We start from the raw sequence: 70442 nt of genomic DNA on the forward strand, positions 1-70442 counted from the left end.
TGTTCTGCAGTGCTTCAGACATGATCGGTATTAACATGTTTTTTGGAAATGAATGTAATCTTAAAACGACTCAGGAAACCATTATTAGCAAACATTATTAGCAAACAGTACGTGTGACCTCGATTTCTCTCACTAGACTGAGTTTCTCCAGAGTCCGTAAAATCACCAAACCTTTCTAGAGTCCTGAATGTTGACTGTGGTATGTAATTGGGTATTAAAAGGTGTTAGCAGTATGCCTCCAGGGATCTAACTGAGGGCTAATGCAATCAGAGAAGACTTAATTAAGTGGGACCTGAGTTGGTAAAACCCTTTTTCCTTACTGGCAGGAAATTAATGATAATCAATATTCGTATAGCATTTTATCATATCTTCACAACATCACTGGATGTCACCTTTATTTTTATCTTTATTTTATCGGTGAAGAAATGGAAGCCCCGAGAGGGTCAAGTCATTCCATTTAGCAAGTGACAGAGCTGGAACTAGAAACCAGATCTTAGGAAATCAAATTCACCGTTAGAGAGATTTTTTTTTTTTTCCATTTCGGTAATATCAGTGAGTACATCTGTGGAGAGGGACGCAACATTCTTTGATTTCACTTTCAGGCAGTCCGTATAGAAAATCGGGAGAAATAAGGGCCAATCACTTTGCCAGGTCAAACTGGGACCATCAAGCTACACTGTTACTCTTACCGGCTTCATAAAAGACTACGATTCCCAGCATGCCACAGGGTACCTCCGGGAAAACTTCCACTCCCGGCATGCTGTACTTTGGAACTCTCAGTCCCAGGATGCAACGCTCCCCTTGCGCCCAGAGCGCCATCGAGACTACAGTTCCCAGCATGCAGCGCCGCCCTCAGTTTCTGGCGCCCCGCTGGACCCTGCTTCGGAGAGACCTTTTGGACTCCAGAGGGCGGGTCCTGAAGCCCCAGCCCCGTTTGGGAGACGTGTCCGCGGGGCAGTTTGGGCGCGTTGGGCCTCTCCAGACGAGGCCTCGAAGGGACGGGTCGGGGCCCGGCCCGGGCTCCCCTCAGGCAGCGTCTGAGGCAGCCCCAACAGGGTCCTCCGGGGGCCTTGCTCCCTTTGAACTGCGGTGGCGGGCGGGCGCACGGCCTCCCGCAGCCCCGAGAGCCGGGGTCGCCATCACCATGGCCACGGCTGCGAGTCGGCCCTGCGCCGGCAGGTCGCGGGACATCCTGTGGCGCGTGAGTGCTGCGCGCCGTGTAGCGCGCGCTCGGCCCGCTGCGGGGGTCGCGCTGGGCGGGCGCTGAGCGCGCGTGCGCGCTGGGCGGGGGAGGGGCCGGCTCCGGGGCGGCGTGGGCAGCGCGAGGGCAGCGCGTGGGGACGGGGCGCCCGCCGGGACTGCTGGCGGCCATGTGCGGGGGCGTCCCGAGTGGACTCTGGGGGCGGGGGGGGGCCCGGGGCCTCGGCAGTGGAGGCCGCTCGGGGGACGGGGATGCCGTCGCGGGGCCTCTGGGCGAGGGTTTCGTGCAGGGGGCGTGTGCCGGCGAGAAGCGGGAGAGGACGTCTGGAATCGGGACGAAGGCGGTGTGGCCCAGCGGAGGCCGTGCGCCACGCTGACGTCTCGGGGGTCTTTCTGCCTTGCCCTCGACCAGTCCCTGAGGTCCTGTAGCCGGACTTCGGGAAGCAGCACGGGCGTTCTTTCTTTTCCCCGTTCCCACCTCCCTGCCGCCCTTCAGACGCTGACTGTGAACGGTCTTGGGGCCGCCGCGGTCGGCTGCCGCCTGATGGCCGTGCGGGCTTGTCCCCACTGGTCCACCTTCGTCGTAAGCACCTCGCAAACCCAGGAGCGTTCCGCCTTCCAGAATCCGCCAGTCCCGTGTCCCGCCCACGCTTCAGAGCCCCCAAGTATCTCTTCTTGCATCCGCTTACTCCGCAGTGCATCTCGCGTCTCCTAAGGGCCCGACGCTGATGATTCACGCGCGAGTACAAGGCAGGGACTGCCCAGTTCCTGCCGCCGCTGATGACTGAACGCGAGGACGGTGCACAGACCTTCCCCGTAAAATGTGTACAGCTCCCACGTATTGACGCCTCGGTCAGGCCTAAAGAGGCCAGCGTGGAGATGCTGTCGAATACAGTGGTACAACTAAGTAAGACAAGTATTCTCCTCCCTCAAAGTGGGGTATATTTTTTAAAGGTTTTATTTATTTATTCATGAGAGAGAGAGAGGAGGCAGAGACACAGGCAGAGGGAGAAGCAGGCTGATGCAGGGAGCCCGACGCGGGACTCGATCCTGGGTCTCCAGGGTCACGCCCTGGGCTGAAGGGAGAAGCTAAACCGCTGAGCCACCCGGGCTGCCCCAAAGTGGGATATTTAATGGGGCATCTGACTCTGGACTAGATGGGAGCATCAGTTCATTGGTAGGATGAGATTCGGTAGTTGTTTGCCGTGTTATTGATAGGAGTAAACATTGCGGTTTATATATAGCTGCATGTGCTACGATCTGGCGATCTGGCGTAAATACTAGTGATTAACATCCCATATGAAAAGATAGGATTTGCATAACTGAAATAACTAAAGTAGTTTGACTTCATGGTTGAGGGATTTTGTTTGCTTAATTATAGGTTTTGGGCTGGAGGATAGTTGCAAGTATTGTCTGGTCAGTGCTGCTTCTACCCATCTGCACCACAGTATTTATAATCTTCAGCAGCATTGATTTATTTCATCCTATTCAGTGGCTGTCTGGTAAGTGATACTCAGTTTGGGGAAATCAAATTTACAGGAACTGCTTCTCTCTCTCTCTCTCTCTCTCTTTTTTTTTTAAAGATTTCTTTATTTATTCATGATAGACACAGACAGAGAGAGAGGCAGAGACACAGGCAGAGGGAGAAGCAGGCTCCATGCAGGGAGCCTGATGCAGGACTCGATCTCAGATCCCGGGATCACAACCTAAGCTGAAGGCAGGTGCCCAGCCACCCAGCCACCCAGGCGTCCCTACGGGACCTGCTTCTCAACATAAAAGTTGCATCATGTTTCGGTTTGTTTTTGTTTTATTCACTGCCTCTGTTGATTGACACGGCAAAACATGCACCTTGAGGTAATCTTAAGGCATTCCCTTCATAAATCACCTTTTCACTATATAATTATAAGAATAAACTGTCAGAGATCACTTGAACAAAAAAGATTAGAAAACCTCATAAATAAAAACTTAATTTTTGTGTTTGTCTTTTTGACTGCTTTTTTTTTTGACATTTTCTTTTTAAGGACCAGAACTGTTCCCTTTATCTTTTTATTTTATTTTATTTTATTTTAGACTTTATTTATTCATGACAGAGAGAGAGGCAGAGACACAGGCAGAGGGAAGCAGGCTTCATGCAGGGAGCCTGACGTGAGACTCCATCCCCAGGTCTCCAGGATCACACCCTGGGCCAAAGGCGGTGCCAAACCGCCGGACCACTGGGGCTGCCCCCTTTATCTATTTTAAAACTTGGAATTTATATCCTTAAAAAACCTGTCTAAAATTAAGCCTACTTCATTTCTATATTGTGGTTAATTAAAAAAAAAAATGAGAGAAAAGGAGAAAGGAGTTAAAGACTAAAAAACATAGAGGAAAAGACAAAGACTGATGTGAGGAAAAGATTGGTACAGACTAAATGTTTCTTAAAATCCGTGGAGACAAAATTACTAAATTAAGCTATGATCATGTTAATTAATAATAACCTCCAATTATTGCCATGTACTGTGTGCCACGTACTGTACTAAGCATCTTAAGCATATTGTTATCCTTCTTACAACCCTATATAATAAAAGGGTATTATCCCCGCCTTATAAATGAGGAGGCTGAGACTCAGGTTATAGAAGTCTGCAGAGACACAGTCCGGGGGGAGTAACTGAACCAGGATTTGAACATTGGTCTGTGACTTTAAAGCCAGTGTTTTTCCTCTGTGCCATACTAGCATTAGAAAGAAGTGTTGCCGGCGTAGGTTTTGAGCTTTTGAAGTTTTGCCTAAGGCTAAGAATCACAAATACTTGAAATTCTTTTAATTTTCCTTTCCACTACAATAAACAAATTTCTTTTGCTTTGGGAAGTGGAAAGTGTGTTGTTAATTTAAATTTCAGAAGAAAGTGCTAATTTTTAAGGAGTTAGCAGCTTTGCCTTGTGACCTTCGGAGATATTGTTGCTAAAGAATTAGAGTCCCGCTAAGTTTCTCATTGAAACATCTCAGTCACTTCTTAAGGTAGGTCCTACAAGGCAGATAAAATTAAGCCATAAGCCAGCAGGGGGATGGCAGGTGTTTCTGTAACCACCTTCCCTAAACCTGGATCACTCATTGATCTTGGTGGTCTGGTCACAACCTTGGAATATTCAGTACTGAAATCTAAAACCATTACCAATTGTTCAGAATTGGCATTTAAGAAAAAACTTTCTGCCATTTTGTGGGCCAGGGTTTTTTAATCCTAATAATACTTTCTCTCCAGATGGGATTTGATTTATGCCATTTTTCTCATCAAATGTTACTCATCTCCTTCAACTTTTGCTTCACAAAGTCTTTTGAGATAAATTGTATTCTCCTCTTATTTCCTGTCTCATGAATCATTTCTTTCATTCTTTTAGTTCAGTATAACGTTGGGGTTTAATTGTGAATCCTTAATAAATATTCTTTATTAATTTTGTTTTTTTTTTGTTTTTTTTTTCTTCTTTATTAATTTTGGCCAGTAAATGATACTCTTAAAAATTATTGGTTTCATTATTAAGTTTTAGTCTATTCAGTAAAATGTATTTCCTTGTTGTTTTTATTTCTCTTATTTATGTTTTTAGGCATAACATATATATATGTATTTTAAACTGGGCCAGATTTTTGAAATGGAATATTACTTGTTGAACTACTCTAAAATGTGAATATGTTAGTATTTTATAAGGATTATCATGATTTTTTATTTTTTTAATTCAGCATTTAAGTAATTTATGGCTTATGCTATTTTCAGAAATGTTACTCTTTTAGCTGTAGGAGCTAATTGCATTTGTTAAGAAGAGATCTGAAAAATACTATTTATATTGTAAAAAAGAGGCCTTGTTGATATTTTACTAAATGTGGTACTTCTCTGTTTCACATGAGGAAAGACATTTGCATATGGTAGTATTTTGTCTGATGTTAACATCTGGGTCATCTAAAAGAAGTTCTGGTGTAATTTTAAAGGACCCAGAGTTTGGTCCAAATAATCACACCGTAGTTCTTGAGTTGATGTCCTGTAGGACCTGTCACAGTGTATGAGTAAAGTCTTGAAGAAAAGATGGCTTTTAAAATGAAAGTTACAAAAAAATAAAATAAGTAAAATAAAAATAAAAAATAAAATGAAAGTTACAGTTGTGGTTCAAACCCTTTTTTTTTCTTAAACCCTTTTTCTATTACCATTTACTGATCATAACTACATGAGTGAATGAACTTACTAATTCATCTCTCTTGTTTTTTAGATTCTTTCAATGATCTGTATAGTTCCTATGTAATCTTTTACCTCCTGCTGCTGTCAGTGGTAGTAGTAATAATAAGTATTTTTAATGTGGAGTTCTATGCAGGTGAGTTTTCAAATGTTAATCATCTTAAACATATGTGAATTTATATTCTTAATGGCAGACTCAATGCATTTTGTATGTGGGTGTATATAACAGGCTTGTTTTGTGCAATTTAAAATGTGAATACAGAATCATCTGCTTTAAATGTTTGAACTAAAAATTTATTTGAATGTTAGTTTCTCTGTCTAAAAAGAATATTTAGAGCTCTTAGGACAAATATCGTATGATTCTACTTAGATAGGTTTTAGAGTCATCAAATGCATAAAGACAGAAAGTAGAATGGTGGTTGCCATGGGCTGGGGGAGGAGGGACTGGGGAGCTGTTGTTTGATGGGCACAGAGTTTCAGTTGGGGTGATGGGGAAGTCTTGAGGTGCATGGTGGTGATGGTTGCACACAGTGTGAATGTACTTATGCCACAAAACTATATGCCTAAAAATGGTTAAAATGGGAAAAAATGGTTAACATGGCAAACTTATGTGTGTTTTACCACAATAAAAAAATTTAGACCTTTTAATAGTTCACAGCTGCTGTTAAGGCTGTGACTCAGCAGATGTATTATAAAAATAACTCCTTTATAGGGTAGGAGATCAGGACCAGATGATTTCTAAGGTCGTTTTCAAATATAAAAGTCTATAATTCTATAGTTAAAAGAAGAAAAAAACTATGTTTTGCCTTGGGAGAATCACCTGCTAGATTGTAGAGCTTTTTATTTTCTCAGTTTCTCTTTTTACTTTTTGTGCCTTTTGTGATTCCTGCATCTGTCCTTTTGGTACAGTAAGCTTTTTCTGACACTTCCTTTTTGATTATAGCATCATTCCTCTTTTTAGCTCTTCAGTAGTTACTTCTTAGAGATGGTATAAAATTTCAGATCCTGCTCTGGATGTTACAACACATACCCTTTTCTTTTTTCTTTTTTTTTTTTTTTTTTTTGTATATTTTTTAATCGGAGCTCAGTTTGCCAACGTATAGTATAACATCCAGTGCTCATCCTGTCAAGTGCCCCCCTCAGTGCCTATCCCCCAGTCACCCCATCCCCCCACCCACCTCCCCTTCCACTACCCCTTGTTCGTTTCCCCAAGTTAGGAGTCTCTCATGTTTTGTCACCCTCTCTAATTTTTCTCACTAATTTTCTCTCCTTTCCCCTATAATCCCTTTCACTATTTTTTATATTCCCCGTATGAATGAAACTGTATAATGATTTTCCTTCTCTGATTGACTTACTTCATTCAGCATAATACCTTCCAGTTCCATCCACGTCAAAGCAAATGGTGGATATTCGTTGTTTCTAATGGCTGAGTAATATTCCATTGTGTATATATACCACATCTTCTTTATCCATTCACATTCCCTTTTCTTTTGCTTTTCTAATCCCTTACTCCTAGTGCTGGATTTCTTTTTCAGTTCGAACCATATACCGATCTCCATGGCTTAGAGCACATGTTCTTTTACACGTTCCCACATGGTGTAGATGCTGCACTAGGGCTTTCCATCTTGTCATTCTTAAAGCCTGATTACTTACTTTGGCTCATTGCTTCAACAAGCATTTTGTGTGCCATACATTGTGTGGGGATAAGAAATAAGTGTTATGGTCCCAGTTATCCCAAGAGGATCACAATTAATGGGGAGACAGATAGTAAACATCAGACATATTCAATAACAATACACTGGATAGTATGGGAATATATAGGAGCACAATTTACCCAGCATAGTAAACTTCCTGGATGAGGTGGTGCTTAAAGGATGAATTGTATTAATTAGAGAAGGAAGATGATCTAGGGAAAAGGTATAGCACATAAAAAGACTTAGACACATGAGAAGCTTTGGTATGTTTAGAACATTAGTAGTCAGTTACACGCTCAGTAGGTCTCTGGGGCATTTCTTACAAGGAGGGAGAGGTGATAGAAGCCTCCTTCTCAAAGTATAGAGCACCTAAGCTTTCTCCCTTCACACGAATTTTCTCTCTCACTATAATCTCTTTACTTGGAGTATATTAAAAGAATGTTATAGGTCGGGAAACCCTCTAGTAGCTGTTTTCAAAGGTCAGCGTCTCTCCTCCTCACACTTGCCTACCCCAGCACACTTCCAGAAAACTTATTTTTGATTATCAGAGAGGTATTAGATATTGCTATACAAACATTTATTTTAGTACTCAATATTGTCATTCTTTACCTAGTTTGTGGTTTATTTTTCACATTTGGGCTATATATTGGCAAGTTCAAACGCTGGAGTAAAGATAACTTGTCAGAGGACAAGCACTATTTAAAAAAATGATTATTTATTCTTTTCTGGCACTTAAGAGAATGGCAGGGTAGACACTATTGAGAATGGCAGGGTAGGCACAGCTATTGAGAAATTTTAATGAAAAAGAACTGAAAAATGTTAATCGTGCTGTCCTTAGGTTTCATCTCTCAGAGTCTTTGGTTTTTCTTTTTTGTGTGCATCTCTGTATTCAATCTTCCCAAAATCTTTTAACTTCAAATTTTCAACTTAGAATTTTTCTATACATTAACTCTGTTTCTTTCTTTCCTTTGGAATATTTGTGTGAGTATAAGAGGGTATAATAGTTCAGGTCCTTTGACTACATACACTACAGAGCATAAAACCTAAAGCCATGGTGATGTGCTTTGTTTACAGTTGTGCCTTCCATTCCCTGCTCCAGACTGGCACTAATAGGGAAGATCATTCACCCTCAGCAGCTCATGCACTCATTCGTCCATGCTGCAATGGGAATGCTGGTAGCTTGGTGTGCTGCGGTGATAACCAGGGGTCAATACAGTTTTCTTGTGGTCCCCTGCACTGGTACTGAGAGGTAATACTAAATATATTTTTTCTATGGAACCTTGTTTATTTACTAAGCCAAAGGTGACCTGCGTAGGTAAATAGTTTATGGACATTTCTTTGTTTTCTAGACTTCTGGAAGGTGCTTTTATACATATCATCAAATGTTTTTGATATTTGTTTGTTGAATTCAACATTTTTTTTTTTAAGATTTTATTTATTTGAGAAAGAGGATTAGCAGGGGGAAGAGGGAGAAACAGGCTCCTCATTGAGCAGGGAGCTTGAAATGGGGCTTGATGCCAGGACTCTGGGATCCCACGGCCTGAGCTGAAGGCAGATGCTTAACTGACTGAGCCACCCAGGGGCCCCTCAACAGTTTTTTTTTTTTTTTTTAAGATTTTAATTTATTTATTCATGAGAGATACAGAGAGAGGGGCAGAGACACAGGCAGAGGGAGAAGCAAGCTCCATGCAGGGAGCCCGATGTGGGACTTGATCCCGGGACCACGGGATCACACCCTGAGTGAAGGCAGGTGCTCAACTACTGAGCCACCCAGGCATCCCAGCAGTTTTTTTTTTTTTTTAAACCATTGTCTGTGCAAGATGGTGTGCTAGCTGCTTTTGGATTTATGAGAGTGATTCATGCATAGACTATAAGGTCCTTGAGAGTTAAGAATAGTAGGGGAATTAAAACATGGGCACAAAGGGATGGTGATAGGAGAGAAATCAGAACTTTAACATGAAATGAGATGTAATAAGAAAGTGAACTGTGCATGTAAAACCTGTGGGAGTTCAGAAAGGAAAGATCCCTTGCTTCTTGGAGGAGGTAGCATTTAGGTTGGAGTTTAAGGAAGTACTGTATGGGAAGAATGAAGAAAAAACTTTAAAATAATTACAACCAGGTTCTTTAGTAGAGTACTTTTATAATTTTAAAACTGATATAATTTTAAAACTGTCTTTAGGAGAGAGTGCACGTGGGGGCAGGGGACAGAGGGAGAAGGAGAGAGAGAATCTTAAGCAGGCTTCATGCCCAGCACAGAGCCAAATGGGTCTTGATCTCACGACCCTGAGATCATGACCTGAGCCGAGCCACCCAAACGTTCCTAAACTGATATAGTTCTTGAACACATGACATTGATAAGAATTTCAGTTTGATATTCTGACTTTAAAAATCAAAAAAGATTACGGTAGTAATCTTAAGTTCCCTGTTTAATTTTCTTTCTTTTTTTTAGATTTTATTTGAGAGCAAGAGCACAGGTTGTGGGGGAGGGGCAGAGAGAGAAGCAGGGTCCCCACTGAGCAGGGGGCCCACCACTGCCAAGGGCTCTATCCCAAGACCCTGGGATCATGATCTGATGCCAAAGGCAGATACTTAACCAACTGAGCCACCCAGGCACCGCTGTACTACTGAATATTTAATTTCCTTTTGTTGCCCAGTTACTATAATGTAAGGCAGTTTTTTTTTCCTAATGTGATAAATTTTCTTTAGTGAAAAGGGTCAGCATGAAGGATTGCCCAGTTAGACAACACAGACAAAAGCCCAAAGTTATGGCATAGAGGTCCATACATTCAGTTCTAGTTCTCTCAGTCCAGATGCAGTATATCCACTTGTGAGCAACGTTGTTTACTATCACAGGGGACATTCTTACTCTTGCCAGATTTCCAGAGGAAGACCTAAAGAGTTAACCATTAGGTCAAATTCTCATGCATCAGTGAAAGAGTTTTGTTAGTCTTGTGCCCACACTGAACCTGAAATGAATTATTTTGTTAGAACTTGGGGCATTCTTTTCTTTTAAGATTTTATTTATTTATTCGTGAGAGACACAGAGAGAAAGGCAGAGACATAGGCAGAGGGAGAAGCAGACTCCCCACTGAGCAGGGAGCCTGATGCGACACTTGATCTGAGGACCCCGGAATCATAACTGAGCCAAAGGCAGATGCTCAGCCACTGAGCCACTCAGGTGCCCCGCATTTGGAGCATTTCTTAAATGGATAAGTCAGTGTTTGAGTTTAAAACTGTGATATGTGTCCCTGACTATTGAATTAATAATCTAATCTTTTCTTTCCAGTTTAAATAGCCCTGCTACACAGACCTGCTTAAATGAGTATCACCTTTTTTCCCTGCTGGCTGGAGCATTTATGGGCTACAGCTATAGTCTCCTGTATTTTATTAACAACATGAACTATCTGCCATTTCCTATCATACAGGTAAGATAGCATTTGAGTGTTACCTTGTGTCAGAATTTGGCAGAGTTAAAATTGCCTTGATGTATGTACGTATAACTGGCCTCATCTGATTAATTCAAGATTTGATAGTAAAACTTAGGACTGAGATTATCAAAATGCCATTTGGAGAGGACAGATTTTTCTTCCATGAGATTTTATCATGTATGTGATAGCCGTCACTGCCCTTCCCACTGCCACTCTGAGAATACTGCTTTGCCCCACTCTTTCCCTCCCTGCTAGGTAGTGGCAGTTGCTGTGACCTAGCAGGGCTAGGGGAGGATGATGATGACATTCATGCAGTTGCCAGCTTCTTTTTGAACCTAAGAACTCATGGGCTTGAGGATGTGCAAGTAAGTATAGAATGTCAGTTACTGTCTCAAGTCTTTTCTAGAACAAGGCATGATGTGTATTAAGTAACAATTTTGACTGGTTTGAGCTATCTTTCAGTTAGGTTTTTAAGAATCTAATCTGGCAGGAGCCTTCTCTACAACTAGCATCACCTCCTAAGACAGGAGAGAGAAAGATCAGTTCAGATTTCTCCTATGGCATCAAGGTTCTTTCCAGGCTGTTCCCCACTCTTCCTGACTGTGTTCTTACTTCATTCCTGTGCTGTGGTAGGCTGAGGACTGGTCTTTGGAGCAAAACTATTAGAACCAGTCCCTTCCCATTAGGACCCAGTCTGGTGGGAAGGGAGCGATGTGTAAACACATGTGTTATGAGAGTGTGTATATTAGGCTTCTCCTGGTTTAAGTGAAGTTACTACATGCCTCTTGCCTCTATGAAAATACACATACTGCATGGAGATAGTGTTCACAGAAAAGGAGCTGGCCCTTACCTCCCTGTAGACTGAGTGTATGAAAAAAGAGTCCCAGTTAGAAATTCTTCACAGTTTGAGAAAATGAATTGAAAGCAGAGTGTCAGCTTTGCCACCTTAAAATTTCACAGAGGAAAAAACCCGAAATTCTATACAGAACTATCCATGTTAAATCATATTTGATCCAAATATAAGACTTCTCTATAGAGAAGAAAAGTGTTAGAAAAAAAGGAGATACTCCAAAATAATCTTGCTCCTCCCAGTTGAAAGTGACCATTTGTTCATCACAGATACACAGTAGAGTAAATGTAGGAATAGCCTAATAATTGATGGTACTGATAAATTATTTCTACCATGTAATGTCATATTTATAAAATTTGTCTACTAAATTTTTTATTTCTTTTGATTAAAATTGAGATTAATTCTCATATCCCAGGAGTTTCTTCTCTGATAGTAATATTTAGCTTTGGCTCCAGGTTCAGCTTTTGCAGAAGGTTAACTTTTAACATTTGGCCATTCAGTAGTTGGCCAAAATGTATTTCGGGGGCATCTCTTATAACCATGAATGTATAGTGGTCTTTGGTCTGCCCAGTGGTATTTGTTCTTTTCCCACCTGAGGATGGTTGGAATAGGGGTTTCATTGGGATTCAGGGAGTGAGGGAGGTAAGGATTGTGGCAAGAGCAGTTGAAATGATGAATTTTTGTGCTCAGGATCACAGTTTCTCATCTATCACGTTTGTAGCTGTGTTTGGCCAGTTGGGTAGATTTTTTTTTTTTTTAACTAATTTTTATTGGTGTTCAATTTACCAACATACAGAGAAACACCCAGTGCTCATCCCATCTAGTGTCCCCCTCAGTGCCCGTCACCCATTCCCCTCCACCTCCCGCCCTCCTCCCCTTCCACCACCCCTAGTTCGTTTCCCAGAGTTAGGAGTCTTTATGTTCTGTCTCCCTTCCTGATATTTCCCAACATTTCTTTTCCCTTCCTTTATATTCCCTTTCACTATTTTTTATATTCCCCAAATGAATGAGAACATACACTGTTTGTCCTTCTCCGATTGACTTATTTCACTCAGCATAATACCCTCCAGTTCCATCCACGTTGAAGCAGATGGTGGGTATTTGTCGTTTCTAATGGCTGAGTAATATTTCATTGTATACATAAACCACATCTTCTTTATCCATTCATCTTTTGATGGACACCGAGGCTCCTTCCACAGTTTGGCTATTGTGGACATTGCTGCTAGAAACATCGGGGTGCAGGTGTCCCGGCGTTTCATTGCATCTGAATCTTTGGGGTAAATCCCCAACAGTGCAATTGCTGGGTTGTAGGGCAGGTTTATTTTTAACTCTTTGAGGAACCTCCACACAGTTTTCCAGAGTGGCTGCACCAGTTCACATTCCCACCAACAGTGTAAGAGGGTTCCCTTTTCTCCGCATCCTCTCCAACATTTGTGGTTTCCTGCCTTGTTAATTTTGCCCATTCTCACTGGTGTGAGGTGGTATCTCATTGTGGTTTTGATTTGTATTTCCCTGATGGCAAGTGATGCAGAGCATTTTCTCATGTGCATGTTGGCCATGTCCATGTCTTCCTCTGTGAGATTTCTCTTCATGTCCTTTGCCCATTTCATGATTGGATTGTTTGTTTCTTTGGTGTTGAGTTTAATAAGTTCTTTATAGATCTTGGAAACTAGCCCTTTATCTGATATGTCATTTGCAAATATCTTCTCCCATTCTGTAGGTTGTCTTTTAGTTTTGTTGACAGTTGGGTAGATTTGCTTCCTTAGAAGATTGAGGGGGGACACCACACTTTAGCTTTCTTTGATTAGCCCTAAGAGCCTCGTGCATGTTGTATGACCTTCCCTTATGTGCTTTAAGTTGCTAAGGAAAGCAGGATTGTCAAGAAATTGCAGGCTTGATATAAGATCAGGCCCATTTCTTCATCTGAACCTCCATAAAATAATAAATCGCAGTAGCCATTTACTTTTTTTCTTTAGCTGGCCCAGCTGACTAGAGAATGTTAGACCTTAAAAAAAAACTACTACTTTTATTATTTTTCTCTGCTATTTTTATTGTTATACTATAATATATATTATACATAAATATTACCCTTATATATATGCTTATTATTATTATTAGCATTATTATTAGCATTGTCATCATCATTATTATTATTTTTTTGTCATCATTATTTTTGGTGCTGCCTGTCAGGTTACTTCCTAAGAGTATAGTAGTAACATTTCGATTCAAAAATATTTAAATAGTATAGGGGATCCCTGGGTGGCGCAGTGGTTCGGCGCTTGCCTTTGGCCCAGGGCGCGATCCTGGAGGCCCGGGATCGAATCCCACATCGGGCTCCCGGTGCATGGAGCCTGCTTCTCCCTCTGCCTATGTCTCTGCCTCTCTCTCTCTCTCTCTCTCTCTGTGACTATCATAAATAAATAAAAATTAAAAAAAATTCAAAAATATTTAAATAGTATAAATAAAATGAAAATTCCCTTTGGCCATTCTGTGGCCAATCCCAGTCTTTGCCTCAGAGATAATTGTGGCCAGTTTGGTGTATTTTCTGCTAAATCCTTTATATTTACATGTATAATACCTGTAACATTATATATTTTGTGGGGTGGAACTTCCATAGTTTTATATTGCCCATATTATTCAGTAACTATTATTTTCATGTAACTATGAAAAATTATATCTTTTTAAAAATCTAATTCTAACTAATTTACTATTAGCCTACTAGTTTTCTTTAAACTAGTCTACAGTACTGAAACCAGTTCTATTGTCCTGATCAAATTCTTAATGATAGACTGACAGGGAAAAGCAGAATATTAGTGTGGAGTAAAGGACAAAGAAAGAAGTAGGATGAACATCAAGACAAAGCTTGGCAAGCTATTTCACAAGAAGTGTAATTTTTTCACGTTTTTTCCTTGATTGGTATTTCTTTCATAGATTGTTAGAATTGAAGGTACTCATTAACGCACTGTTTAGCTGGGTCAGCCTTCTTATCACACAGATTAGAGACATGACTTGCTTAGTGCTGCCCAGAGAGAAGCACTAAAACTCAGGTCTCCTGACTCAATCTGGTGTCTTCTGCTGCCTATTTTCTTGCAGGTAGCATTTAAAACCATTTAGTTATAGAGGTAGTGTGTACATTATATTTAAGCTTGCAGTCTCTGAAACTGGCCTGCCTGGATTAAAATGTTGGATTTTCCTTTTGCTAGCTGGTAAGTTGGTTCAGTTGTGCCTTGGTTTTCTCATTAGTAAGATTAGGATAATAATGGAACCTTCTTTATCGGGTTGTGTGTAAAATAATGGTATCTGAGACATGCTAAACAGCCAAAGAACGTTAGCTGCTACTGTTCTGATTGTCATGTTTTTTGTACTTACTCCGTCTCCATAGTCCTTAGTATAAGTATAGATCAGTACTGTTAATTTTGTCATTTCTGATCTCATATCAATGAGATGCTATATAATGTAAATATTAAATATTTTTGTCATCAGAAGTTACTGATTTTTTACCTCTGGAATAAACTTTGTCTTTTTATGCAACAATTATGTTTTTTTATATGTGGACTGTTTTAGTTATGCGCTTGCTTTAGAATGAAATAGAACCTCTACTTGGATATGCCATTTGATTCTGTTTTTCTTTTTTTTCATAGCAATACAAGTTCTTACGTTTCAGGAGATCTCTGCTCTTGTTAGTTAAGCATAGTTGTGTGGAATCACTGTTCCTGATTAGAAATTTCTGCATTGTTTATTATTTTCTTGGTAAGCATTTCTTCTGCTTTTTAAAACAGTGTATGTATTAGCTCATAGCTCAGAAAATGTCAGTTGCAAAGTCATTCTTGATTGTATGTTTCTTAATTGTAGGTATGTGATTAGTCCAACTAATTCATTGTTTAGGTTGTCAAAGGGTATTAGGTAAGGGAAAATGTTTTTAAAAATGTGGTATATGCATACAATAGAGTATTATTCAATCTTTGATAAAAAGAAGGAAATCATGTCACATATTACAACATGGATAAGCCTGAGGACATCATACTAAGTGAAATAAGCCAGTTGCAAAAAGACAAATTCTGCGTGATTCTACTTATATGAGGCATTATTTGAGTGGTCCAACTCTTAGAAACAGAAAGTAGAATTATGATTGCCAGGACTCTGTGGGGAGGGAAGAGGAGTTGTTGCTTAGTGGATAGAGAGTTTCAGTTTGTAAGATGAAAAAGTTTGGGAAATCTGTTGCACAAGTACATATACCATATGTATGCTTAATGGTTAAGATGATAAATTTTGTTACGTAGTTTTTACCACAATAAGAAAATGTTCATTTTTTAAAAAGAAAATATTGTATGTTGTTTGGTCAGTATTCTATAATAACACTCTCCTTTTTATAACTTTTTGTAACTTGGTACTAATATACTAGAAATATCCTGTTACTGAGGGAACCTTACAGAATTTATTAACATGAATTTTAAGCACAAAAATACAGCTTATTTAATATAAGGAGCAGCTCAAGTTGAATGGAAAACATTAATCTCAATAGCAACACAATAATACAAACAAAATTCAACATTCTAAAATACTGTTTTCAGACTGCAGATTTCCCCCACTATCTGAAAGTAGAGCATTCCTATGAAACCTTTTGTAAGCCAAAATGGCACAAAATGAAGAAGCAATTAGTGTTACTATTTTAAATGAAAAGATTTTTGAACCTCCCCACACCTGCAAAATATACTCTCTTGGGTTTTTCTGATACCTTAGGACACATCTTGCTAACAGATGCACAAAACAAATTGAGATAAAGCATAGACGCTCATGGACACAGTTCAAAGCTATGGAGGCTTAATGCTGAGATGCTGAATGTCTTTCCCAGGTTAGAGGCTTAGCTGCACCACTCTCACTGTTCAGGGTGCCCTGCTTTTGTACACTAACAGCTCTGGCTTGGTGCAAAACAAATGCTGAATGCTGTTTTTGCTTTTGTGCCTTATTCATAAATTTGGATTTCTTCAGTTAGTGAAAACAGGTACTAGCATTTGCCTTTCACAAAAGTGAAGTGACAACATGAACTTTCGAAAAGCAGGGAATACCTCTTTAACTTTCTGATCCTTTTAAAAAGGATCTGAAACTTTAAAAAAAAAATCTATGGAATAATTTTACAGAATTGTTCTCACTAAGTATACGCCATTCTGTTGTTTACTCACTTGTAGTTTATATAACCTGTTTTTCTATTTAGCTCTTATTATTGTCATTTCTAATGTTAACACTTTATTGTTGTTTTTTTTAACCTACTACCATGAGCCTAGATGTTCCCCTACAGTTGTACATTTGGGCTGACATAGCAGCCCTGTCAACATTTCCGTGGTCAGCTATTTCTTCTATAACCGCGTTTATGTTCCATTCAGATTTCAAGTATTACCACTTTTCCTTTCTTTGTTGCACTTTGGTCTTTTTGGCCAGTTTCATCTTTTAGTTATTCATTTTTGTAAAATGTGTGGGCTCTTCATGGGAGACAAGGAGGCAACACAATTATATGTTTTGCTGTCTGTGCCTGAACTGAGTAACAGATGTCCATGACCAGTTACCAACAGACTTAGGAAGAAGGGATATGATTAGTTACAAAATGTGGTGTGTGTGTGTTATCTACATACTGATTTGTGTACAAAAGCTAGAAGTAGTATATTCAGTTGCTCACAGTAAATATACCATGGTAACTGAAATTTGAATTGTGTTGTTGGGAGACTGGTATGATTTAACTAAACCACCATTAAAATATGACTGAAAAAAGTACATAATCCGACCTGTGCAGAACAAAGACTTCTTGTATTTAGAAATTATTCTCTTTTCCTGCCTATTCCCCCCCCCCCCCCTTTTTTTTAAGATTTATTTATTTACTTTAGAGAGAGCTGTGGTGGTAGGGGGCAGTGAGGGGCAGAGGGAGACAGAGAAAGAATCTCAAGCAGACTCCCCACTGAGTTCAGGGCCCAATATGGGGCTTGATCTCACAACCCTGAGCTGAGATCATGACCTGAGCTAAGATGAAGTGTTGTTTGCTTAACTGACGGAGCTACCCAGGTGCCCCTTAAGCCTATTCCTAATCAGTCTAACATTCTGGCTGAGGTCTTGGTGTCTACTTGGTGATCACATCAACCTCATAATACAAAGAATGGTTAAGATTTGCTTTATTAACTTCTTATGTTTATAGCATGGTATTATTTTCTTCTCAGGCCATATTCCAAAAACTTGGATTAGCACTGCGATGGACCTTCAGATAGATGAGTAAGTGATAGATGAAAAGTCTGGGGTTTTAAACTCTGCTAGTTTCCATCTTTTTAGGGTTTTGCCACTTTCCAGATGTGTTGTTTAGATTTAGCCTTTAAATTTTTTAAAACTTGTATTCATTTTGGAATATATCTAGTTCATAATTTAAAATTCCAATGCCATATAAAAGCATATAGAGTTAAAAAGAATCCTTTTGCTCCAGTTTCTAGTCACCCAGTTCTTCTCCCTAGAAGTAAATGTTTTTTGTTAGATACAGCCTTTATGTTATGGAAAAGTAGACTTTTGAGTTGCATGGACATACCTCTCTTTTGCTTTTCTCCTTAATAATCATTTTCTGCTATGGTGTAGTAGGCAAGCATAGTGCTATGGTATTATTCTCATTTTGCCTCTAAGGAAGCCAAAATTGAACAAGATCATGTGACCAGTTGAAGATCATGAAGTGGCAGTTGAGTGGCATCACTAAAATGTATTGCTCTAGTTATTCCCCATGTACTTTGCACATGATAAAGCATTAATCTTTACTTGGCAAATCAATGTAAATTTCTCTATTAGTATTTGTTCTTTTAATTTTTGGCTATTAGATTTTTTTGTCATGTGGATTTAACTAATACTATTTTTAGGGAGTGGGGATATTGATATTTGTGAGTGCTTAAGATATTATGGTTTCTATGTTGTGGATTTCAGTTTCTAACTTTTAATAGTTTCTAGGTAAAATTTAGTTTTGTCCTCTGCTTAATTCCTAGATATGAAACTAAATGCATGGGTCATTTATTATGGTAGTCTGAATCTTAGGTTGGGTCAAATGGAAAAAGAAAAATAATTGTATTTTATTTTAACATAGTGCTTTTTTCTTTCACTTGAAATACATTTTGCTTGTGTGACAGTGCCTAATAAACTATCCTTAATATATATGGTAGGTCCTCAGTAAATATTTACTTAAAATTTGAAAATAAGGGATCCCTGGGTGGCGCAGCGGTTTGGCGCCTGCCTTTGGCCCAGGGCGCGATCCTGGAGACCCGCGATTGAATCCCACGTTGGGCTCCCGGTGCATGGAGCCTGCTTCTCCCTCTGCCTATGTCTCTGCCTCTCTCTCTCTCTCTCTCTCTCTCTCTCTCTCTCTCTGTGTGACTATCATAGATAAATAAAAATTTTTTAAAAAATCTGAAAATAACTTCATTCTCCCAGGAAATGTTAAGCACTATGCTGGGTACTCCCAATATAAGGTGTTTTAAATCTTCTAATAGCCATAAGAGGTAGAAAGAGATTAGGCCACTGTTACATGAATAAGAAAATTGAGGCAGGTTAGGTCAAGCAGTTAACATAATCACAACCCTCATAAATAGCAGAGCCAGAGGTTCTAATCCTGCTTTTAAAATTGCTAGTTGTATGTATGATTATGATGACTTTGCCAATTAATCTGTTCAAGGTTTTGATAAAGGAATGTTCACTTTATTTATTTATTTATTTATTTATTTATTTATTTTTTATTTATTTGAGGGATCCCTGGGTGGCTCAGCGATTTAGATGCGTGCCTTTGACCCAGGGTGTGATCCTGGAGTCCCGGGATCGAGTCCCACATCAGGCTCCCTGCATGGAGCCTGCTTCTCCCTTTGCCTGTGTCTCTGCCTCTCTCTCTCTCTCTCTCTCTCTCTCTCTGTCTCTCATGAATAAATAAATTAAAAAAAATTTTTTTATTTATTAGAGAGAGCACGCACGCATGGGGGAGGGACAGAGTAAGAATAAGAGTAACAAGGAAACTCCCTGCTGAACACAGACCCCCATGGAGCTGATCCTAGGACCCCAAGATCATGACCTGAGCTGGTCAGACACTCAACAGACTGAGCCACCCAGGCGCCCCTTCATTTAGTCTTCTAACAGTTTCTTTAATTATTTTAAAAGTAAAGATTGTGATTTTTAGATAATGCTACGTGCTCTTAACTATTGTGGAACTATTTTTAGGGTGTAAACACAAAGCTGAAATCTGGCCTAGGAGAGGTGATAATCTTGTTGAATGGTTAGGCATCAAAGTAAAAGTACTAAAATTTTACCCAGCAATTAAGGGTTGACTTGTAGGTTTGGCTCATTCTTCCTCCATAATAAATGACAGTAAAGATTAGGAACACAAGAAACTGAGCACAAGTTTAGGTCTGTTCTTCTTTTAAGGCTCCCTTAGTAGTATATAAGTAGTATATAAGAAGGTGTTAGAGGGATCCCTGGGTGGCGCAGCGGTTTGGCGCCTGCCTTTGGCCCAGGGCGCGATCCTGAAGACCTGGGATCGAGTCCTACGTCGGGCTCCCGGTGCATGGAGCCTGCTTCTCCCTCTGCCTGTGTCTCTGCTTCTCTCTCTCTCTCTGTGTGCTATCATAAATAAATAAAAATAAAAAAAAAAAGGTGTTAGAGAATTGTATGGAGTGCAAAAGGAAAGGCATCTATATCACCATTATTATGTAGAAATAAGGTTTATTTGTTTCTCATTGTGAGGCCCCAAGTCTGTTAAATGCTTAGATTGTATTTTCCCCATAGGATTAAATAGTAATTTCTGCTTTTATAGGCAGTTTCACAGGCCTCTTGACACTGTGCGTGGCCTCTTGAATCTCTCATTACTCTACCATGTCTGGCTTTGTGGTGTCTTTCTTCTGATGACTTGGTATATCTCATGGATACTCTTCAAAATCTTTGCCACAGAGGTTAGTATTGAGTTTTTTGTTAATGCTTTTGTATTTTGGAGTGCACAGATTTGTTTTTAGCAAGCAGAGCACTGAGTAATATGCTATTGTGCCCAAAGCCATTTTGAGTAAGTTGGGTTTTGGTCTCTTTTCTGAGACTTCCTTAGGGATGTATCATTTGTAACCATAATTTACTTCGTGTGTGTGTGTGTGTGTGTGTGTGTGTGTGTGTGAGTAAGGAACGGTGTTAGTGTTCTTGGTTTTTGGAAACTAAACTGAATGAACTGCTAGTGGAACTTACCCTGCTTTATCCATAGTGTAAGTCTCTTCTGAAGGTTTCCATTTCTCTGTTTAGCAAATACTAAATGCCTGGATTTTAAATTAGTTTTATGTGCTATCGGTGTAACTACTACTAAAATATTTAATATAAGACAATCAAATATTTGTTCTTTGAGAGAAAGTTTTAAATTTTGTATTGAAATTATTTTAAATGAATGGGAATTACATTATCTTTATCATATAGGTATTTGTCTTAGAAAATGAGTGTTTTATTTTACCATCTCTGTAGGTGTGTGTCCCTTCAGTGGCTTCAGAATATTTATTTCTAGTATTGGGGGCCAGAGATGTAATAAAATTGAGAGAATAACATTTAGAAAGTAGTGTGTTTGGGTATATTTAATTTTAGTGCAACCTATTATTAAAACACTGAAGATGTTAATTTGGTTGTATTGTCTCTTGTAATAAATTTCAGTTAGTGTTAACTTACTGAATATAATAAAGTCAAGAAAATAATCATTTTCATGGTCCTTATATTTGATTATATTTGATAGGCTCATCTGTTCCCTGTTCAGCCACCATTTTCAGAAGAGTCGGATGAATGCCTCCCAAAGGTTTTAAACAGCAATCCTCCCCTCATCATAAAGGTACCTATGAACTACGCATTTTATGTCTTTACACAGTCATTTCTAACTTGTCTTTTGGAATGGACTTATTTTTTTTATAATAAATTTATTTTTTATTGGTGTTCAATTTTGGAATGGACTTAATATTTAGTGTACTTAGATATATTTTTTGAGGGCCTAGAATATTCTAGTACCAGTATTGTAAGAAATCAACTACATGCTGCATTGACTGCTATTTACTTTTTTTCAGTTTTCATTCCAAGTGACTAAAATACAGAGATGTATGGCAGCATATGTGTACAAACTAATCTAATTTGTACAATATTTAGAATAGATATAAAAATATTTCCAAGCATGAAATACCATGATACCAACCATATGCATTAGCTTTTTACAAACTCCTCATGGTAGCAAAACAAAATACTGTTTCTCTTTTGTTTTTTGTTTTTTAATCATTGAGTCAAGTTGTATTTTTACTCCTAAAATAATTGTTGACTGTTAGGATCAAAGGTAGTGCTTGGTAGGTATACCCATACAGTGAACTCTTTATTTATTTATTTATTTATTTTTTAAGATTTTATTTATGAGAGACACGGAGAGAGAGTCAGAGACACAGGCAGAGGGAGAAGCAGGCTCCATGCAGGGAGCCCGATGTGGGACTCGATCCTGGGTCTCCAGGATCATGCCCTGGGCTGAAGGCGACGCTAAACCACTTAGCCACTGGGGCTGCCCTGAATTCTCTTTAAATAGGAATAATGATAATGATCCTAAAATCAATTTTAATCAAAAGAGCTGAAAGAAGTTGTAGTAAGTTTATAAGTTAAACTAAGTGAGAATAACTTATTTTGATTTAAATTGTATTTTGAAATTTTAAAGTATATCTACAGTATGTGTGATCCTGTTAAGAGGTTATAGTGCTTAAAAAAGAATTTGAAGAAAATGGAACCCAGAGTTCGGAATACACTGTAGAAAAGTTGTAAACTTATAAGAAAACAAACCACTGAGGTTCTGATTACCTTTAAACATCAATTATTACTAATTTATTAGATAAACAAAAATATCAGGTACTCATTTGGTTATTGAACAAGTCTGTATTTGCTCGGTAGGTATCAGTCATTGCTAGTTTCGTAAGGCATAATAACGAATTAGATGTAGCACAGCCTGATGGAGAAAGCAGATACACAAAATAACGAAAATTTACTGCGGTAAGTGCGGTGGGAACCACTTTCTCTGCTTGCAACTAAAATAATAGAGTTTCACAGAAGTTATGGTGTCTTGAATGATGGCTGAAAGGGTTTGCCAGGAAACAAAATGAAGATTTTCAGTAAAAGAATACAGTATATGTTGTGTGCCTACCTTGTGCCAGACACTCCTTTGAATGTGATAGCAAGTAAGGTGCTGTCCCTGCCTCACAGTTTAGTGAGTGGAACCAGAAGAGACAAGGAAACAGGCAGTTACAATAAATTATGTTAAGTGCCGTGGTTAAGAACTGTGTGAGTATATGTTTGTGTGTGGGAGGCCTGGGAAGTTCCAAGAGTGATGTTTTAAGTTTACCACTTTAGAGTGGGGAAATAGCACAGAGAGTTCTATAGTTTCTTGTAACTGGAGCCTACAGTGGCTGGGGTAGCCTACCGAGGGTAGAGGCAAGAAAGTTTTGGGAGTCTAGAAATGAAGGTTATGGTTCTGAAAAGCATTTCCTTTATGAGAAATTTGAAGTAATTTCCCCTTACCTATATATTGCTGAGATTTTATGTAGAAGTTAAAAAAATTTAAATAATGTGTATTTTTTCCCCCGTTTAGTATTTGGCCTTGCAGGACCTGATGTTGCTTTCTCAGTATTCTCCTTCACGAAGACAAGAAGTTTTTAGCCTTAGCCAACCAGGTATTGCTGAAAGTAACAGATACAGGCGTATGTGTGCAGAAAGTGTTCCACTTAAAATTTTTGGTTACAGAGATGTGTTTAATAAAACCTCACATAGCTGTGAGTCCATTAAATGAAGTATTGATTTAAATATTACGCAAGTGTTTCCATTGCTATCATTAGATGTTGTATTTCCAGAAAAATACTATTAAACTTTTATATGTTATCTTCTTTAGCATCCTCATTCCCTTAACCTGAAGAAACTATGAGGTAGGTTGACAGTTCTAGAGCAGAAGAGTTAGAGAGCATGTTTAAGAGTCCTCAAAGTTTTAATGCTACAAGGAGTCTTGAAAATCAGATCATCTAATCCCTAGTTGGGGAACCTAAGTCTTAGAGAGATTAAGTGACTTACATACAGTTAATGTCAGAGATGGAAAAAGAAATTTGATCATTTGACTCCCTCCTTCTGCCATGCTACTTTGCCTCCCTTTAAAAAAAAAAAAAAGTGAAACTACTAGATTTGATGGTGACCCAAGGTTGCTCTTGGCAACTCCAAAACACTTCTCCATTGTTACTTGTTACTCCTTCTTACAACTATGCCAGTGCTAAACTTGTTCCTGGATGGAAAGCATCTCATCCAGTATAGAACAGAGAACCTAGGTAGCTTTTCATCTCTGTAATCAGCTTTTCATTATTTTGCCATACTTACCATTTCCCACATTATAAAAGAAAGCTACTATAGTTAAATGTTACATGGAAATGAAATTAGGTTATGTAAATGTATAAATGATTGGAGCTGATGCCATGGAAAATTAACTAACAAGTCCTTTCTATCAGACAGGTTCACCAAGGAATTCTCTATGCATTAAATATTTTCACTAGATATCCTGGTAAACTGTAACAGAATGACATGTTTTCTGCCAGAGAACTTACATTCTAGGGCGTATTATTAAAATTTAACTTGATCATCACATAATTCCTTAGTGATGGTCCTGAGTTAATAGCAATATAGAACATTCTGGGACCTACTAATGGAGTATTTTGTTTGCTTGCTGGTTAAGTTGTATTCCTCTTGAGCTATAAATGGGGTGATGTTTAAGGAGTGATCCAAGTGAAGAGAGAAACATTATATGGCACTCAGAATGGGGAAACCAGTTTTCAGTGGACTCCTCAGCTTTTCTCAACGAATAGAGATTGATTGGTTGATTTTTAAATGGCAGCTATAGGAGATAAAGGTCTTAGAAAATGAAAAGATAATGAGAAGTAAAGGAATTTTTACAAGATTGCGGATCACAGTAGCTTAAGTTAAAGAATATAAATTCTCTAAGTATAAACTATAATTGTTATCAAATAATGTGTTGTTCCTATAGAAGGAAAAACAAATGGAGCTATTATAAATAAACATGTAAGGAAACAGTGGGCCTGATACAACAATTTATAGGTCCTGGGGGGCCATGGGGTACATGTCATTAGACATGTTTGTACTCATTGTCTTAGTCTTTAGTCTGTTCTGCTCTTCTTCACTCAACCCATGCTCTAGTGTTTGGCTTTATTTTAGCAGCCAATTTGAGAGGTGTTTTGTTTTGCTTTGTTTTTTTTATGGTAAAATAGCAAGCTTTTGCTTGTAGACTTTTCGGAAAATTATTTTGTCCAAATATTTATTGAACTCCTGCTGTGTATTAGATGACAGGAGTCTAAATAGTAGCTTAGCCAAGGAATGTAGGCCCTGATGCAAAGTGTTATCTAGCATTTCTTTTTTCTTTTAGGATTTTATTTATTTATTAGAGCAAGGGCGAGGGAGGAGAGCCACAATGGGGAGGGAGAAGCAGAGGGAAAAGCAGACTCCCCACTGAGCAGGAAGCCCGATGCATGGCTTGGTCCCAAGACCCAGGGATCATGACCTGAGCCAAAAGCAGACACCTAACTGACTGAGCCATCCAAGCACCTCTGTCATATCGCATTTCTTACTGAGTTTTCTCCTCACTTTGAGAAGGTAACTATGTACATTTTCAAAGCTGGTATTTGGATCTCCTAGGTGGACATCCGCACAATTGGACAGCCATTTCAAGGGAGTGTTTGAACCTTTTAAATGATATGACTCAGAAACTGGTTCTCTACCAAGAAGCAGCTGCTACGAATGGGAGACTGGTGTCCTCATACTCCGTGGAACCTAAGAAATTGAATTCTCCAGGTAATTCCTGTATTACTGTGAGAGGACAGTGTCTGTACATTTTATTTCCTAAGAAAGATGACAGTAGTTAATCTAAGGATATGTATACATGAGTGTGAGGGATATATTTTTAGGGAAAATTGATCTAATAAGTGGGATATTGTACTGAACCAAGAAAAAGTCCTGCATATCATTGTAGATTGAAGAAATGAAGTTGGGAAGTCCGCTCTGTGGGTAGCATTAGAAAGGCTAACAAACTGGCACATCTGATAGAAGGCGTCAGCTTCCTCAAGTGCATGGCCAGGTGAAGCTTTTCAGGTGGTACTGCGTGCTGTTCTCGTTATAATATCCCAAACATATAAAGTTGCTGGACAGTGCCCAGAGGAGAGCACTTGGAATGACTGAGCAGTTTCACCATGTGGTTTATCACATTCATTGTTTTAAGATAGCTTAATAGGATGCTTGAAGGATTGAGGCTGAGGGGATGACATAGAGTGGAGGGACCCAGGTTATTTGACCAAATTCCTTAAGAAGCCTAGGAATGTGTTAGACTAATGAAGGGACTTAATGTCCACATGCCTTTTGGAGGCAGGCCTTGAATGAAAATGGGCAAAACTGGCTGGGTGAGAACTGTGATAACCTTGAGAGCGCTGGCTTCGTCTGAAGGGGAAGCTGTGGATTAGGTTCAGCCCTAATCCAATTCCCTTCTGGGAATTTGGACCTGGTATTCTGTGCCATACATACCACCTCCCCACCTCTGCACCTCATTGTTAAGTAAGCTAACAATATTGTGGGTGAAATTTTCCACTTTTTAAATGTTGGCAATTAATCTTGATATTTAAAAAAAAATTCCTATATGGGTTACAGCAAGCATCATTACTTTGGTGGGGGTCATAGAGCAAAAGCAAAGAATTTTTCATTACAAATGAAAAATGAGGGATCCCTGGGTGGCGCAGCAGTTTGGCACCTCCCTTTGGCCCAGGGCGCGATCCTGGAGACCCGGGATCGAATCCCACATCGGGCTCCCGGTGCATGGAGCCTGCTTCTCCCTCTGCCTGTGTCTCTGCCTCTCTCTCTCTCTCTCTCTGTGACTATCATAAATAAATAAAAATTAAAAAAAAAAAAACACAAATGAAAAATGATTTAGGTAAGACCATGAATGTCATATTTTAAAAGAGTGTTTCAGTTGTACTCAGCATTCGAATTAACATTTATTTTATTCAACAAATGCTTATTGATTGTTTACTATATATTAAGCAGTATGCTGGAAGTCAGAGAGTCAAAGATGAAAAAACACTTTTGGAACTGACCTTTTGGTGGGAGGCACACAAATAATGACAAGACAATGTATCTGCTTAAAAGGAAGTCTGTCACAATGAAGTCCAAATGGGAAGGATGATGATTGATAATGAAGGGAGGCCTTGTATGTACACAATGGAGTTTGCATTTTATAGGGAGAGGGTGCCTTTAGAGGATTTTAAATAGGCCAGTTCTATCACATTAGCATGTTAGATCATTGTAGCTCTGGGTTGAGGGAGTCATGGGTCTGACCAAGTAGGAATTATTCATTATTTTAAATGGTTGTCACATCCCATCACTTAGTCAAAATTTGTTTCTAATTTTGCAGAACTTAAAAAACTTCAGTCTTAATTTTTAAATTGATTCTTCAAATATTTCTAGCTGTCACTAACCTTAAAAAGTCATTAATAAAAGTTTGGCACTTTAAATGTTTGATCTTTTATGGTGGTTTTATTAAGAATACTAATGTAACTTACTTGTCTTTATGCCTTGTACTGAAGTGGCCAGAAAAATATTCCTTAGCTTTTATACAACAGTCTATAAATTGGTGATTGTAAGATAATTTTTGAAGGTGTTTACAGGTCATATTTGTAGATGATCCTGGGCAAATTCATCTATGGTGTGACTTTTGTTAACTTGGAAAAATTCTGTGGAAAATGGATAAATGTGGACCCTTTATCAGTACATTTTCACAGTGCAGATTTAGTCAAAGTAACACCTGTAGTAGGCCCTTTCAGTAACATTGGACTGACTCCAGTGCAGTAATTGAAGTTGTTGCCATTTGAAAATAGAATATAAATTGAAAGGTTTGTTCAACACAGCTTATATTTAGAGAAACTGACCTTGAAGGTGAAGATACTCTCTGGATGGGAGAAGACAAGAGAGGCTGCACCCGTCTGACGAGAGAAAATGTGTAACGCTATGCAAGTGATCTCTGAACTTGTAAAAGCTGGATGTGGAGAATGTAAACCTAAAAAGAAACAGCCCAAGCCTTGGGTAGATGAATTAAACCAAAAACTGAGATGTGTAAAATTTGTTCAGGTTGCCTCTTCAGTGCTGGATCTGTTCTTTTACAGAAGAAACTACTTTTCAGACCCCGAAATCTAGCCAGATGACTCGGCCTCCAGTGCCACCATTAGTTAAGACGTCATTGTTTTCCTCAAAATTATCTACACCTGATGTTACAAGTCCCCTCGGAACCCCGTTTGGCTCTAGTGTGGTGAATCGGATGGCTGGAATTTTTGATGTAAATACCTGCTATGGGTCCCCTCAGAGTTCTCAGCTAATAAGAAGAGGGCCAAGATTGTGGACTTCTGCTTCTGGTAAGGGGACTGTTTTCGAATATTTGAAATGTCATAGTTGCAGAGACTCAGATATCCTGCGTTTTCACCATCTTGGTTTTTTTGTTTGTTTGTTTTTGTTTTTTTTATTTAGATCAGCAGATGACTGAATTTTCTAACCCTTCTCCATCTACCTCCATTAGTGCTGAGGGTAAGACAGCGAGACAACCCAGTATGATTTGCTCATGGATTCAGAATAAACGTGAACAGGTAGGATGATATAATTATAGGATGTATATTTGAGCACATTTCGCATTGAGCGTATCAAGGATCTCACATGAATAAGCCATCAGGGGTAAATAAGACTTTTTTTTTTTTGATGCTTCCTGTATTAAATTGACTCATATGAAATTGCTGGTATTTGACTGGTTTTGAATATATAAATTGAAATTTCATGTGACTTAACCTAATATGATACTTTGATCTGTGAATTCTTTCATTTAAGAAATATTAACTGAGTTCTTTCTGTATGCAGACTGTGGGTTTTTTGGTTTTTTTAAAGGATTTTATTTATTCATGAGAGACACACAGAGAGAGAAAGGCACAGACACAGGCAGAGGGAGAAGCAGGCTCCATTCCATGCAGGGAGCCTGACGTGGGACTCGATCCCCAGTCTCTTGGACCACACCCTGGGCTGAAGGCGGCCCTAAACTGCTGAGCCACCCGGGCTGACCCAGACCAGTTTTAGGCACTGGGAAAACAGCAAACAAAAGCCCCGAATATGTACATTCCAGCAAGGGGAAATAGACAAGCAAATGTCTTAAACTGTATCTCTTTGGATCTCTTTGGATATAAAAACATACTATGAATTGTAAGACTTACTTTGTGTACTGTTAAGAAAAAAGTTGCCGTTAAACCATGACATGCTGTGGACTAAGTGCATCCCAATATGTTTAATTCAAAATATGAAAAATGGATGTTTTCAAAGGGAAAAAAACTTGATGTCTTAAGTGCTGCATAGAAAAATGGGCAGCCCGGGTGGCTCAGCGGTTTAGCGCCACCTTCAGCCCAGGGCGTGATCCTGGAGACCGGGGATCGAGTCCCACATCGGGCTCCCTGCATGGAGTCTGTTTCTCCCTCTGCTTGTGTCTCTGCTCTCTCTCTCTCTCTCTCTCTCTCTCTCTCTCTCTCTCTGTGTCTCTCATGAATAAATAAATAAAATCTTAAAAAAAAAAAAGGCTCATTGATTAGGGGACACTTGATTAGAAACCTGAAGGGAAGGTGGGGAACAGCAAGATACAGAGGTCTTTAGGTGGGAGTGCGCTTAGTTTGTGTGAGGAATAACATGGACACTAGCAGGTGGTGATGAAGTCAGAGAGGTAGCAGGCACCCAGAGCTCATCAGGCGCGTTAGCTACTATGAAGACTGGCATTTTCTCTGAGTGAGTTGGAAAGCCACAGGGTGATTTTGTCCACAAGAATGACATGATGTAACCTTACATTTTGAAAGTGCTGCTTTAGCTGTTGTGTTGAGATTAGATTCTCAGGGGTCAGGAGTAGAAGCAGAGAGACAGTTGTAAAGCTGTCGAAGTAATATAGTGGGAGATGATCGTATCAGTGACCAGAGTGATTATGGCAGAGGCTGTAAGATGTGATCAAGGTCTGGATGTATTTGAAAGTAGGTGTAATAGGATTTGTTTATGATCTGGTTGTGGTGTAAAAGAGCGCAATGTTGACCTCGAACCAAGTTTTTGGTTTGAGGATCTGAAATACAGTTGCAGTTAGCTGATGATTCAGGGAGAGGAGATTTGGTAGAAGTAAGGTAGGGAAATCATGAATTTGGTTTATGTCCATTTTGAGATGCTTATTAGACAACCAATTGAAAATACCAAGTAAGAACTGAGGCATATATCCAGAGCATACGGGAAAGTTCTGGGCTAGAAATAGAAATTTAGAAGTCCTCAGAATACAGACAGTATTTAAAGCCATGAGACTCCATGAAAACTCTTTGGATGCAGAAGAAGAGAGATGCAGGAACGGGACCCTCTAGTGACTACAGGTCTGGGAGATGAGGACTGGTAGAGGAGATCAAGTGGCTGTGGAGGTGAGAAGAGAACCGAGAAAAGAAGAATGGTGCCACATGCTGCTGCTGGGTAGCCTGAGAGCCACACTAGGATGAACTGTTGTGCTAGAAATGTGGAGGTGGCTGAGTCCTTGTTGAGCTTCTGGGTAGGAGTGGATGGGATGAATGCTGATTGGATGGAGCCAGGAGAGATTGGGGGAAGAATTAGAGGGCACAAGAAAAGCTGAGTCTTTCAAGGAGCTTTGCTATAAGGGATGCAAAGAAATGGGATAATTAATAGCTAGAGGGAGTTGGGGAGTCATGGGAGAGTTTTATTTTATTTTTTTTCTTTCTTAAAGATTTTATTTATTTATTCATGAGAGACACACAGAGAGAGAGACAGAGACACAGGCAGAGGGAGAAGCAGGCTCCATGCAGGGAACCCAATGTAGGACTTGATTCTGGGACTCCACAAGATCACGCCCTCTGCCAAAGGCAGGTGCCAAACCGCTGAGCCACCCAGGGATCCTGGAGAGTTTTATTTTTTAAGATGAGAGGAGTAACAACATCTTTGCTGATGGGATGATTGGTTAATAAAGATGGTCTGTAGGCATTTCACAAACTTCGGGATCCCATTTGCCCAACATGCCCTAAGTACCACCATATCATGAATTCACTTTAAAGTCAGCTGGAACCGCCTGCAGCCCAGGGCGTGATCCTAGAGACCCTGGATCGAGTCCCACATCAGGCTCTCTGCGTGGAGCCTGCTTCTCCCTCTGCCTGTGTCTCTGCCTCTCTCTCTGTGTGTCTCTCTCATGAATAAATAAATAAAATCTTAGAAAAAATGAAGTCAGCTGGACTATGTAGCTTTCAGCTTAATACTAAGAAAATTGTTTCCCGTGTAAATATCAATTGGCAGAAAATCATTTCATGTCTTAAGTTTTTTTTTTTTTTTTTTAATTGTAGAGAAAATACTCTTTTGGTATTAGGAGGTAAAGGGCAAGACAGTTGTAAGGAATTGAGTAAGAAAATACCACAAGAACCACTTTGAATTCCTTTTATTATAGGGCTCTAATTTGGGAGTTAGACATGTATACATGGAAATGCAGTTCAGGTTAGATGGCCCATCCTGGTCATCTAGTTTATAATACAAAAGTATTTACTTATTTGGTTTAGTGTAAATATTGTTCTTTGTTCTTTATCTGTAAGATATGAAGTGTTTCGTTTAATTTAGTGTCAGGAAGAACCTGGGAATATGTTAACATATTTGAATAGAATCGAAAACTGTAAATGTGTTAATTCTTTCTTTTCTCCAACTCAGGTTAAGAATTTCTTATCAAAGCGGGTGTTGATAATGTATTTTTTCAGTAAGGTAAGGATATATAGTTAGAGCACTGGGAAGGGGAGAAGAGGAAATGAAATAAGAAATTAAGTACCAGATTTGATTTGACTTCTAAATATTTAGCTCAATCCAAGCAAGCCAAACAGCTTTGTACAGTGCTTGACTAAACCTCCTTGTGAGTAAGAGCTGCCCTAGACACCCATCTCATCTCAGTGACTTCCTAAGGCTTGACTCCAGTTTGGTCTCCTGAGTCTCTGGGCTCCAGGCAACTTTGTGCTCATAATACAACCCCTTCCTACAGAATGATCAAATCCATGGCGATCCTTCACAGCTAATTGTCCTGCTGTAATCTTTTGTGGCCATTTTGGTGTTCAGAAGAGAGATGACTGGATTAAGTTGCAGATGTTAAGTTTGTGTGGGATAAAAAGTTGTAATTCAGGCCACAAACTAAATGACATTCCAACTTGTGTGTCAGCTGCTCCAGCTGCCATAGGAAAATAACTGAACTGCAGAAGCTAAAGAATCATTCCTTTTTCACGGACTACAGCTGTTGTATGTTAATCCTTTGATGAGCAAAATCTTTGCCCATATGTAGGGAAAGAATTTTTGTTTTGTTTTAGTTATTTTAATCTAACTTCCTTCGTTCTGAAGATATTATATTATTAGCTGATACTGTACTCAATGTGAATGGCTTGCCCTGGCATGCATTATTCATTTTTATTCTGTGGGAAGAGAGATCTGAATAAGAGTAACCTGATAGAACATAGGTACACAGAACAAAGAATCATTGCGAGTGCCTAAAACTTTTCTCACATTGTGGCAGGGGTGATCCACCCAATTAGCTATGACCTTTACCAAAAAGAATCTACCTCTGGCTCTCCATTAGAGCTTTGTGAAAACTCTCACCCCCCTGAGAAAGGTGTCTTCTCTTCCACCAAGAGGAAGAGGGGTTGTCTGAAGATTTACTTCAGAGGGTGGGAAGAGAACTCACCCTTGTGTCTTATGTACGCCATGTTCTTTTCTCTTATGTTCCCTCATTTAATTCTAACAGCATTCCTGTGAGGTGTCTCTCTGTCCTCATTTTACCGATAAGGAAACTTGAGACTCAGAGGGGTTAAGTAGTAGCCTAAGGGCACATACCCAGTAAGGGCAGAGCAGATGCTGAACAAGATCTTCTTTTTCTATGGAAGTGAACGGCCACCTTTGATTCTAATTTTGCAAGTGAATCTATTATATATTAAGGGTTATAGACCCTGCTATTTGGTATTGAGAAATGTAACATGCTGATGTACTTATTAGCAGGTTTCACTGGGTACATCACAAAGTCAGTATTTGTCTAAACAGGCCAATGGTTGCTCCCTACTATTCGACCTTAGTGTATTAAAGGTTGAATGGTGTTTCTTTGGAGTGGGGCTGAGGGTACACAATTTAAGAGAAGTAATATGTATTTAGGCATTTCTGAGGTTTAAAAAAAAAAGCACTGTAACCATTCTCTTAGGTGATCTCTATACTAATCTGAGGGTGGGTTGAGTGTGTGTAACTCTTACTTTAAATGAGAAACAGAGATTTAGATATTGGGCAAAGGTCACACAATAAGTTGGTGGCAGAATGCTTTATTGCAGTTAAATCATATAAGAATTTCCGATTTTAATTCTTGAGGCAGCTGTGAATTTTTTATTGTTATAGGATACCTAGTTGATTAGATAAAATAACAGAGTTAATGCCCAGAGTAACTTGCTTAAGTGTTTTTGTTTTATTTGTAGCACCCAGAGGCCTCTATTCAGGCTGTTTTTTCAGATGCCCAAATGCATATTTGGGCATTAGAAGGTAAGCCATCTCAGTGAACTACAACTTTGATTTTCATTATCAGTTAAATACTGAAGTATATCCAAAAAAAAAAAAAAAAAATACTGCCGTATATCCATGAAAGATCGGTTCTGGGCTTTGATCTCAATCTTTGAATTTTTAGATACATTTTTAAATTTTTTATATAGATCATTTTTCTTAAATATTTAGGTGTACTTTAACTTAGGCAGAAATTTTCCTTATATTTGAGCAAAGAAATTGAACCTGGGATTCTTGCCTGTCTTTTTCTGCTTCAAAAAACTGTGATTAATAGATTGTTTTCAACTGTCAACTTAAGATGACATAACATTTTTAACATTTTATCATATTTAACTTAGCTTGAATATGAAAACTTAGCTGTTACAAAACTGAGTTCTTTCTTTTTTTTTTTTTTTAATCATTCAGATCCTGACTTGTCAGTGCTTAGAATGATACTTCCTCAGAGAGCCCTTTCCTGACCCCCTATGAAAAGTGTCCTTATAGCTGTCACTCTGTTCCCTTATTGTTTTGTTTTCCTTCCTACCACTCATCACCACCAAACATAGTATTATTTAAAAGCTTTTTTTCTGCTAGAAGAATGCAGACTGTCATCTTATTCATGTCCCCATGTAGTCGAACACCTTTTTAGTTCCTATTAATAATCTTCTTCCCATTTTCCTATTGTATTACCCCCTCCTCTATTTTAAGTTCTTTATATATTCAGGATATTAATTCTTTCTCAGTAGATGTATTGCAAATAGATTTGCATGATTTGGATTTCCTTTTAATTTTTTTTTTCTTTTCCCTTGAGGTTTGTCTCACTTAGTAGCAGCATCATTTACCGAAGATAGATTTGGAGTTGTCCAGACTACACTACCAGCTATTCTTAATACTTTATTGACGCTGCAAGAGGTAGGCAGTATTTGGGTTTGGGAGTAGAGGTCGTGTCTTTCCCTCCCTCCCAGATTTTTCAGTTTGTTTCTTATAGATCACATTTATTGCATAACAAAACATAGGTTAGATGTTAAAATGTGCTACTGTTCTCACCCTTAGGAAATTATAATCTAAGAGAGACCAGGAAGAGAAAACTTCTAATTCCTTTGTAAATAATAATTTTATAGAAACAGAAAAAGGAAGTTATTACACCTCTGGTATTAATCAGATTATTTAGGATTTTTGGATTCTCTTCATTGATATAAATTTGGATCCTTACACAACTTGTAGACCTATAGTTGAATTATCCATGCAGATAAATGTTACCTATTGGCCAGAGGCTCAAGAAGGTAAAGCTGAGGTTAGTGGATACCTGTTTCCAGGTTGGGTGCATAGTTTTAAAGTAGCAGTTCTTTTTAGTCCTAGATATAAGGACAGAAAAATAGAACCTATATTTCTTGCTTTTGAATAGGCTGCCTTTCCTGACCTCATGTTGGATGGTGTGTTTTACACTGCCCTGTCATTTTAGTTGTAAGTCAGAGGAGAGATAGGAACACTGAGTGCCAAAAGCATTTCAGGGTGGGAGCTAGGCCGCACAGTAGGTTTTCTGGAGGAATGGTGTTGAAGTAGGTTTAAAGGAGAAGAGTTGGTGCATCTTTGGGTCTTGGGAAGCAATGTAAGACATGAAAAGAAAACAGGCTTCACTGTTCCTTTCTTCAACTCAATTTATTTTACCTCTTAGAAAGTCTTACCCATCAAAGCCAGTGATTTTTGTTTTTTTGCCTTTGAATTCTTTCTGTGCTCACTTTGTCATGTATGTTTTTTGAGACGTGTACAAATGAATAGTTTTTTATTTGTATTCTTTTCCCAGCTACCTTTCTCTAAGGAAATAATTTCCGAGCATTTCTTACGACGCGTAATAGTAGACTTATCTAACCACATAGTAGGATATCCAGGATTTGGGCATATCTTTGACACATACAGCATAGGTTGTTTTTTATCACGCTGGTAGTATAGTTTAACAGTACAGTACTTTGTAGGAGCAATTTCTTCTTCTGTTTTTTGTTTTTTTTTTTTTTTCCCCAATTAGGAGAACTTATTTTTAAGTTTTCTATATATTAAGTTTCTGGGATTTTTTTTTTTTTTTTTTTTGGGATTTTTTTTTTAAATTTTATTGAACTTTTAAAATTCAACTCTAATTAACATACAAGTGTTATGAGGTTTATAATATAATGATTCAACAATTCTATACATTGGTCAGTGCTCATATAATAAGTGTACTCTTAATTCCTTTCATCTATTTCACCCATCCCCCCACCAGCCTCCCTTCTGGTGACCACCAGTTTGTTCTCCACAGTTAAGAGTCTGGTTTTTTGTTTGCCTTTTTTTTTCTTTCTTTCTTTTGTTTTTTTAAATCCAGCCTCACTCCTGTCAGAATGGCTAAAATAAAAAACACAAGAAGTAACCAGCGTTGGTGAGGATGTAGAGAAAAAGGGAGCCTCTTGCACTGTTGGTGGGAATAAAAACTGGTGTGACCAACGTGGGAAATAGTATGGAGATTCCTCAAAACATTAAAAGTAGAATAACCATATGATCCAGTAATTCCACTACCGGATGTTCACTCAAAGAAAATGAAAGCATAATTTGAAAAGATACATGCACCCCTAATGTCTATTGTTGCATTATTTATAACAGCCAAGATACGGAAGCAACCTAAGTGTCCATCTATAGATGAACAGATAAAGATGTGGGGACACACATGTGTGCATACACACACACACGCACGCACACACACTGGGATATCACTTAGCCATTAAAAAGAATGAGATCTTGTCATTTGCAACAACATGGGTAGAACTGGAGAGTATTATGCTAAGTGAAATGTCAGAGAAGGAATAATACTATATGATTTCACTCATTTTTTTGATCCTCATAACTATCTTATAAAGAAAATATGGATGGAGGTATTTAGGCCTATTTTACAGATGAGGGAGGGTTGGAAATGCAGTGGCTTACCTCAGGTCTCACACACAAGTCTTGCAGGTAGCAGAGCTGGGACTTGAGGGCATCAGCAGTATAAAACTGTGAGTCAGAAGGCTCAGAGACCCTTGACCTATATTCTTTTATAAGTCACAGTTCATTCTTTGTTCCTCTAGACTTCTGTGGTACTCTACCCAATGTTTGTGTAGTACTCTGAAAGAAATTATTTTTCTTTGATTTTTTAACAACTCCATAAGGTTAGGATAAGGCCTGTTGTACATGATTGTGTCTCCCTCGAAAAGGCTATATATATTGGTATGACTTATTCAAGATTATACTCAGTAAATGGTCAAGGCAGATTTAAAAACTAGGCTTTCAGACCCCAGGTCCTTTGCCTCTGTGAGGGCCTGGAGGGGTATGCATTTCTTAACCTTTTTCTAAGATAGAATGTCAGAAGGACCAAAGTGTGAGATCCAGAGTCAGTTCTACCTGTGTCTAAATCCTAGCTCCTACTACTTCGCACCTGTGCAACCTTGGAAATGCATTTATAATATTTCATTGAATCTAGGATATCATTAATTAGAAGATACATCTCCATTGCAGAAATTATAAAATGGGGGGAAATATCTTATATAACCAAATAGTAATCTCTAAACATATGCATCTTTATCTGGAAAATGGAGGGAGTGATAACAGTACTTTCCACATAGGGATGTGAAGAATTAATGAGATTATCTCTGTAAAGCACTCAGGGTGCCTATCCCACACTGACTGCCCAGCAGATAATAAGCTTTTATTACTTTGTTATTATTACCATGTTGTATGACAGTATTTTTACAGTGTACAGGAGAAAAGGGTCTTTCAAGATGAAAAAAAAATGTATTACTATCAATACTGTATGCACGCTTGAGCACTGGGTGTATATTGAAGTGAGGAATCACTGAAATTCTACTCCAGAAACCAATATCGCACAGTATGTTAACTAACAAATTTAAATTTAAAAAAATACTGTAAGCAAGCATTCCAGGAGACACAGTGTCAGACAGATGCCCAGTTCAAGTCCAGTAGTTCCTTAGTGATTAAGGGTAATTTATTAAACATCTTTGAGATCAGTGTTTTCATCTTTAAAATATAGTACCCTAAAGGGTTATTATGAGGATTAGAGATAAAATCTGTAAAAAGCCTAGAGTGGTGTCTGGCCAAGTTATCAATTGCCTGGCAATTACCAGTTACCATGCACTAAGAAACAGAATAAAAAAAGACAGAATTTACGGGTACAAATAATTAACTACAATTTTAATAAGTGCCCCAGTGCACAGAAATGCAGGATGATCAGGGAACATAAAAAAGGTATGCAATAAATAGTAGGTACTACGTACTATTATTATAAAAACATCTCATTAAATGCAAGGATTGTGATGTTAGCATGGTGGCTTTGTTAGCAAATTGTTGTATTATTTAAACAAGATAACATAAATAAAGCAGTTAACTCAGTTCCTGGAACACAGTAAATTTAGCTACCAGCATCATCATCTAATATTTTTATTATTTTGTAAGCTGTGGTTGCCTCCAGCAGCAATTTTGTTCCCCAGGAGACTTTTTGTCAATGTCTGGAGACATTGTGATTGGCATAGATAGAGAGGAGGGCTACTGGCATCTGTTGTGTGGAGACCACAGATGCTCCTAAATGGCCTGTAATGCACCGGGCAGCCCCCACAACAGAGAATCACCTAGTCCAAAATGTCAGTAGTACTGAGTTTGAGAAACTCTGCTCTGTAGTCATGATTTCCATTAACAAATTCCATAACAAAGCTGTTATCCTTACCACTTGTTTGGGATTCTGGCTTTAGTGGAATAAACCTTTCTTTTAACTGGGTTGTAAGAGGATTCTTGAGACCAGGGACTTTGAAGGCTTTATAGAGTAGACATTTGTTAATGACATGGGTACGTAAATACTCATGAGAGAGCAACTGGAGTTTTCTCTTCATTTGGCTTTTGTGCAAATACTGCTGCATATAAATACAAATGGGCCCAAGGTGCCTATTTTCATAGGATAGCCCTTCTTCAGATTTCTTTTAGGCTAAGGTAAGAAGATCTTCTTGGAATTTTTAACTTTTCCTGAAGAGTGTGTTGTTAAGTGGTTATGCTGTACTCAGTGCTTACCCTTTTCATTATTTGAGATAATTCTTCACTAAGTATTTGAGATCCCAGTTGTGTAATCTGAGTCTTCGCCAGGAAGCATGTGTAGCACTCAAAGATACTTGTGTAATCTCACAGCTAATTAAGTATTTCAGTTCAACCATGGGGCACGTCATCAAATATTACAAACTGGTGTATCTTAGATTTAAGTTACTCATGTACTACTTTCATAGTTTTTGCTGTAACTGTTTATTATACCATATATTATTGTCATAATTTTAGTCATATGCCACTTGAGCTATTATTTTCTTAGTATTTAAGTCATCCATTTTTAACTTAAGTTTATATTAAAGCAAATTTCATATTACTTTTATAAAAGGAAAACTAGCCTGAGTCACTACAAACAGAGGTGTACAGTTCCTTATCTCAAACCCTAGGATATGTTTCAAGATACAGGTCTTTTTGGATTTTAAGAATATAACATTGTATACATATCATATATTACATAATACTCCTACTGGAATCTGAGGTAGAATCCCCTTAATGAGGTACATTAATACTTTTCTCCAGTGAAATATCTGAGTATTCATATTAAGTAAAATAAAGACTATGTATGAGTAGCCTTTGTCAGGTTTTACTGCCAGATGAGGTCATTTCAGCTCTTGCCACTAATAGAGTTAAAGTTTTTGTTTTCAGGGCATTTTGGATTTCAGTGTTAAGGATAAGACAAAGTGAGAAAAGACAATAATTGAAAGCTCTAGCTAGTAGATACTATTGTTTGCTGAAGCCCCTGAACCTGAAACCTTTTAATCCTTTGTCATAAAAGGCGATTAGTGAGGTTGAAAGATGTGTTATAGACATATTAGCTCCAAACTCAGTCTTTTCCTCCCTTATTTAACTCTACATCCTTAGGATCTATTGTTTCTTATTTATTTGTTGCGGTTTGTTTTTTTTTTTTGAGCTGTTCTAATTATTTATAGGAGCTGATATTTTGTGATTTTCATTCTTAGAGGTCTTTTGAAGAACAAAGAGAAGGAACAATTCAGTAAAATTCATTCTTTTGCATTTACCCTTAGGATCCTTCTAAAATCTAAGATGTATTTTGAAATCTTAGTGATTTTCCACTTCCATTATCCTGGAACAGTTTGCTTTTTGATCATTCTAGGAATTATTTCATCATTACTCATCAGTAACTCCCAATTGTGGTAAAAAGACCAGTGAGAAAACAGGATAATGATGGAATCATGTAGTATCACATCATCTTTCAAGAAAAGGCCTATAAGCAATCAACACACATTTTTACAGTCTTTTTTTTAAGCTTTCATTGAATATAGTTACTAATTCAGAATTTAAAATTTTTTTGATTACCCTAGTAATATGAAGAAAATTGCCAGTATATTCAATAATTATTTGGATAAATCAGAACATGAATGCAAATGAACAGCACTCAAGACAGCTCTGTCAAATCAAAATATAATGCAATACACTTAGGTAACTTTACATTTTCTAGGAGTTACATTAAAAAAATACAGGTGAGGTTAATTTTAATGATATATTTTAATTGTATCTACACTATTATAATTTTATCATGTTATCAATACATAATATCTAATAAAATATTCTATATATTTTTTAACACTAAGTCGTCAAGGTCTGATGTATATTTTTCACTTATAGTATATCTCAGTTGAGAACTGTCACATTTCAAGTGCTCAGTAGCTACATGTATTTTAGTGGCTACTGTATTGGATGGCACATCTCTAGACTTTAATGACGATCATATTAGAGGAATTTCAGACTATACGTCTTTAGATAATAATATTCTAGGTATATTTTCTCAAACTCAAGAAGTGATGACAGAACAATGTATTTTTAAGGAGAAAAAGGAAATATATGTGACATTCTCATCCAGTAAGTCATTCAAGGGGAAAGAGTTTTTGTCTCACAATATTTTATTTTATTTTATTTTGTTTTTTTTAATAAATTAATTTTTATTGGTGTTCAATTTACCAACATACAGAATAACACCCAGTGCTCATCCCGTCAAGTGTCCCCCTCAGTGCCCGTCACCCATTCCCCCCCAACCCCTGCCCTCCTCCCCTTCCACCACCCCTAGTTCGTTTCCCAGAGTTAGGAGTCTTTATGTTCTGTCTCCCTTCCTGATATTTCCCACACATTTCTTCTCCCTTCCCTTATATTCCCTTTCACTATTATTTATATTCCCCAAATGAATGTGTCTCACAATATTTTATCATGAGAACCTGTGTATCATCCCATTTTGCCAAAAGTACATGTGACAGTATTCTTTCATTTTCTATGATACCTTGCACCAAAATTTACTTTATATGGTTCATTAGTGGATAAGTGCTGAAGGCATACAAAGGTGATCAAAGGGAATCGATGATGTTGAGATGAAAAAACTCACTGGATTGATCATTTGAATTTTTCTTTATAAACCTAAGAGTGAAAATGTCTTCCAGGTATAGTGCATGGAAAATGGCTTATCTTTATCTCTCTTCAACAACAACAAAAAAATTATGAACTGTCAAAAAATTTTTTAAAATACTGTATTTTGATGGTATCATTCTTCTTATAAGATTACTTTAAATTATAAAAAGACTCCATTGGACCCAGGTTATCTTAAACCCTAGGGTGTGTTTTAAGATACAGATCTTTTTGGATTTTAAGAATATAACATTGTGTACGTATCATATATTACATAATACTCCTACTGGAATCTGAGGTAGAATCCCCTTAATGAGGTACATTAATACTTTTCTCCAGTGAAATATCTGAGTATTCATATTAAATAAAATAAAGGCTATGTATGAGTAGCCTTTGTCAGGTTTTACTGCCAGATGAAGATGACTATTTTCCCTGGTCTGATGAGGGTTAATCAGAAAGTTTATAAGGAAATTGAAAAAAAGTAACTTTATCCCGTATGATTCAGTGTTATCTAATGTTGCTTAAGTTTGTCACTGAATACCACTTCCCATGCTGCCTAAAATTATCTCAACTCTGTCCCAGTCTTAGGAGACACTCTTATAAGTTACTGTTGAAAGAATAAACGATTGAACTTGAACTTGTCATGGCAGACTGAACACACGCATTAAATCTTGTTCTTTGCCCCCAAACTGTGCTAAACTACAATAAAAGGACTTTTAAAAAGACATAAATCCATAAACATGAGAGGAGACAACAGCAACAGAGTCTTCAAAGCTGGAGAGCAGATGGTGAGATAACTAATTTAGCCGATCTCAGAGGCAAATCTGAAATCAGTAGTGGGACAGGCACCAGTACCTCTGGAACCAAGGGTGAAGGGACACGTCCCAAAATAAAGAGGATGGAAAATAAATAAATAAATAAATAAATAATAAGGAGGATGGGTGTGAGCCGATTGAAAATCACTCCAACCCCTAGATTCTCTGCTGCTGGTGATGCTCCCCCCAGCAGCTGAGGTTTATTCTTTAGGGAGAGTAGAAAACCGGCGTCTCTGGCTGGCAGAGTTGTGAGTAGATATAATAGACACAGTTGTGCATTCTGTTTGAGAAGCATAGGGGTGTACTCGCCTGAGTGCAGGCCCTCCAGACAGGGTACTGGAAAACTCTTCTCTGGGAACTCTGACTAATCCAAGAAGAAAAACAAAGTTACTGAGTTGGGCATCCAACCTTAAAAAACCCCATGCAGATCACCTATTGTGAAGCTTGTTGTCAGTGATCTCTGTGTACTCAGCATTCTGTCTGCTTTTTTAGGAGGTCTCTCAGTCATGAGCCAGGGATCACTAGATTTCTGAGCAAAGTCTCTAATGCAGAAGATAGAGACCAAAGAAGCAAAGGAAGGGAAAGAAGAAACTAAAACAACCAAAACAACAAAAATCATCAAAATCCATAGAAATAGGAGAGGGTATTGCGTCTTTGAAACAAAAATAGGATGCTAAAATAAAGAGGATCACTCAAGAGTTCTTGAAATTAAAAACATGACAGAAATAATTTTAACTGATGTGTGTCTTTTCGTGGTTACAGCCATAACTGTAAAGAATAGGCTTATATTATTTGTCACTGTAGACGTGATCTTGCTATAGTAGATTAATCCACTTACACTTTTATATTTTCAGTTCTCCTTTTTCTTAATGTAGTTATATCATTTAAAAATTATATTGTTTACCTTGGACCTTTAAAAGATATATTTAAATTTCTTTACCAAGCATAAATAAAGCGTTTCACTTGTGAATTCTCTCTCTCCCCACCTATTCTTGCTCACAGATGCTTTAGTATCTAGAAGTGAAAAGGAAGATAAGCTAGTTTAGTAAATAATTTTATGTAAAGTAAAATGTTTTGGTCTTTTTTTCTTATTGCTGAGATTTATAATGAAAATACTCTCAGCAATCACACACTGTAAGCAGATAAGCAGAGTAGGATGTCTGTGTTTAATTTCTCAATTTTGCACTTTCAAAGCCATTGGAGTGTAGCTCCTTTTTTAGAGGACGAGCCTGTACTTTTCCCTGCTAACTGCTTTAGGGGCTGAGCTTCTACGGTGTTGTTTCTCAAACTGTTCTTTTTTTTTTTTTTTTTCCTTAAACTGTCCTGTGATTCAAAATAAATGTTGTCTATTATGTCTTTTTTTTTCTTTTTTTCAATGAGAGACACACACACACACACACACATACACAGGCACAGAGACGCAGGCAGAGGGAGAAGCAGGCTCCATGCAGGGAGCCCGACATGGGACTCGATCCTGGGTCTCCAGGGCTGAAGGCGGCACTCAACCGCTGAGCCACCTGGGCCATCTTAGTATGTCTTTATGATGTGTAAATCTATCAGTTGATTTGAAGTAAAATCTCCTTAATCTTTTCAACTAATATGGCTTTGTTGATATTCTGAACTATTTGCTTTCTTTTTTTTCTTGATCTAGGCAGTTGACAAGTACTTCAAGCTTCCTCATGCTTCCAGTAAACCACCTCGGATTTCAGGAAGCCTTGTGGACACTTCCTATAAAACATTAAGATTTGCATTTAGAGCATCACTAAAAACTGCCATCTATCGAATAACTACTACATTTGGTGAACATCTGAAGTAAGTTTACCAGTCTTTTTTTTTTTTTTTATTTTTTTTTTTTTTATTTTTTTTTTTTTTTACCAGTCTTAATCCATGATAAGAATCCCCTTTCAGGAGTTCCCTTAAGAAATAGGTTTGAAAATTATAAAGGCTCACATGTTGAACATGCTTTTTGGGGACTTTCATGGTTCCTACTGGGAATTAACAACTAGGATTTAGACCTTTTAAATAGTCCAATTTTAAAATTGGGACTATTGTATAAGCTTTGGGGCCTTCTTTCATACAGATAGAAAAGAGGACAGAAAGTTATAAAAGCAAATGTAATCTCATATATAAATGTGTATCTATATATAATTTTTTCTTAACTACCAAAACATCCTTATGAGAGATAAAGGGCAAAAAATGGAGTATCTTTCCAGAAAGGCATATTAAAAATAATCCTGATATTACATCTTGGTCAGCTAAGAGTTGGGGTGAGCAGAGTGTTCCATAAATGAGTCCTGGGTGCTTTGTGAATCATGCTGGAAAAACAGTGACAGATCATAACACCTTCAGAAATGGAACCAGAGAGAAAACCACAAATGCCAAACCTGTTTATATTTAGTTTCATTGATGTTTACTGCTTTCTTGTCATGAAACAATCTAGTTAGGCAGTATAAAGGATACAAGTTTATTAACTGTGTTTATCCACAATTGTAAATGAACTGTAGAAGACACAAGAGATTCCTTTTTCTGTATGCAATCAATAAATAGTTCAGAACTTCCTCATACTGCCTGCTTTTAGAAACAGTAGTATATTTTATTTCCATAATATACAGCAGTAATAGCAGGTTTTTATGTTCCATAAAACCTATGTGGGAATATAAAGAGCTCTAAGATGAAGGTTTTTTCACTTGTTCAAAAACAAACCTGTTTTTAAATGCTCTCTAGATCTGTGCTCTCTTAATATGGTAGCTAGCTGCATATGGCTGTTGAAGTTTAAATTAACTACAAGTTCAATTTGTCAGTCACACTGGCCACATTTTAGTCCTCAGTAACTACATATGGCTAGTGGCTACCATATTAGACAGCTAAGGTCTGAAACATTTGTGTCATTGCAGAAAGTTTATTGGGACAGCCCTGTTCCATACAATGCAGTTAGCACTTATGTTTTTTTCATGTCCCTTTCTCAAAGAGTCTGTGAAGTGTAGAGGTTACCATAACTGCACAGACAGGGAAACTGAGGCTCAAGGAGGTTAAGAATTTGCCTCATAGCACAATCTAGTTGGTCTTAGAACATGAACCTGAAATCAGGTCTTTTCTTAAAATCCCACCTTTTCTTCCTGTGCACTGGACTGCCTCAAAGGTGTAAGCTTCCATAGAGGATCCTCGATGGATGTGGAGCATGAAATATGTGTATTGATAATTGAGTGAAAGCAGAGAGAAAAGCGGACACAGAGTTTTAGATAAGAAAGGGGGATAAATGATTTAAAAAATTAGGAAAATGAAATTCTGCCTTAGTTTCTTTTCTCTGGGAAGAGCCATTTGTTATATATGGTGAGGTCAGTAGAGAGTGTTTTATATACCTGAGACAGAATGGTATGGTGGGAAAAAAGATTTGGAGTTAAAACATTTGATTTATGTCTGGTTACGTCATTAATTGTCTGTGGTTGAGGTCAAGTTGCCTTATGATTTAACTTGCCTACAATTATGTAAAACCAGAATTCAGACTCAAATCTTTCTGACCCCAGAGTTCTGACGAACAGTATCTGTACTCTTAACCAGTAGGCTGAGTTGTCTCTGCTAACCTCTGATCTTTGTGATACTGTCTGCCCTCCTGTGGAAAAGGTGTGTTATCTGGCCTCAATAGTACCCAGAGGGACTCCACACAGTAAAGTACTTGAAATGGTTCAATCGGAGGCAGCTGCAAGGTTTAAGCTAGCAGAGATGTGTATTTATAAGGCAATTTGGGATGATTTGTAGTGAAATTATTATAATAAACTTTTTTGGCACTTTTAAAAATGGTAACTTTCTGTAGCCTGGAATTTTATCATTTAACAATAACATCTTCAACAGCTAGAAAACCAGAAACTGTATTCAGTTTTTGCCCAAAAATTTAAAAGGAAGTTTTATACTAGTTTCAGTACATATTTGCCATAATTTTGTCAAGGTAATGTATTTTAGTGGGGGCGAGCGTGAGGAGAGAACTCGGTTTCCCCATCCAAGACATAACTTATGTTCAAAGAGAAAACTAAATCTAAACCACCAAGCTGTTACCTTTGAAAACGATTAGTGGAGTCTATTGTGTTTTAACCAAACATTTTAGTTTAAAGGATCTTATATTAAAGGCAATTCAAATACTCCACAACTCAAAGATAATGTTGGAATCTGGTTTAAATAAAATAATAAAATCCAGAAAATCTGCGCGGCCTGGAACTCTGCACAGCAGGTTCCACAGCAGAGCAGGTTACAATCGATGCTTTCACTTGTCAGTCTTAATTTGCTTTGGTCTTTCAGAAGGTAGAAGCATGCCGTTCCTGAATGCAAGCCCTCCTCCTCATTAGATTAAGGAGGGTTTTCATCCAGCTTTCTCAGAAGTACTAAATAAGTGAAGATTTCTATTCGTTTTTAATTGTTTTGAAAAATATTGACTCTGTGCTCTGTGGTTCACTTAATATGCTTAATGTAAAATAAAGCTTATGCTTTGAATTTATGTTTCATTTAGTGCTGTGCAAGCATCTGCAGAACATCAGAAAAGACTTCAACAGTTCTTGGAGTTCAAAGAATAGCTCAGTAATATAAACTGTGTTCATTACACTGCTGATACAGCTACAGATGGGACAGTAAATGTTCAGCATTCTTGGATCAGAAGAAAATGGACTAATTAGATGCTTCCTTTGTCGTGGTGGTTGCTTTGAAAACTATACTTTAATGGGAGAAATCATGGAAAGAAATTCTCAACAGAATAACCGAAAACTGCCTTTTCTGTACCGATTGCTTTTTGTGTGTGTGGTATAATAAAATCTTTATTCAATTTTACAGAAGCCTCTATGGCAGTAAAAATGTCTCTAGCTTCTATAGCTTAATAATAATAACTGGAAAATTTTTAGAATTTACTTTTGAGCTGACTAGAGCCAGTTTAGAAGGTAAAATAGGTTGACTCGATTCAGTTTTCCTAATTGTGCTGAGAGTAGAAGTCTCTGTACGCTTGAAATACATGAGCCTTTTAAGAGTAGTTTCTGTTTACTGAAGGATAAAAGTGGTAACAGTGCAGAAAAATTCACAGAAAAATTACTGTTTAAAGGACATATTTTGTTAATCTGGTAGGTTGTGTTTTTCTTTCCAGGGACAAATTAAATTTGCATGATTGTCCAAAAAAGATCTCAATTTACAGATGCTAACTCTATATAAAGGAATGTGGAAAAATTCAGTTCTTAAGTTACAAGATTAAACATTCACATTTGGTTTTGAAAGACGATTGACTGACAACTATGAATTTGTTTTCTATCATACTAGTAAACAATAAGTATATGGGTATTTTCCCAACTAGTTTTGCTTTCTTTTTTCTGGAACAAAACATTAAGTGATTGCAGAGGTTTTCAAGTGGGAGAAAAAGTTTTGCAACAAACTCCAGGAAGGAACTTTCCCTTTTTCCTCTCCATTCCCCCCCCCCCCCCCCCCCAATCTTCATTAGATCAAATTATTTGGTGATGCTTGTTTGGCCTCACAGAGGGAGCAGCCTTTGCTGTGTTAACTGGCTAATAAAAATATATTAGGAAAATCTTTACAGCCAGAAACAACTTAGTCATCAAATAGTAAGTGAAACCAAAATGTCGGAGGGCTTAGTGTACTTGGGAGTTTGTTGTATGTCCCAAAAGTGAGCGAGGGAATTTTATAATTTATTAAATCAACTTCTTTGGAGATAAAAGATCTAAAGTCCTCCTGGTAGGTATTCACTGGACTGGCATTGGGCCGAAATGTTCCCTTGTAATTCTATTATCTGTTCTTTCAACTCTCCTTCAATTTCTTCTTTAAGGTCAGCACAGTATTGTATATGAATCTTTAATGTAGTATGTATGTCTACCATTTGTCTGGTTACTTGATGTACTATATCTTTATTCCTTTTGTTTGTTGCCCCTTAACCAGCACATGCCAAATTATAAATGAACCCTGCTGGCCTTTAGAGTGTCTTTAGGAGACAGTTTCCCAGTTGTCAAGTGTCTGGAGTATTTAGGCTAATTGCTACTGCTTTCTTTTTTTCTTCCCTTCCCTCCCTATTCTACTCCCCTCCCGCCCCTTCCTTCCTTCCTTTTTTTCCTCATCTGGAGTGGACTATTCCCTTTTTTGAATATGAATGTTGAATTTTGAATGTGGTAGTTCCTTGGAGATGACCAGAAGACTGTGGCCAGGTTGACTGAAAACTGTTGAGTTCCATATTATAGAGCCATTGAGTTTTTTCTGTTCCACTCTCCCTGGCTGAGGCATTTTGGGAGAAAAGGGCTCTTAACCTTCTGCTTCCATAAAAGAATTGTGGCCTGTGACCCACTGGATTCCTGAGAGTGACAATGGGATGATTCCTTTAAACTTTGACTTAATTTGGATAAAATAATCTGGCTTAGGTTTAGGTTTTTGCCATTTCCCATATGCTTTGGGGAAAGGTATATTTGATGAGCAGTGTAAACATTTCTGAGATGTTCATCCATATTATCTCCCAAGAGAATGTGCTGTGTATGAAATAGAGGTCACATCATGTCTTCCTAGTGGAGATTCGGAAACCGCTTCCCCAAATCTGGATTGTATTTAGTAGATAAGAGTCCGTTCCTTTTCCCTGTTGTGAGTTGATAATCTGTTGGGGTAGGGTGTTGCTCAATCACCTGTTACTAAAGAGAGCTCCTTCTCCTGTGTACAAGGAGAAGGATCTTAGGAAAGCCAAAAGGAGGGAGGCATTTCCTTTGATGAAGTCCCATCGTGCCTGTGAGCCCACTGATGCTATAACATTGGCCTGAAAGTTAGAGTGTGTTCTTTAAAAGCTTTTCTCTGTCAGTACAAAATCTGGTCCTGTCAGCTCTTGTGATGTCTGCTTGGCCTTAGCATAAATTCACATATCTTCTTTCCCGGGGAACTGGGAAACTGTCCTACAATAAACCACTACAGTTGAGAGGATGTGGATAAGCAACAATTTGTTACTTTGCTGGATTTGTTCCTTGGTAATTGTTTTGTGTATCTTCCTGTAAATATGGTAATCTGTTTATATCCTTTTGTATATGACTGACACTGACTTGGGTAGAAAAATAAATTGACATTTTTCTGAATGGGACTGTTCATTAAAATACATGTATCCTCGAGATCAGTTATTTAATTTCTGGTGTGTGCATGTTTCTTGAGCCATTTCAGTTCAGTCTCAGTTGTTAAAAAGGCTTAACTTCTTGAGAATCTAGGAGCTTTTGCCCCCAGCTGGACTGATTGGTGGGTGATCCATGTTCAACGATAACTAATGAGCCTGAATTCTGAAGGTCTCTTTCTTCCGTATCTAAACAAAGGATGCAAGTGCTGAAAGCCATCGCTTTTCTGGCCAGGATAGTGTTTGTGAGTGGATCATATTCCCCCAAGCTCACAGTTATGTCTGTCAGCTATATTTCGTTAGTCTCAACCTCACCTCAAGGCAGTTGAGGTGCTACACAAAGGCCCTCAAGTCCCTCTCCTGCTCTCTCAACCCATAGTCCTCTTTCTTTAAAACAGAGTAGCTTCAAACAAAGATAGCTTTATTTCCACAGTTAACAGTCCAGCTATTCTTAGCAAGCTGCTGCCACCATTTTATTTTATTTTATTTTATTTATTTTTAAGATTATTTATTTATTTACTCATGACAGACACAGAGAGAAAGAGAGGCAGAGACACAGGCAGAGGGAGAAGCAGGCTCCATGCAGGCAGCCTGATGTGGGACTTGATCCCGGGTCTCCATGATCACACCCTGGGCCAAAGGCAGGCACTAAACCCCTGAGCCACCCAGGGATTCCCTTGACCACCATTTTAAAATAAGCAACGTTGTTTCTGTTTTAAGGGGGAGAAGACAAGGTCAGGTCAGACAAGCACATGCCTCCTGTAGTTCTCAGTCGTGGCCCTCAGCAGCCTTGACAGTTGCTGTAATGATGTGCAAGTCAATCCGGAACTAGCTAATCATTCAGAAACATTCCGACTGTTACGGCCTCAACAATTAGAAACAAATTGAGCTGCGAAGAAGACAGTTCTTGCCCTTAAGGAGTTTATAATCTACTGCGGTGGCATTTGAAACCCAGAATCCGAAACATGAGCTTCACAGGGAGTGAGGTGTGGGGTCCAAGCTCCACAAGAATGCAGATCAGCTTCAGGAGGTTTAGACTGGTTTCTAAGAGATACAGTTTGTAACAAATGCTAAGCAGCGGTCTGAGAATCACACTGGGAGAAGGGTTTACTTTAGATCGGGAGTTCATCAAACTTAGCATGCATCGGAACCTTCGGAACGCTTATGAAGACAGATTGCTGGGCCCCACCTCCAGAATTTCTGATTCAGTAAGTTTGGGGTGGGGCCCAAGAGTTTGTATTTCCAGCAGGTGGCAGGTGATGCTGATGCTGCAGGTTAGGAGACCGCACTTAGAGAAGCACGGCTCAAGTGGATTTTCTCTCTGAAGCTTATGAACTATCATTTGCCATAAGGTAGACTTCTTCCATCGGATTCATTATTGTAAACCTGGAAGGATATGGCTGGACCTCAGGTGAGGTGAGATGGAATGCTGAGAAATAGATATCATATACCTACCTTGGAATTGGAGCAGGTGATGAATTGTGAGTTGCCCTTCCGTGCTGTTATGTGCTTGTGCTCGTGGTACCTTGCCTGAGTTTCTGTCCTGGCACATTTCCCATCCTTCACAGCTTAGCCTTTCCACATACTCTCCGGTAGAGTCCCCTGTGTTTTCTCAATGCTTCATCATTCCCTCTTTGGACCTTATTACACTATTTGTAACTTAACTGATTACAAATCCATGTCCCCTTGTAGACTGAGCTCCCTCTACTTCTGGGACTCCAGCTACACTTTCTTAATATATCACCTGTGTCTTGTCTTCTCTATTGTAATACTTTTTATTTTCTCTGCTTTATTCTGGATAGTTCCTTCTGATCCTTTTTATTTTTATTTTTTTAGATTTATTTATTTTGAGAGAGAAAACGAGAGAGCACAATCAGGTGGAGAGCGGACGGAGTGGGAGAAGCAGACACCCCGCAGGGAGCCCTACCAACCGACTGAGGCAAGGCTTCATCCCAGCACCCTGAGAACAAGATCCAAGTTGAAAGCAGCTGCTTAACCCAGTGAGCCACCCAGGTGCCCCCTGACCTATCTTTTTTTTTCAACTAAGTCTAGTCAGCAGTTAAACCTCTCTGTGAACTCATTTAGACTATGAGCTCCAGTAACAGTTTGCCAATAAATAGGTGAAAATTAGCGGTCCTTTCTAGGGTTACTTGAGTTTTCATCTTTAGCAGATCCTTACAATTCTGAAATCTAGAGGGTTTTTTTATTGGTTAAGTTTGGTGACAAAATTTATTTGGCAGCAAAACCTGACTTGAACTGATGAGGGGCTATTTGTAGACTTAATTTACTCCATGTAGTATGACTATGTATATAGTCTCTGTAGTATGATTATGAGGTGCTGTTCCAGACCCCATGAGAGTGTTACGTAATATGCATCATTATTACCTTTCTAACATCTGAAAAATTCTTCATTCTGGAACATCTGGCCTCAGGAGTTTAAGTCAAGGTGTTGTAGACCTGTGTTTGTAAGATGCTGTTAATTCTTCCATTCACTCATTTGGCTTTCACTCACGGCCCACCGTATACCAGACCCTGTGAAAGGCACTGATTGTACAAGGTCATAGTCCTTGTCTTCAAAGGGTTCACAATCCTGTGTGGGAGAAGTAAATGGAGGCAAACCTTGTTTGCAAAGAACCTTTTCCTACATATTTACAAAATTGATGTCTCTTGGGATGCCTGGGTGGCTCAGCAGTTGGGTGCTGCCTTCGGCTCAGGTTGTGATCCCAGGATCTAGGATTGAGTCCTGCATTGGGCTCCCTGCATGGAGCCTGCTTCTCCCTCTGCCCGTGTCTCTGCCCCTCTCTCTCTGTTGTCTCTCATGAATGAATAAATCTTTAAAAAAAAAATTGATGTGTCTTGCCATTGCTGTTTGCTGATGCGCATCTGTCCTGTTGCTAGCCTATTCCAAGCACTAGTTGTTGCTCGCGTTCATGCCCACCTCCTTTATGGACCCTTTCAGCACTACATGCAGCGTCTCCTTAGGTGTCTTGGCCCCAGCGTGCTTCATCATTTGCATTATTTTGCAGGAGCTGTGTGACTCTGCCTTACCTCTGACCACTCATGTTCCCCCTGCACACATGTATCTTATCAGATACAGTTGAGTGTGCCTTGCAAGTGATCCAGGTGGTAAAGCAGTTCTGGAAGACCTATGGGATGTCCCTGGCAGAGAAACATGAGAAGGTGGCCTCTCACAGACCTTTACCTTGAAAGTCTTTTAAACATATGTTGACTCTTGATTGACTTATCCTATTTGTCTCTCAACTTATTAGTAACATAGTCTACAGTCTTGAAAAAATAAACACTAAGGGGGCTGGTGGTGTAGTTAGTTAAGCGTCTGATGCTTGGTTTTGGCTTGGGTTGTAATCTCAGGGTCTTGGGATCACCCTGCAGAGAGGCTTGAGATTCTCTCTCCCTCTCCCTCTGTCCCTCCCCGCTCATGCGCTCTCTTGCTGCTCTCTCTCTTTCTCTCTCAAACAAATAAATCTTAATTGTACAAAACACTAGCCCCCAGGCAGCCCGGGTGGCTCAGCGGTTTAGCACCACCTTCAGCCCAGGGTGTGATCCCAGAGACCTGGGATCGAGTCCCACATCAGGCTCCCTGCATGGAGCCTGCTTCTTCTGCCTGTGTCTCTGCTTTTCTCTCTCTCTCTCTCTCTCTCTCTCTGTCATGGATAAATAAAATCTTAAAAAAATAAAATAAAAACACTAGCCCCTCCCTAACATTATGGCCCTTAGTTACAAGGACACAATCCCCATCTCAGTTTAGCATTAACTTTTGAGAAGGAGAGTTGATCCTGAGGGCACAGGAAAATCTTGGCTTATATACTTAAGTATAGATTTGTTTCTAGTCCCATGAAGAACCTGGAAAGTTTTTAGGGTTTCTAAATGGTTCTTCTCTGCTGCTTACTGCATCAGTGCTTTATTCTCTCTCCTTGCCTACTGGCCTACTCTCTCCAGCTGCCCACTAGCTCCTGAGTTTATGTAATGGAGACTGGCCATTTCTGAATGCCAGCCACATTCCTGATTGAAAGAAATTAGCCCAAATGGATCAAGTATTCAAAGGTCTAATTATGCTCGAGGGAAAAGGTCATGCAGTGCCAACCTGGCTTCTGCAAGCTTCCCTTTGTTGATTAGGAGAGAAAGGAGGGTAGAGGCACTTACCAGAGCCTCCAAATTTGGGCAATGAGGGACTGTTAAGTTCCCTTACTTTGGGCTGGAACCCCAAAAGGCTGCACCCTAGAGGGAAGGGTAAAGAGGAAATAGATTGAATGAACTGTTAGAATTCTCATTAAATTGATTTGTGGTCATCCCTGTTTGCCAGTGTTTCTAGGCTCTGGGAGAAACTATCATAAATCCTCTGTGGAGAAAAACAACATCCTAGGCCTCAATTATTTTAACAAACAAGTTTTAAAATGGAATGTCTACACACAATTAAAACTAACCAGGCACAAGAAGAGACAAGATGACACGAATGAGAAAAACAAAAGCAAGAGACCGTAGAATGGACCCATAGGGGCTCCAGATTTAATTAGAGTTAGAAGGAGACTAGTTTGGGGATCCCTGGGTGGCTTAGCGGTTTGGCGCCTGCCTTTGGCCCCGGGGCGCTATCCTGGAGACCTGGGATCGAGTCCCACATCGGGCTCCCGGCACGGAGCCTGCTTCTCCCTCTGCCTGTGTCTCTGCCTCTCTCTCTCTCTGTGTCTATCGTAAATAAATTAAAAAAGGATTAAAAAAAAAAGACTAGTTTAATTACATTATTTTATGTATATTAAGTTTTTATTTTAATTCCAGTGTAGTTAGCATACAGGGTAATATTAGTTTCAAGTATACAACTTAGTGATTCAACACTTCCATACATCACTCAGTGCTTATCACAAGTGCATTCCTTGATCCTCACCACCTGTTTAACCAACCCTCCTGGCCTCCCCTCTGTAATCAGTTTGTTCTCTATAGTTAAGAGTCTGTTTCTTGGTTTATCTCTCTCTCCCTCTCTCTTTTTCCTTTGCTCATTAGTTTTCTTAAATTCCACCTATGAATGAAATCATATGGTAATTTGACTTTCTCTGACTGACTTGTTTCACATAGCATTTTACACTCCAGCTCCACCATTGCAAATGGCAGGATTTCATTCTTTTTAAGGGATGAGTAATATTCCATTGCATATATGTACTACATCTTTTTTAAAACCATTCATCTACAGATGGGCAAGGGCTGTTTCCATAATTTGGCTATTATAAATAGTACTGCTCTAAACATAGGAGTACATGTCTCCCTTTGAATTAGTGTTCTTCTATTCTTTGGGTAAAGTAGTGTGATTGCTGGATTGTAAGGTAGTTCTATTTTTAACTTATTGAGGAATCTCCATATTGTTTCCCACAGTGGCTGCACCAATGTGCATTCCCACCAAGAGTGCAAGAGTCTTTTTCTCCACATCCTCACCAACACTTGTTGTTTCTTATGTTTTTTACTTTAGCCATCCTGACAGGTGTGAGGTGATAGCTCATTGTGATTTTAATTTGCATTTCCCTGGTGGTGAGTGATGTTGAGCATCTTTTCATTGTCTGTTGGCCATCTTCTTTGGAGAAATGTTCATGTCAGAAATTTTTAAATAATTATTATTAGTATGTTCATAAGATTAAAAAATGAAATTTTAATTTGTTGGAGAGCTAGAAACTATGTATACATGTAGTAGAAACCACTCATGCATATAAAACTATATCAATACATATATATAGATAATTTGAAAAAGCACCACAGACATTTTAAAAAGTACCACAGAAATTCTAGAGCAGAAAAATAGAATAAGTGGGACGTCTGATTGGCTCAGTGGTTGAGCTTCTGCCTCCAGCTCAGGTCTTGATCCTGGGTCCAGGGACCAAGTCCCAGATCGGGCTTCCTGTGAGGAGCCTGCTTCTTCTCTGCCTATGTCTCTGCCTCTCTCTGTGTTTCTCATGAATTAATAAATAAAATCTTAAAAACAGAAAAATAAAATAACTAAAATTTAGAAGTCAGAGGATAGGTATACCTGCAGATTAGCCGAAAAAAATGACTTGAAAGATAAGTCAGAAGCAATTCAGAATAAAGCAGAAAAGTCAAAAGTATTTAAATACAGAAGACAGGTTAAGACAGATGATATATTGAGAAACTTTGCAAGTGTAATTGGAGTCCTGGAAGGGGAGGGAGACCTAATGGGCAGAGAAGTTTTGAAGATTTAACAGCAGAGAACTTTCTGAAATTGTTGACATCAAGCCACAGATTAAAAAAGCACTATGAAGCCGAAGCAGATAAAATAAATAAAGAGAATACACACTGAGGTACATCATAGTAAAAGTGCTAAAAACCAAAGACAGAATCTTAAAAGTAACCAGAGGAGGGGGAAAAACAAAAACACCCCACTTTGAAATGAGCAACAGCTACACAGCTAACTTCTCAAAAAAAAAAAAAAAAAAAATGAAGACAAAAAAACAACAACAAAAAAAACTGAAGACCATGGAATGCTAATTTTAAAGTGCAGAAAGAAATCTACTAACCTAGAATTCCATACCCAGCATTAATCTATAAAAATATGAAATAAAAACGAATGAACAAAAGCTGAGAGATTTCAATAGGTCACAATAAAGGGAAATTGATAGGGGTGTCCATGTGGCTCAGTCAGTTAAGTGTCTGACTCTTGATCTCAGCTCACAGCTTGATCTCAGGGTTGTGAGTTCAAGCTGTCTTGGGCTTCATACTGGGCATGGAGCCTACTTTAAATAAATAAATAAGTAAATAAAAGGAACTTTATAAAGGTGATTTTTTTTTTTTCAAGGAGAAGAAGGAAGGGCAGTCAAAAGAAATTAAGAACAACGAAAAAGGTAAATATGGCATATAAGTCAGAATACTTGGGAGTTAAAATATCCTAGTGTGCCTAAGTGGCCCGGTGGATTAAGCATCTGACTCCGTTTCAACTCAGGTCATAATCTCAGAGTAGTGAGATCGAGCTCGCGTTGGGCTCCACGTTCGGGGGAGTCAGCTTGAGATTCTCTCCCTCCTCCTCTCCTTACTCCGCTGGTGCTCACTCCCACTTTTGCTTGTTCTCTTTCCCTCAAATACATACATACATACATACATACATACATACATACATAAATTCAATCTTTAAAAAAATATATCCTAAGGTCTTCACATTGGAAAGAGAGCAAAAGTGCCAGCAATAGACTTTGACATAGTAAAGATGTGCACTGCAACTTAAGGATCGCTGCTGAAAGAATAGTAAAAGTTTCAAGTTCAGGCAGGAAAAACATGGAATACCAAAATATAATATGAAAGAAAGTAAGGGGTAAAAAGTCTACAATAGGCAGGAAGAAGAATGCACATAGTAAGATGTAGATTTAAAGCCAAATATGTCTGTAATTGAATTAAATATAAATGGACTAAATCAAAACACAAAGATTACCGAAATAAATAAAAAACAAAATTCAACTGCTTGCTGCTAAGAGCCACCTCTAAAACATAAGGGTAGATATGTTGAAAATAAAAGGATAAACATGCAAACACAAAAATGCTGATCTAGTTGTGTTAATTTTTTTTAAAGATTTTATTTATTCATGAGAGACACAGAGAGAGGCAGAGACATAGGCAGAGGGAGAAGCAGGCTCCCCTCAAGGAGCCCGATGTGGGACTCGATCCCAGGACCCAGGATCACATCCTGAGCCAAAGGCAGAGGCTCAACCACCAAGCCACTCAGGTGCCCTAGTTGTATTAATTTTTGACCAAGTGCACTGCAGGCAAAAAAAGTTAGCAGAGGTGAAGAAGGGCACTTCACAATAAAAGATTCAGTTCATGAGAAAGATAAAATTCTAAATGTTAATGTACCTCATAACAGCCTCAGAGTATCTTCAAACAAAATTATGGGCAAAAGATGAAGAGGCACTTTTCTTTTTCTATCCACGAAGTTGTTATTTATATTCCAGTTAACATACAGTGTTAATAGTAGTTTAGGGTATATAATATAGTGATTTAACGCTTCCATACAGCAGGTACTTATAAAAGAAGGGTGTTCAAATGGCTTATGAGAGGTGGTAGGTAGTCAGCACCATTAGTTATGAGGGAAATGAAAATTTAAATTATACTGACATCCCACAACACACCCATCAACAGGGCTTAAGAAGAAAAGTCACAATGACAGGTGATGAGGACGTGGAACAGCTAAAATTCCCATAGATTTGCTGGAAGGAGTGAACAAATGGGCAATAACTACTAAAGCCAAACACATGCCTACCCTAGAATCCATCAGTTCACTAATTGCCATATGCCCAAGAGAAATTAGGGCATGTTCCACCAAAAGTCATTTACTAAGGATGCTTGTAGTGGGAATTTTCACCATAGCCCCAGACTGGAGACAATTAAAATGTCCATCATTATAGTAGAATGGACAAATGTGCCATTCTTTAAAAAATATTTATATGTTTATTTTCAGAAATACAGCAGGCATAATTTACTTTCAAAGTATAAAATGAATGTTATTAAAATGCATATATTTGACAAATTTGTGACACTCTCAATACTGATTCATACATATATACTAGGGTCAAATTGTAACAGTCTACTTGTGTGCAATCCCAGGATACACACACACATGCACAAAGTCATGATGACAAAGTCCATATAAATGGTTAATCATTGAGTTTGAAATTTCTTTCCACTATGGCAGTCAAACACCATGTTACCAGGACTTTTCCCCTGGAAGAGTATGGATCTCTCCAGCTGTTTAGTCTAAAGAGACACAGTAATGGAAGGTATGTTTCTCAATTAACCAACAAATATTTACTAAATGAATATTATACAGATGAATGTGCTGTACTTTTACAATACGATTTCATGCAGCAATCACAAGAATGAACTATTGCTGTGTTAATGTGAATGAAGTTCAGAGACATAATATTCAGCCAAAGAAGCCAGACACAAAAGGATATATGCTGTGATTGCATTTATGTGCATTTCAAGAACAGGTAAAATAATGTTTTCATCCTAAATCAGAATAGTGGTAATGGGAGAACCTGGCAGTGTATTGACTTGGAAGGTCATGAGGAAACCGGAAGTGCTGAAAATGTTCTGTATCTTGATTTGGATTACATGGGTGTATGCATATAAGCATTCATGGAACTATATATGTAAGATTTCTGTACTTTATACCATAATTTAAAAAATACATAAAAACGGACAGAACCACTTACAAGGAGGAGCAGACAAGTCCACAGCATCATGAGGTATTTTACACACCTCTCTTAGTAAGTGATAGGATAAGTGGATTTTAGTAATCAGTAGGGCTATAGAATGTTCGAATGACAGGATCAGCAAACGTGACCCAGCGGGCCCTAAGGAACATTATACCTAACAACCAAAGAAGCTTCTCTTCTTCTTCAAGCTTATGTCGAACATTTACACATCTGGCCAGATGCGAGTCCATAAAGCAAGTCTCAAAACATTTCATAGGATTAAAATTATTTAGAGTATGTTTGACCATAAGACAGTTAAGGTAGAGATCAGTTAAAAGTGATAATTAGAACACTCCATGTTTGGAAATTAAGAAATGCACCTTAAAATAGCACACAGGTCAAAGAAACCTTATGGGTGGGGAAAATGATTTTATTTATTTATTTTAAAAATATATTTTATTTACTCATTCATGAGAAACACACAGAGAGAGAGAGGCAGAGACACAGGCAGGAGAAGCAGGCTCCAGGCAGGGAGCCTGACATGGGACTCAATCCCAGGTCTCCAGGATCAGGCCCTGGGCCAAAGGCAAGCACTAAACCACTGAGCCACCTGGGCTGCCCGGGAAAATGATTTTAATCGGGTGATCATGAAAATACATGTTGACACTTAGGAGATATAGCTAAATGCCATGCTTAGAGGGAAATTAAGTGCATATATTAGAAAAAAAGAAAGCTTAAAATCAGTGAGCTAAGTACCATCTCCGAAAGCTAGAAAGTGAATTTAATCACTTTAGTCTTTGCCACTTCTATACCGTTTCAGTGCACATGTGGTAATGTATTATAATTTCCAGTTTACTAGCTCTCACTGGAAACTGCAATCTAGGAGTTCCTGGGGTTTGGGGATCCTGTCTTATGCCTTACAACCTCAGTGCCTGAATTAAGTACCTTGCATGTGGTTGATACTTGTTTGAACTGACTTGAGTTCATCACCAGTGCCTTTGGGCTTTTAGAAACCAGGGTGTCGGACTCAAGTGTTTGCAAAAGCCAGACAGATGACGTGATGAGCGAGGCCTACGGGATGGGGAACCGGCAAAGCAGAAAGCTCTTGCTGCATCTGGAGGGAGGACTGTCCCTGCTTGGCTCTGGTTGTCTCTATGAAAGAGTGTTGTCCTGGGAGGACTAGATCTCCTCATTTATTTATAAGAAGGCAGAAATTCAGATTTTTATGTGAAATCTCCATTTTTAAAGTGTTGGAAACGAGTTAATTAAAAAAAAAAAAAAGTAGAGCATGTGCCAAACCAAACTACATGGCCCTATGGCTGCTGGTTTGCAACCTCTGTCTTATTTCACACCTTAAGCATCGGGGATATGTTTCATGTCTCAATATCCCAGCCAACAGACTCTCAAGTAGCCTCTTCCACCAAGTATACTTCTGCCCCAAGAGAAGGGTTGTAGTGGTTTCCTAATTGGATTTCTGGGTCCTATCTGTAAGAAGTTTGCAGCATTCTTTAAAGCCTTCTTTGTAGTTGGCTGTTTACCCCAGCTGAATCAGACATGTATTCCCAAAGATTTTTTTCCCCTCCTTTTGTTGTAATATTCTTAATGATGCATTCTGACTTTTTCACTCTGTTTTCTACACATTTGTCACCACTTCTGCTTTTGGATCTTCATGCTGGAAAATCTGAGGCTTACATGGAAGATTGATTTTTAATGCCCCTTGCGTTGTTTTTCAGCTGTAACATTTGCATGCAATTATGACATTTTAAAAATAGAGACCACGGGGTTTGAAAAAAAAAAAAAAAGAATCTTCTGGGCGGATGAGCAAATGGAAAGGCCAGCCTTTAATTTTGTTAACATCCCAATTACATCGTGGTAACCCTTGTGACGATTTCTGTCCCTTGTAATGCAACACCTGGTTTTTGTTCCAGGGATAGGGACCAAGCCTGGCTGACTCAACCCTTGCTCAATTGTGAGAGTTGGCTGGAAAGTTCGTGTTTCCCAGTGGCCAGCAGAGGTCACTATTTCAAAATTGTTAGAGGAGAACCGTCTGTGGTCCATACCATTTCTCATTCGTTTTGGGGACGTTTTTTTCATAGTACTGATAGGGGATTTTTTTTTTTTCATATTTTTCTGTATTTTCTAAATGTTCTTTAAAATTTGTTTATATATATATTACGTTTAATGGTGCTGATGGCTTGAGCAGGCTTCTATAGATAGATGCTTCTAGATGATCACTGCCACCATTTTTTGAGCACCTGCTAGGTGATGGACCCTGGACTGAATGCGAATTACCTCTGATAGCCATTTATCTGCCAGGGTTGTTGTGACCTTTACCTCAATTTCCTGGAAGAGGGGCCTGAGGCGAGAACTGAGACGATTTGCTCAAGGACACACAGCTAATAGAGACGGGATTCAGATGCAGGGAGGTCTGTCTTCAAAGCCAGGCTCTTAGTTTTCTTGGGAGCTGTGCTTTTTTTTTTTTTTTTCTTTCCTTCTTTCTTTTTTTCCAAAGAGGAATATTTTATCATCTTGAAGCAACAATCACCAAGAAGGTGAGAGGAGTATGTATTTTTGAAGCAAAGCATTGGAAATAGTTTGCTATTTTTCCTTTGCAAATTTCAGCCTGTGATTTTCTTGAAGAAGTTAGATTTGATTCCTGGTCTTCTTTGAAACAAGGAGCCTTGATATTCCGTCAGGCTTTGCTCCTTTGCCTGGTGAAAACAGAACATTATAATACATTGTCTCCAAAAATGTCTCAAGCTTAAGACTTATTCAGTGAGTCAAGTTTACTAAAAAGATTTCTTATTTCAATTTATAAGTCCAATGGAAAACTTCCTAATTTTGGAAATACTGCTTGTGAATGAAAAGATAAATCTGTTTTAGCAGACTTTTATTTATTCATGTTTTAAGACATGAATAAGTCACCAGGATTTTCCACAAAGCTAGAGAGTTATGAGAAGACAGCTGTGTTCATCACCAGATAATGAGTGGTCAGTTTGACCCCCCTGTTCCCACTGAAGAGGTCATGTGAGAACAGCAAGAAAAGGCTTTGTATCTTTTGGGCTGCTCTAAAAGGACACTGGGTTCTGGAGTAGTCTTATAAATTGGCCTGGCATACTGCAGTCCATCATTCTTATTTCAAAATTTTTAATGTTTTTGCGGTTGCTATTAACTATAATAATAAATAATAACAATTATTATTAGAACAGAAGACCGTATTGTCCTTTTAGATCTTCTTAATTAAATAATGAGATGGAACTGGTTTATTTTCTTTGTCAGCAAATATTTAACACGTTTTCACAGGGATAACAAGGAACTCAGAGTAGCCAAACTAAGGCTCTGGTGGAGGGAGATAGACAGGGAGTATAAACAAATGTCACATGGTGGTGAGTACTCTGAAAAACAAGCCGAGAGTAGATAGCACAGTGGGATGCTGTTTTAGGTGGGGTGGTTGGGGAAGGCCTTCTCAGTATAGTGATGTTTGGCCAGAGGCCTGAATGAGGTAAGAGACGGAATATGTGGATACCTGAAGTGAAAATCCCAGAAAGCAGGACTTCAGAACCAGAGTTTGATATGTTCAAGAGCTAGCAAAGTGGGCAGAGTGGCTGGACACAGTGGGTGAAGGGAGGTGAGGGAGGTGGGGTCCGAGATGCAGGAGGGGACCAGGCCTGGGTAGGTTACAATGAGGACTTTGCTCTTACTCTGACTCAGAGGCATTGGAAAATTCTGAGCAAAGGAGTAACATGGGCCCATTTATGTTTGTAAAAGTTCAATCTGAAAAAAAAAAAAAAGTTCAATCTGGCTGTTCTGTGCAAAGGAGACTGGGGAGAGGGTTTAGCCGCTAAGAATGAAGGCAGGGAGACTAGTTAGGAGGTTGCTGTATCGTCTGGTTTTGCTTCCCTGCAAATACAGTGATGTGCTGAAGACCAGTGAGAGCAGCTGCCTAGTAATGAGAGTGACGACGGGGTAGAAGTTAGTGGGCTGGCAGGTGCTGTTGTTTGCTTCCAGAAACCACCATCAAGGATGAGGAATCCTTGGGCCACCCGGGGGAAGTTCCAAACTTGAAAACTGTTACTTCCAGACCCTGGGCTGCTCCCTTCCTTCCCATCACTCCCATCTCCCAGGTTCGTCAGGTTTCCTTCCTAAGTAAAGCTGCATTTAGCCACTTGAGTCCATCCCCACCAACCTGGCCCCCAGCATCCAGGCGCCCCAGCATCACTTTCTGGGACCTCTCCTGACGACTCTAACAGCATCCACACTTGTCTCTTTCTCAATCCACTTTCCAAACAACAGGTAGAATGGTATTTTCAGAACAGATCTGATCGTGTCAGTCTCCAGCCTAAAATTCATTAATTTTGGATCCAGCCCTTTCCATTCCCCAGGCTCATCTGGGGCCTCTGCCCCCCCCCCCCCCCGACTTGGTGGCTTTCAATCACACTGCCCCTTTTTTGCCGCCTGGAAGGGATCTCTGTTCCTCTCATCTCAGGGCGTTAGCACACACTTGACCATCTGCTGGAAAGCTCTTCCTCAGCTCAAGTAAGGACTTTGTGTCCTCCGAGATGCCAGATGAATAGTCACCTCCTCGGGGAAGCCTTCTGTGACTTCATCAAGCCTCCAACTCCTCTGCCCATTTCACAGCTTCTTATCACAGGAGCATTTCTCCTTTAGGACCCTATCTTTGCTTGTTTGTATGATTCCTGTATATGCATTCATGTGTATGATGGTTGGCTGAATACTTTGTGTCCACCACCAGTCAGTCGAAAGTTCTGTGAATCTCTGGCTCCTTAAGGACAGCTCCTGGGCATGGTAAGTATTCAATCAATATTGTTGGATCAAGATGGAGGTTACTCTGGATACACTACTTCAGACCTCTCTGAATGACTTTCTGAAGGGCCTGTACATCCTTTAGTCACTCATTCATTCACTCTATTAACTTATGCATGTATTCAACCATAATTCACTGTGTGCATGGACACCAGGCGGTACTAGGGCTAGGGTGGCACATAAAACAATTCCTGCCCCAAAGAGCCAGTGGGCACTCATAAGGCTTTCAGCTTGGAGAGCAACATGGTTGGATCAATGATTTAGAAAGACTCTGGCTATAGGGAGGAGCCCCAGGTGGGAGCCTGGTCCAGTGTTAGACTAGAGATGATGAGACCTGATTAGGGCCACAGTGTGGAGATAGAAGAACATGGGAGGTAGGAGTCACAGGCCTCAGAGTCTAGATGTGGGTGGAGGAGAAAAGGAGCCTAGGATAACCCCTAGGATCCTAACTTGGTGGTATCATCATCCATGTGAGAGAAAACAGAATGAGGAAAGGAGAAAGGAGAGGGCGTGGAAGAAATGAGCTTAGGAGACGTTAGCTTCCCAAGCCATTTATTAGCTTCTATTTTTAGAGAGAGTCTGATTAGCCTGAAGTTTCATTCAAAAGAGACTCTATTTTTAGGAATAACCAATCTGACTCTATCATGGTGCCTTCTTCCCCACACTGCCTTATTCCAGGTCGCAAATCTTTTCCAACCCTTAACTCCCGGCCATCATTGATCTGTTCTCTATAATTTTGCCTTTTCCAGACGGTTACATCAATGGGGTCATACAGTATGTGGTCTTTTGAGTCTGGCTTCATTTACTTAGCATGATGCTTTTGATTCACCCATGTTCAATTCTGTGTTATTTGCTGAGTAGTATTCCATTCTGTGGATTTACCACAGTGAATCTGGTAGGCAGTTGAGAAATTTTTGGTTTTCTGTTTTTGAGGATTACAAATAAAGTTCCTAAAAATCTTCATGTACAGATTTTTGTATAAACATAGATTTTCATTTCATACTGGGAATGGTATTGCTGGCTTGTATGTGTTGTATGATATTATGATTAACTTTATAAGAAAGTATCAGATTGTTTTCCAAAGTGGTTGTACCTTTTTGCATTTTTTAAAAAAGATTTTATTTGTTTGAAAGAGAGAGAGAGAGGGAGCACGAGCAGGGGAAGAGAGAAGCAAAGGAAGAGGGAGAAGCAGATTGCACAGAGCATGTCCACACAGGTCTCATGTGGGGCTCGATCTCACAACCCTGAGATTATGACTTGAGCCAAAATCAAAAGTCCATCACTTAACCAGCTGAGTCACCCAGGAGCTCCTCTTTTTGCACTTCTACCAGCAATTAATGAGAGTTCCAGTTGCTTTACATCGTTGCCAACATTTGATATGTTTGAATTTTATTTTAAATTTTAACGATTCTAATGGATGGGTAGTGGTATACTAGTGTGCTTATAATTTGCATTCCCTGATGACTAATTATGATGCACTATTTTTATGTATTTATTTTCCATCTGCATATTTTCTTTGGTGAGGTATCTGTTCAGATGTTTTGCCCATTTAAAAACTTTGGTTGTTTTTGTTTTGTTAAGTTGCAAGGGTTCTTCATATATTCTGAGTACAATTCATTACTTGAATATATGATTTGCAAATATTTTCTTCCTGTATGTTTGTGGCCTGTCTTTTCATTCTCTCAGTAGTTAGTGGCTTTTGCAGAGCAAAAATTTTAATTATTGATCAAGTCCAATTAACATTTTTTTTCTTTGTGAATAATGCTTTTGGCATCATATCTGCCTGTGAGGTTCCCAACAATTTTCCCAGTTTTGTGGTCATCAGTGATTTCAAATTCACCAATGTAACCATGCTTCATCATCATAGTCAGAAACTGGACTATGACTCTGGAGCCTAAGAACCTGGTGTTTGCCTCTCTTTCTGGCATTGTTAATATTCTTGAGAGCATCTGCCAGGACATTCATGTGTACATTATGGTGGCATGGAAAGGTGGTGGAAGGAGGACAGGCATTTTTTTTTCTAATGGCTTATTGCTATATATTTAAATATGATGGATCTTTCTTTCTTTCAAAGATTTATTTATTTATTTATTAGAGACAGAGAGAGAGGGGGCAGGGGCAGAGGAAGAAGCAGGCTCCATGCAGGGAGCCCGATGTGGGACTCGATCCTGGGTCTCCAGGATCACGCCCTGGGCTGAAGGCGGCGCTAAACCTCTGAGCCACCGGGCTGCCCTATGATGGATTTTTCTATATTAACTTTGTATCCTGCAACCTTGATAAACTCATTATTTATAAGTTCTAGGTTTTTTCTTTTTGATAGATTTCATGAGATTTTATACATGATGATAACGTTGCCTGCCAATAGAGAATTTCTTTCATTCTAATCTGTGTATTTTTTTCCTCTTGCCTTAGGACTTGCTAAGGACCTGCAGTGTGATGTCGAATAGCAATAGTGAAATATCTTTGTTCTTAATCTTAGGGGGAAATCATTCAGTCTTTACCCTTACACCGTACTGTAAATGTGTGATGTTAGCTGTAGGTTTTGTTTTTGTGGACTCCCTTTATCTAGTTAAGAATGTTCCTCTCTATTCCTAGTTTAAGTTGATTCTTTCTTTCTCAATCATATATTAGATTTTATCTAGAACATCTTTAATGGCCCTTTATGACTATGTTCCATATTGGGATTCTTCAGGAGTTTTTATTTTGTTTTAAAAAGAACATCTTCAAATAAATAAAATGAGGTCTGGAAGTGGTAGGAGAAGTATGTTGGGTATTTCATTAATCATCATTATCACCTCTCATTTTCTAGTTGATTTGATCTTTTTTGACCTTCTCATTGAGTCTCCACAGAAGCCTTGGTGGGTCAGGTACTGTCATCCTTATTTGGTAGGTACAGTATCAGGGAAGCTGGGATGGTGACTTGCTAATGTCCCTTAGCTTGATAACACCAGAGCTACAACCAGTAAAGAAGTCATTTTATGGCCTGTCCTCAATGAAAGCCCCAAACCACAGAGAAGTAAACCCAGGTTCTGGACTCAGGCAGACAATCTTCAAATTTTAATTAAATTAAAAATGTTATTGCAGTAAAATTCATGTAACATAAAATTAACCACTAAAAAAGAGTAATTCAGTGGCATTTAGTACATTCACTATGTTATACAACCATCACCTTTATCTAATTCTAAAAAATTTTCATTAGCCTAAAAGAAAACGTATAGCCATTAAGCAGACAATCCCCATTGGTCCCTTCCCTTAGCTCCTGGCTACCACCAATCTCTTTCTGTCTCTATGGATTTACCTATTAAGGATATATCATATAAGTGGAATAATAAAATATGTGACCTTTTGTGTCTAGCTTCTTTCACTTAGCATAACATTCTTGAGGTTCATCCAGGTTGTACCATGTATCTGTACTTAATTCCTTTTTATGGCTGAATGGTACTCCATTGTGTGTGTGTGTGTGTGTGTGTGTGTGTGTGCGCGCGTGTGTATATATATATATATATATATATATATATATATATATATATATATAGTTTGTTCATCCATTGATGAACGTTTGAATTGTTTCCACAACAATGGAATATATCTAGGAGTGGAATTTCTGGGTCAGTAATTCTGTTAATTTTTTTTTTAAATTTTTATTTATTTATGATAGTCACAGAGAGATAGAGAGAGGCAGAGACACAGGCAGAGGGAGAAGCAGGCTCCATGCACCGGGAGCCCGACGTGGGATTCGATCCCCGGTCTCCAGGATCGCGCCCTGGGCCAAAGGCAGGCGCCAAACCGCTGCGCCACCCAGGGATCCCTCTATGTTAATTTTTTTGAGGAACCATCAAATTGTTTTCCACAGTGGCTGAACCATTTTATATTCCTTTTTTTTTATTTTAAAGATTTTATTTATTTATTCATGAGAGACACAGAGAGAGAGAGGCAGAGGGAGAAGCAGGCCCCACGCAGGGAGCCCGATGTGGGACTCGATCCCGGGACTCCAGGATTGCGCCCTGGGCTGAAGGCGGCGCTAAACCTCTGAGCCACCGGGGCTGCCCCCATTTTATATTCCTATCATCAATGTATGAAGGTTCTAATTTCTCTACATCCTCATGAAGGTTCCAATTTCTCCACATCCTCACCAACACTTATTACTTCGTTCTTTTTTTTTTTTTTTTAATAGCCACCCTAGTGGATATGATTTTGGTAATTTTGATTTGCATTTCCCTAATGACTAGTAAGTTTGAACATCTTTTCATGTACTTGCTGGCCATTTGTATATCTTCTTTGGAGAAGGATCCTTTGCCCATTTTTTTGACTTGGTCATCTTTTTGATATTGGACTGTATGAGTTATTTATATATTATGGATGCTAAACACTTATCAAATGTATGATTTGCAAATATTTTCTCTCATTCTATAGCTTATCTTTTCATACCTTCATAATGTCCTTTGATGCAGAAAAAAATTTTAATTTTGATAAAGTCCTATTAGAAAAAAAATTTGTTGCCTGTGTTTTTGGTTTCACATCTAAGAATCCATTGCCACATCCAAGGTCACAAAGATTGCCCCCTTGTTTTCTCCTAAGTTTTTATGGTTTTCAGCTCTTGCATTTATGAAGTTGATCCATTTTGAGTTACTTTTTTGTAGATGGTATGATATGGAGATTCAACTTCATTCTTTTGCATGCACTCATCCAGTTGTCCTAGCACTATTTGTTGAAGAGACTATTCTTTCCTCAATGAGTGGTCCTGGCATTCTTATTGAAAATCAGTTAACCATGGATATATGAGAGGCAGACACTCTTAACTGAGAACTTTGGCAAATCACTTATTTTGGAGCTTTTACTTTCTCACCTATAAGACAGGAAAGACAATCTCTTTCTCTCAGAGTTTTCAAGATAAAATGAGATCACATATGGAGAGTGTCAGCCATAACCCACCTGGCACATAGTAGGTTCCCTAGTGAATGTTAATTCTTCTCTTGCTGCAAGAAATAGAGGAAAAGTAAGCAGTGTAGCATTCATCACCTCTATTCCTTCTCCTTTTTTCATATATCCAGGACACAAGAGACCCTTAGATACACAGAAATGTCTATTTTTGCCTCAATCATTTGCTGAGTATATGCTTACAGCCCTGGACCAAGAGTGAGGGAGATCATGATAGCTTAAAGAAGTGCTTAGCTTGGGGCAGCCCGGGTGGCTCAGCAGTTTAGCACCACCTTCAGCCCAGGGCATGATCCTGGAGACCCGGGATCGAGTTCCATGTTGGGCTCCCCATAGGGGAGCCTGCTTCTCCCTCTGCCTGTGTCTCTGCCTCTGTCTCTCTCTCTTTCTCTCTCTCTCTCTCTGCGTCTGTCACAAATAAATAAATAAAATCTTAAAAAAAAAAAGAGAGAAGTGCTTAGCTAGAAATGCAGTCAAGCAAATGAAGTAGTAGTCAGTCTCTAATAATTCAATCTGCATTCCATAAACATTTACCTAGTACCAACATTGTGCCAGAATGTGTTCTAGGTTCTGGAGTTACAAAGGCAAAAGGCTGCCCCTTCTCCCAGAGGGATCTCAGGCTGAAGGAAGAGACAGACGGTTAAATAGGTAGTTATAAAACGGTATAATATAAGTTATGAGATAGAATGAAGTAGATTGCTGTAGGAATGTGCAGGAAGAAAATAATTCTAGCCAGAGGATTTCAAGAAGGCTTCTGGGAAAAAGTGACACTCGAGCTGGGTATCAAACAATTCATAAGAAGGACAAGCAAGAAAAATGTTAGCATAGGAAACATCATATACAAAACTATAAAGATACAAATATATGTTCTGGGTTCTAGGTGATGCAAAATATTCTAGGGTGCTTGGAACACAGGATAGGGCTAAGTAATGGAGTGAAAAAATTGTTTGACTTCACTTAGGTGGCTGTTGGGATCTATTAATGATCACTATCTTCACCAGGGAAGTGACATGGTCAAATCTATGTTTTAGAGCCTGAAAGAGAAACCTGTATGGAAAATGGATGATAGGGAAGAGGATAAGTCTAGAGGCAAGAAGAAGAATTGGGAAGAAATGTAGTGGGGTATTAGGTGGATTCATGGTGAATCAAATATGGGAATGTGGGAGAGAAGGGACCTAGGATGCCTCAGACTTCTGACATGGAGGACTTGGCCATGGGGTCTGCTAGGTAGATACAGGAATGAGGAGCTAAGTCTGAAAAGAAAACATGTTTGCTTTTGCAGATGGCTCCAGATGGAGATATCCAAGTAGACAGGCTGTATGTGGGAGTAGGAGGGCAAAAGCAAGTTTGAGCTGGAACACTGGTTAGTATTAAAAACACACATTATTGTCTGGCCTCCTAAAGGGAGAAGTGGGTTTTACTTGTTTTGCTGTGCTTTGTTCTTGACAATTAAAATATTAATGAGTTTCATTTTCATACCAAAACTACACAGAAAAAAAAATACAGCTCATAGTCCTACTGCTCAAGTAACCCCTACTGAAAGAGAGGAAGGATAATACATATTCTTAGAAAAGGCAAACAGTTCAGAAAAGTAAAAAATGAAAAAGTACCCCACAGTCCTTTATTCCCTTAACCACTGTTAACATTTCCTTACATTTCTCTCTAAAGAAAAAAAACTGCATGCACCCACTGGATTTTGTATATCCCCAAAGGGGTCCTGCAATATACAAGTGTTTAAGAGGTCTATTTAATGAGCAGATTAACCTTCGCATTGCTTTGTCAGGCTTTACAAACTCATCTGTCCTGGTGGGGTGGAGCTGTGAGCTCAATGGGGGAAGGCCAGGATCTCCATTTCCTTAGCTCAGGTGTGGGGGCTGGCTCAGGGGAGGTGCCCAGTAAAGAATAAGGGAATGAGCCATTGCTGCATCTTGGAAATTTGGAGAGCCTCTGCCTGCAGTTACAGTTGATTAAGTGACTTATTCAGTAAGTGTTTCCAGAGTCCCAAGTGTGCAGTGCTGTGTGTGTGTGTGTGTGTGTGTGTGTGTGTTGAGGGGGGGACGGGAGGGGAGGATTCAACTCCAGGACTCACTGAAGGGTAGAACTGGAAAGGCCAGCCATCTTCTTCCAACTGTCTTGCTTTTTAAGGTGGAAACTGAGGTTCAAAATGAGATTATGATTTGCTAAAGCCACATGGCTCATTGGCAGCAGAGCCAGCCCTAGAACTTCAGCCCTAGCAGTGTGTTGGAGGGCTTGGTGAGCTACCCTTGCTCCTCTCTACCTCTTCTCCTCCTACCATAAAAGTAGCAACAAGTCTCCACTCCAAATCCCCAGACACACGCAAGACTTTGAGCTGCCCTTTGCAGCCCTTGGCCTTTGACCTGTGTGTAACGGGCAGGTTGGATGACATCCTCTGTCTATTAGAGGCAGCTGGCTGATATAGAAGTGAGAGCACCAGATTGGGACTTAGGAAGCCGGGATGCTGGTGCCAGCTCGGCCACACCCACCATATTGCTGTGGGCCCCTTTGAATGTAGGGGTGGGTGCGACTAAGTCTCCAAAGACCTTCTTACCATTATTGGTCTCTGATTGAGAATGCTATGTGTAACCAATAATAGGAAATGATTTTAGAACTTTATGACTCTAAAAGCCTGGTTTCCCAAGATTCTAGGGATGCTGCTTGAGGTCTCTTACTCTTTGCAGAATGTCTATTGTGAGACCTGATCTATTGTGTCATAGGGACAGGCTGCATATACATTTTTCAACTTGAGGCCAAGGGCAAAGAGATCAGACCCCCTACCTTCAGAGTGTGTGAAGCCAGATAGGTCCCTTGGGGTGGCCTGAGTCACCAGCAAACAGTGTCCTGGGGGTGGGCTGAGATGAATACAGGTTATCTTGGGGGTCTCCTAGAACCCTTCCAGGAGCCCTGGTGGATAGTCCCGCCCAGGTGAATAACTCTGCTTTTTACAGAGGGAAACTGAAGCTCAGAGAAGGGACCTGAGCCACTGCAGCTTAACACCCTCAGACTGTTCT

The 70442-nt window shown here is 39.0% G+C and overlaps 1 protein-coding gene across 1 annotated transcript; it reads left to right on the forward strand.

Moving 5' to 3' along the window:
- The first annotated feature begins 784 nt into the window (after positions 1-784).
- NDC1 (NDC1 transmembrane nucleoporin) lies at positions 785-48428 on the forward strand. The gene is made up of 18 exons (XM_026007042.2): positions 785-1201; positions 2582-2702; positions 5431-5532; positions 8165-8339; positions 10377-10515; positions 15010-15118; positions 17572-17623; positions 20178-20313; positions 21123-21215; positions 22995-23076; positions 25091-25246; positions 27601-27846; positions 27959-28074; positions 31187-31237; positions 32971-33034; positions 33843-33943; positions 42995-43155; positions 45842-48428. Exons 1-18 carry the CDS (start codon positions 788-790, stop codon positions 45903-45905), a joined length of 2382 nt encoding a protein of 793 aa, XP_025862827.2. The 5' UTR covers positions 785-787; the 3' UTR covers positions 45906-48428.
- The last annotated feature ends 22014 nt before the right edge of the window (positions 48429-70442 follow it).

This window comes from Vulpes vulpes, chromosome 12 (genome assembly GCF_048418805.1).
Source record: "Vulpes vulpes isolate BD-2025 chromosome 12, VulVul3, whole genome shotgun sequence".
Classification (NCBI taxonomy): Eukaryota; Metazoa; Chordata; class Mammalia; order Carnivora; family Canidae; genus Vulpes; species Vulpes vulpes.

What these genes read in the sequence shown, in the direction of transcription:
- NDC1 (XM_026007042.2), top strand. Translation starts at nt 788, where the DNA reads ATGCAACGCTCCCCTTGCGCCCAGAGCGCCATCGAGACTACAGTTCCC. An exon ending in CCCTGCACTGGTACTGAGAG is followed by an intron (nt 8,340 to 10,376) that starts GTAATACTAAAT and finishes TTTTCTTTCCAG; the next exon opens with TTTAAATAGCCCTGCTACAC. An exon ending in GCATATTTGGGCATTAGAAG is followed by an intron (nt 33,035 to 33,842) that starts GTAAGCCATCTC and finishes TTTTCCCTTGAG; the next exon opens with GTTTGTCTCACTTAGTAGCA.